At 36.6% G+C, this 72089-nt stretch overlaps 3 protein-coding genes across 4 annotated transcripts; 2 read left to right on the plus strand and 1 right to left on the minus strand.

Annotated features, from left to right (window-relative positions):
• Positions 1-2051: 2051 nt before the first annotated feature.
• On the minus strand, positions 2052-35980 carry LOC120342181 (arf-GAP with GTPase, ANK repeat and PH domain-containing protein 1-like). Of its 2 annotated transcripts, none has more exons than XM_078110800.1 (14): positions 35863-35980; positions 35149-35255; positions 34327-34385; positions 12817-13132; positions 12349-12483; positions 11467-11717; positions 10865-10969; positions 10097-10207; positions 9021-9138; positions 8381-8523; positions 7443-7632; positions 6288-6408; positions 5271-5520; positions 2052-4730 (listed from the first exon to the last, which is right to left on the minus strand). In XM_078110800.1, the coding sequence occupies exons 1-14, from the start codon at positions 35928-35930 to the stop codon at positions 4425-4427; spliced, it is 2280 nt and encodes a 759-aa protein (XP_077966926.1). In that variant the 5' UTR covers positions 35931-35980; the 3' UTR covers positions 2052-4424. The 2 variants fall into 2 exon arrangements, with proteins under 2 accessions (XP_077966926.1, XP_077966925.1); XM_078110799.1 differs by having other exon boundaries at positions 8381-8526.
• A 9841-nt stretch (positions 35981-45821) lies between these two features.
• LOC144420936 (uncharacterized) lies at positions 45822-49120 on the plus strand. Its single transcript, XM_078110790.1, has 2 exons — positions 45822-46425; positions 46503-49120. Exons 1-2 carry the CDS (start codon positions 45822-45824, stop codon positions 49118-49120), a joined length of 3222 nt encoding a protein of 1073 aa, XP_077966916.1.
• Positions 49121-55387: 6267 nt separating this feature from the next.
• LOC120342908 (uncharacterized) lies at positions 55388-69547 on the plus strand. The gene is made up of 12 exons (XM_039411957.2): positions 55388-55605; positions 60966-61024; positions 61186-61225; positions 61523-61663; positions 63063-63248; positions 63891-63992; positions 64720-64858; positions 65590-65674; positions 66129-66210; positions 66452-66625; positions 67765-67973; positions 68572-69547. The coding sequence occupies exons 1-12, from the start codon at positions 55536-55538 to the stop codon at positions 68770-68772; spliced, it is 1488 nt and encodes a 495-aa protein (XP_039267891.2). The 5' UTR covers positions 55388-55535; the 3' UTR covers positions 68773-69547.
• Positions 69548-72089: the final 2542 nt, after the last annotated feature.

Genomic DNA, 72089 nt, shown 5'->3' on the forward strand with positions numbered 1-72089 from the left:
TCAAGAAGCTATTTTAGTTGAGTGTGTACTTTGTTCGTATCCTGCTAATGGAATTTTACAAAGTTTGTAAATTATTCAAGACTCTGCTCATCATCAAAATTTTCAGGCTCAATAAAACAAACATTTGCCATGCAATTTAACATTTTTTTAACGGGAAGACTAGTCCTCCCTGATAAAGAGGAATGTTGGTCGAGAAGAGTGACTGATATGTGTAGTACAAAGCCACTTCCGAATAGCGAGCGCTTGGCAATTCCTGATATTTCTGGAAAACATAATTTCATGATATGCTGCCTTGCCTTGCGCAAGACTCTCGTATTATTGAAGTTACTTTAACCCAAGTATCTCTGCATTTTGTTTGTCTGTTTACTTTTTGTGTTGTTCATGTCAGAGAACCGAAATAAAATGATTGATTGAGCCGTGCTTTTGTATTCAGTCATAAGGTAATACAATTAAAGGGAAATTCATTAATTTTTCTTGTCTCTGCCAGATTGTGCCTTGTGCAATCTGATTCGCCTGGAGATAATTGGAAATATCCGACAAATGGCGCTGTGTTTTCCAGTCAAAAAGGAACGAGCGGTAGCGATTACGTTTCAGGATATCAATGACAATCTACCCATGGTTTGGAGTTGATGCAAAATTGTATTTGAAACGAATAGATATGATGGGAAAAAGTAGATCGTGTGTCACCTGTGCCATATAGCGGATCACGGAAACCGCGAGGTAGAATTTGGTGAATAAATTTGATGTCTATTGAATGAGTAAAATGGTGAACCATGTCTTCACAACACTACTTATCCGTGCATTTCGTATGGCGCAGTACATGAATATTCATATTGGTATGCGATGCCATGTGTTTTTTTGTATATCCCAGAAAATGGAAGATCTTCAAAATATGATCTGGTTCGGAGTAATTTGTCTAGATGCTGTTCCGCTTAAGTGTTAAAGTATTGCTGCGTTCTTACGACATCGCATCACGACAATCAAAGTCCAAAAGCACGTTACTCATAGTTAAATATGGCTAAATAACTTCAATATTGTTCCAATTCTGCATTCAGTGATTTGTTTACCTTTCAGGCGGAATACTTCGTTCACTTCTATCATGGGCAAACTACAACCGGCGGGCAAATCCGGTCACTAGGGTAATTCAATCTGGCCCACCTGATGTGCCACTACCAAACTTAAACCAATTTTTGATGTTTCAGCTAAATAAAAAGAATTTGCTGAGATTGTGATTTAGTTTGAGCACGAGGTTTATCGTTTTCCACTTTTGCAACACTGTAAAATATTGCTCCTAAAATGAAACTTTTTACGTCACATTCGCATGGCCCGCCAGTTTATGTGGGCAAAATTTTTGGCCCCTGGCCCGAAAACCTCGCCCACCACCGGCCCAGATGTTAAAAACATGACAAGCCTGGCGCGAACTAAACTGTTGTTACTGTTTTACAAAACCCCCTTAATAAAATGCGCAATTGTTGTTCTAGCCCAGTTACAGATTTTCCTGGTGGAGTTCTTTATTCTACTCTTGTCACTTTCTTCCATGAAGTTTGAATTATTGTGATAAGCTGATACGACTTGAACAGTGCTTAGAGATGAACTGGCATCGCTCCTCTAGGTAAGCATGGAAGCAGATAAAACTAAGAACAGTTCAGTCATATTCTTGAAGCTATAAATTCCAAACATGCTGTAACGATAGAGAGCCCCCTTGTATCTCATATAACTAGGCGGGCTTGGCGCACCGTGCACGTCTGATTACCCTGCGTGGGTCAGCAGGTTCGAATCCCGTGCGAGGGATTACTGGACTGCTCGCCGCCGTTGGGTGGTTCACGTAACCGCTGGTCGGTTACGGCTTCCTCCACCACAAAGTTCATCCATCTGAAAACAAATAACTGGCTAACTAATCTCATACCCGACATGGACTGGTAGCCGGACGCGACGCCGTGGTTCGCCATAATCGGCTTTTTTCTCCCCCGGGTTAAATATGTAAATCCTGTCTTATCCTCAACTAGCCGTCGTCGTATCGATTTTCCATTTAGCAAACTCACCACCAGATGTCAGCAACACACGTAGATTGTCACAAACTCACCGATTGAAAATAAAATCACAAAAATAATCAGGAACAAGAATAATAAAGGTGTGGAAAGTATCATAGTGCCAAGCTTGGCTCGAATATGAAAACAATATACTGTGTGACACCACACTACCAAAGTGTGACATCATAATATCATTTATCGCCAGAATACAATACTCGTTCTTGAATAAAATTTTAGCCACAAAGTTGTCTCAAACTTGTCGCTCTATAGCTTTCCATGTGGCTGGCAATATAAATGAATGATGTAACGTTCATGACACCGGGTGCTTGGTCAGACCCTTGTTCAAGAAGAAATACTCTGATAATACAAAATACCAATTCAAGTTGGGGGTAGTTTTAGTATGGTGCTGGAATATGATTGAAATAAGAGTACTCCTGTAGTATGTGTACCAGGTTAGGGTTAGGCCATAATTTCTTTCCAATTTTAGTTCTATTACGAGTTCACTGACTGTGTTAGCCAAGTGAATATAGGTTTCAATCCATTTACACAACTTGATGTGACAAAGGCGAACAAAATTAGTTACTTCCATATTGCAACACGCACTTCTGAGAGCGCCTAAATAGGAACTGGTATATTATTCCCGAAATTATGGCATACACATGATCGAGCAGATAGATATGTAAATTCCATCCCAAATACAAGATATCAAAACCTATGGAAAGAAAAGATCTTGCGCTAGCCTCGATTATGAAAGATGGAATTCGTGATATAACGTTCGGGCCAAATCTGACACAGTGATACTTCCCACATAATAATGAGGTAACAACGGAGATACAGAGAAGAATAATGCAGGTTGTCACAGGGACTGACATGGAATAGTTCTAAAGTGGTGACGTCATAACACTGATGACGTCATTGACAATAATAAAATACAACTCCAGAACACATAGGTTGGTAAATCATTTGATAATTTGCAGCATACTCAGGAGGTATTGAGTGACTAAATACTTTTTTTTTCAAATTTTCAAAACTTTGTTAAACCAAAAAAAGTGTTACCTCTCATGGTGATGGGAATTTAGTGATGTCATAGCTGATGATGTCACTGACATTGAAAAAAAAATTCTCCAAAAAACGCATGGAATTTACTGGGATGCAGCTTGGAGATACATGGCAAGTAATGGATTGTTCAGATATTTTGAATTTCAAGTCGGGAAAAAGTTTACAAATGATAGTAAATGATATTCAACATTTGGCCCACTAGTGGAATATGTTGAGACAGTCAATAGAATTGGTGGGCAATTATAGTAACGAGAAACACACTAGAATATGCAACATTCAAAATTAGAAAAAATTACAAATTGTTTTATACAATCAGTGTTAGATCGGATCAGATGATTTTAAAACAATAAGGAATTCTCAAGCAATTTTCATTAGGAGACACATACTCAGAGTTTGGTATTCTAAATTATGAACTTATTCATTGAAATTTCAGATCAGATAAGATTTCAGAGTTGATTGAACAAGTATTTGACGAATTATTCAATTTGATAAAGCTTATGAAATACATGTTCATATATTTCCCAAGTTCCTTTCGCCATGCATACCAATTAGGAATTTCATGAAAACAATCACTTTGCTTTATAATTATTTGACATTTGAATTTCCATACTGACTAAAATATGTCTAATGACATCATACCGTTCCGAAGTTTGATTATCAAATATTTGTCAATTAATATTAAATTATAACATATACCAGGATACAAGTTGAATCACTATTTTACAGTAATCAGTTAAAAGTCAAATAACAGGCTGCCAACTGCTCACATTATCAAGTCTCACATTACGCTGCATTCACTGCACCATTATTGTACAGTGGCTGTTTGCCGGTAACTTTGTTCACAGATGGGTCTCCATTACTTCAGAGTCAGCGAGCCACTAAATTCTCTATAATTTTAGTAGCTTTTGGCATTTCAGTGGGTCCTGTAACCAACATTCCCTCTAAGCTGCCGGCTGGCCGAGATTCCCCGCGCAGTGCTTTCGTTCTGCTGCGCACTGGAGTTTATAAATAAATTCTGTGTTCGTTTAAATTTATTTTCTATTTTTTCTAATTTTCCGTGAAGACCTTTTTTTTTAGAGCTCACATGGCCTTCTATTCCACGCAACTAAGCAAGCTCTTAGAGGGAATGTTGCCTGTGAGTTATCTAAGACACGAGTCTTTTAACTTCTGAGTGAGTGCAATTATCTTTTCCTTAAACTTTATTCGTCCACCCCTACATGCTGGACGGGGTCACTTACGACAGGTAACTTTACATAGGTATAGTGCTTCTGAGGACGGTCATTGAATATATTACTGCATTACATTGCACACTAGGGGTTGCCAGAGAGTCCACCGCTAGATGGCACTGGTGTACATATAATTGATATTCGGTCTGGTGTTCATTTCGTTACTATAGTAACCATGGTCATGGTTGACTGCAGGAATCAAAGCGTTCTCTGATGGCAACGTTGCTATTGACAACGATGATGCAGAGCTTGTTAATGACGCAGGAGAATTATTCGCTTGGTCATGCAAGACTGATAATCTGTCATGTGGAACAGATGATGATAGAACTCTATGGCACTCCTGGTGGCCTCGATGTTCGGTTATCATAGCAGCTGTCTCTCCCGTTGCTGTTCGTTGACGTACGTCAGCCTTATTCTGTTGAAAAAATACAATTAGAGTCAGTTTACTGTTAGAATAGGTTTAGAATAGGAAAGATGATCAGTTTAGTCATAAGACACTACGGCTCTTCATCAAATTACTATTTAGGTCTAGTATGGACTGGTCCATCCTAAGGAATCAAGATTAGAGGGCGGGAGAATCAATCAGCAAGTGAACCACCTAGTGAGTGAATCTGGTCATCAAATAACTATTTCTAGACACAAGTTTTTGTGTGTAGATAACCCAGAGGTGCGGTTTTTGGACCAGGGACCAAAAGGTGTGATGTAAAAAGTTACATTTCATAAACAATGCTAACAGTGGCACAAAAGCAAAAGTGGCACAACTTGACCAGCATCTAAACCGGGTTGGAACCCCCTATTTTAAATGTAAAAAGAAGCATTTTTATGTATCATACAGAGTAATGTTTTGTAGCTTTTAGACACTCAAGATTCTTGAAACTCCACAGGGCTTTATTCAAAGCAAACTGCGTAAATAAAAAAGATGTGAATGAGTAGGTAATAATAAATCAACAATTACCCAGAGTAAGAGTTGCAGCATAGCAAGATCTCCATGGTAAGCAGCAATATGTAACGCGGCACGATGGTCTCTCGTCGCTGGTGCATTTATGTCACTAGGTGTCGCATGTGAGAGCATTTGAACCAACAGCCGCATGTTGGCGCTAGAGATTGCTTCACAAATAGTGGCTCCAACGTCGCATTCTGCGGGGAGTGAGGAGACGAACTTTTTATGAATATATTTGTCACGGATGAATACTTCTCGTTCCTCCCTAGAAAATATGAGTGAAATCTATTAGTAGCAGCTCCACTATCATTATTTGTCTTACAAGGGCTCACTTACATAAAAAATGTAACATCGAATCGTGTAAACTTATTCCTATCCAGAATAAAATGTTCTGGATAGACGAGCTGACTTTTGTATTTACACCACAGAAAAGGAAGTAATAGTAGTTGAATAGTAATAGTGGGTGTTGACATCGATGACCGCATCGCTCCCTCCCGTCCACACTAAAACAATTTTATTGCTGTTACTCTTTTACTGCATTAATGACATGACAAAATAATAAATTTCTTCTCTCTCTGGAAAGAGAGGTATTCACTCAGGACAGGGAGAGAGAAGTGCAGCGAACCGTTTGCGCATAGAGTCACCCATCATCAGCATGCGACTAGTTCTCAGCACAACATTTCGATGAGTATGACTCACAGTTTTTTACAAGCTTAGCAATTATGGGACAGGCGGGAAGACAACCAAAGACAAAACTAATTCTGACGACTCAAATGTGAATGGATGGAGATTAAATGTAATGCGGTGAGTCAATAAACGGCAAAAAAATATAATTAGTACTATACAGACCAACGACCAGGGGTGGGCAATTACTTTTCCTAGTGGGCCAGCTACATGGTTAATAAAACTGAAAACTTTATTTCAAAAATTTCTGTGGGTTCTATGGAATTCGTTTTTCACTTCAACGCTTTGTGTGGGTCGCCTGTTCCACACCCATGATATAGACAATTTGATTCATAAAAAACCCTTTACCTTGTTGAATGTGGAGTAGGTTTAATAAATCTGCCCACATTTGCTTCATAGACTGAATTACAAACTCGGTTTCCAACTTGCTTCATTACTGCACTGCATTCTATCGGCCAATCATCAAGTTCTGAGAAAATGTTTGGATTAGTTAGCGAGTTAAATTAAGCATCGGAAAATTTCAGTAAATCATGTGTAGGATGGAATTTTCATAATTAACCTGGGGGAGAAGAAAGTCGATAATGCGGCAAAATCATATGGCGAACCATGGTCTCTCGTCCAAATAACGATCAATGTCAGGTATGGGATTAGTTAGTTGTTTTCAGATGAGTGGATTTGTAATTTGCCCCATCACAGGTAAATTTTAATTGGAGCGTTTGAATTGGGTTCTGAACTTTTCATATTAAAGCTGTTGATTTAACAATAGTAATATTTCTGGTTGAGGAGTGCATAACCATTTTTATACAACTATACTTTTTTTCTTGATTGGGTTTCTACAAGTCTAACTATTTATCCGTCTTCTGAGGAAGTCTGACTATATCCCGACGAAACGTTACAGAAATAATATTTGTGTTAGTGTGCAGCAGGGCTCTTGAATCCCTAGGACAGGGTTTCCCAAACTTTTTGGGCCGCGGACCCCTGTTGGTGAATCTTGGACCCCTGTTGGTGAATCTTATTTATGACAGACGCCCATCCTCTGTCATATAAATTTTCTTGCCTAATCAGCGAGGAAGGATAATGTTTAATTTGACAAAATAAAACTCATGAAATGTTAGCCCAACGAAAATTCGACAAGATTATAATCTATTTGCCCACTGATCAGAGGATCCCAGTTTGGGAGACCCTGATTTAGAATATTCTACTTTTTTTATTTGCAACCTAGTTTAATCCATGTAGTCTAGTTGCTAAGCCGTCTTACCAGTCCATACTAAGCTTGGCACTACAGAAGTGTGTGTACAAATATGGAGGTAACTAATTTGTTTCGCCTACTTTACATCAAGTTGTGTAAAGGTAATGAATCCTATGGGCAGGGGAATGTTCACTTGGCTAACACAGACAGTCCCTGGACTCATCATAGAACTAAAACAAGGAAAATCAGAATAAAATTATGGCCCAACCCTAACCTGGTTCATACACTACAGGAGAACCCACAATCTCACTCACCTATAGATCTAACTCTTGAAACATGTGACCCCAGATTTCTGTGAATCCCCGAGCACTGAATGCACATCATACATCCAAGATTGAGAGAAGCCCACGTAGGATTCGGACAGTCACAATCCACGCATGTATCGTTACCAGGAATGCTACGAAACACTTCCATATCAACGGGTGTCATCATCGTGCAGTCAGTCTGAGAAAATGTTTTTCTGGTATTGTTTAGGTTATCAAACTGTTGGTGTTGAGTAGCCAGTGAAGAGGTCAACTATTATTTACGCTACAATAAATTTATAAACATAAAAGCAAAAAAATTTACTGTTACTTACAGATTAATTTTCCTGGAAAAATTAAAATTACTTTATTTAATACCTCGAATGTATTTGCTGCTTTTTTTTAAAAAATATTCAAATTGTGGTTGCTTCATAGATTCTTTGGACAGTTACAAAATGAGCGAAGTTAGTATTTTTATAAGTAATCGAATAGCTCACAGAACCTCTTGGTTTCTCTTACAGATTCCTGGGGCTCGGTATGGAGCACTTTGAGAACCCATGGTTTAATGGATGACTGAGCAGTAACAAGTGACTGACCGTGATCAGCCAGCCATGACGGAAATTATGGTCAATGAGTTAGGTTGGTGTAAAGGCAGAATAAAGCTCTAGACTAGAAACATTTAGGTGGTGTCAGAAGGTCGAATATTTTCTCATTTCAGAACCGTTTAACTCAATTTTCACACTCACATTATTTTTATTAAAAGATGGGTAAGCGAAGCTAGAACCCCTAACTTTGCTTTGACTAAAGTTTAATATCAACCCTAACCCACTGCATATTTTAATTTGATCAGACACAAAATTTTTCATTTCATTCAAGAAGAAGTCCCGAGACATCATCGAGTGACATTAGAATGGCCAATGCATCGTCTATTCTGATTTTTCGATGCTCACCTTATTTTTGCTTGATGCTCCATTCTGTAGAACGTTCATTATCTGTTGCTCAATTACAAGCACCCACTGGTCTCTCTCGTACGACGTCGGGCATGAGAAATACCAGATATTCCCGTCCATGGACACAAGATGGAACTCAAAGTCTTCTGAAAAATATTTGGTTTATTGAGATGAGTTCAGATAAATCGTTTTTATTGATAGTAGAGAGAATTTGTGACAAAAACTAGATAAACATCAAATTCACCAAGATGTCGCACAACCTGAACCCTAACCTGGTACACAACCTGAGTTCAGGTTGTGCGCCATCTTGGTGCGCATACTTCAGGAGGTCCCAAAATTTAATCCTTTTGAATTGTGGAGCAAGCCCCGATAGTTAAATGGCTCGAAATTTGAAGCTGGATGTAAATCTTCAATGAAACACTAACTAAGAACTAAGTAAGAGCAGATTCTTGCGTTCAATAGAGATAGTAGAGAGAAATTCTGTCAAAAACTGGAAAAACATCAAGTTGACCATCAATTGACCAGTTAAAATAGCGCGCATAACACCATATGGCCACATATGGCTCAAAATTTGCAGTCGGATGTCAATTTTCAATGAATCTTGGAGTAAGAGCGGACTATATGAAAGATAAATACCAACCACTGTTCTTATCTTTGCTTGGAGTTGACTTTGAAGGAACGTAAGAGAGTCTGCCGGGAACCTTGACTGTTGTTTTCACAACTGAGATTGATTTTCCGTGGACGTTCTCCATGTAGTCCTGGAGGAGAAAAGGATGGAATAATCTTGGACTGGAGTAACGCACAAACATATCTGGTATTTGATAGATGGGAGCCCTATACTGGAAGTGAAAAAGGTACCACTTTCCTTCCATAGATTTGAGCATCTCTCCCATGTTAATTTGGTATTGCCGGTTTGTTACACCCTGGGTGAGGTGATTAGCATATCACCAAATTAGTAAGATAAAACGCAAGGTTTCCCAAACTTTCAATATATTGAAGTTTTTCATTACCCCTGTTAAATCGGCATTGTTATGCAAGCGCTTCTCTGATCCTATTTATTCTCTTGAAATCGTGAGAAATATGTTTTGCAATAGTTTTGATAATTGTGTTACAAATTAGAAGTCTAAAAAAGTACAAAATATATAGTACTCTGTGTGAAAGTAGTGTATTCTTTGCGACCCCAAAATTCGTTGTGACCCCTCTGTGGGGTGGCGACCTCCGGTTCGGGAAGCCATGGTCCAACGCACATTCTGACAACTAGCCTATCAACAGGTTAACATGGTTTAAAAGTTCAGTTTGGTTAGTGACCACCATTAACAAATTTGGGATTGCTTGTCCTGAACATAGATCCTTGCATATCAGTGACTAAGAGAGCAATGATCAGTAACATGAGAGCACTGCTCAAATATATGGACACAAAGAAGGTATGTTGCCACAGTAGTCTACCGTTACCGTACTAAAGCTGACCACCAAAAATCAACTTGTGAAAGAGGAATCACCATGAGAAACGGAATTTTTAAACATAAACGACTTCCTCGCACTTAAAAACCAACTCCATAGAACCCATAGAAATTTTTGAAATAAATAAGAGTGACCCTCCTTGAAAATGCAGTGTATAACCATTGAAAATTGGTTCAGTAGTTATCGAGAAAAGCAATTTTTTAGAAGAGAAGATAATACCAACAACATAATATGCATCAAAGAGTAGTAACTCACATGCATACTGTTGAAGTATGTCAGGATTCCTTCATTGGAGAGCGTCACGTAACGTTTCTTCCATTCCCGGTTGCTGAGCTTCGGTTTCTTACTCCGCTTATGAAGCCAACCCTGAAGATGAAAACATGGGTAATGAAGAAACACATTTACTGGCAGTTATTGTATATCCTCACATATAAGTCAAATTTAAAACTCTAAAAAAAGTTGCCAAACTAAGGGGTCTGTTTAAACGTGCATAACTCTGATCGCACTCTAACGAAATGACATTATGTTACCTTAATTCCAACAGCTATAACGTGCAAGACATATTACGATTTCTTCGGTCTGCTTATATGCGAATTTTAATATTCACAGTTTTAGAGTCGTTTTCAGGGGGGCGCCTTTTATGCAGGTTGATATACCCAAAGTATGTGCACCAAGATGGCGCACAATCTGAACCCTAACCTGATATACATACTATGTTTAGGGTGTGCGCCATCTTGGTGCACATACTTCGGAAACCACTGAAATGCCAACTCATATTATAGTATTATGGCAGTGTATTGTGTGCTCATAAATGCCAATCGACTAGCATATAAGGCGCCACCCTAAAAACGACTTGGAATGGTGAATTTATAAAAATTCGCTTATAAGCAGACCGTAGAAATCGAAATACGCCATGCACTTTATAGCTTAAGGTCCGGCATTTCAGTGGTTTGCGGTAAATTTGTTCCGAGATGAGTCTCCTTAGTCACCAAATCTGTTTAGCACTTCTACATTTACACCAACCTGTTTTATTGGAATGTTTCTGCCAAATCCGACATCTTTTATCATCTCCTGCATCTGCTGTTCCTTGTTCTTGCGTTTCTCCTCCGAATCACTGGATTTCCGACCCTGGAAGATAAATACGATGACAATCTCTTCTTGAACAAGGCCCTGCACAACATCAACTTATAGATAGGAAAACCCCTACAAGCAGATCCTGATATACAAGGATGCAACCAGTGGTTCCCAACCGGGGTCCCGTGGCCCCACAAGAGGGCCACAGAGCAGGGGAGTGGCATGAAACTGATTAACCCTTATCGTTCTTACTAGTTTCATTGCTTGAAAAAATTATTTCTCCGAGTGTTATCACTTTGTTGAGCATGAATTGTTTGAACATAATGGGATTTGGAATCTACCAATCAGCATGGAGATGGGGGAGATGGCAGGCATGGAATTTCTGTATCCCTCATTGAAATCATAGCAAAGACCAATACTAAGCCATCGCACTCATTCATTTAATATACAGCACAACGTGGGTGCAATGGCTCATTGGCGAGTGTGTTGACTAACATCAAAATCCATAGTACCATTACATATTCCATTTGAATGCTAATTCCAAAACTTACCGAAAACAGGTTTGACTTCCGCCTTCCGCTCTTACGGAACGGTGTTGGGGTGATCAGCCCCAGCATGCTATCGGGGGATAAATAGTCTCTCAGAAAGTTGGAGTTCAGCAAACCCCCGTTCTCGTGGTATGCCGATGAAGTACTCATGCTACGATGCAGTGGGGTTCCTGGGGTTGATAGGCTTCCACTACTAACATGGCTCAGCATATGAGGTTCAGGACGTTTGCGATGTGAGATCACTTTCTGGGCGGCTGAGAATAGAAATGAGGAATTTATTGATTTTGTTAAAAGACTAACCTCACAAGAAAAATATTAATTCCGCAGTGTTCAAAGGTATGTATGTGTTCCAAAGTGTTAGTGTTGCTTGCAGGAGAAACCCTTGAGGGGAAATAGTAATTTTGCCAGATATCTGACTTTCAGAGCCTACTTTAGACATAATATATGCAAACTATATGGTTAGATATAGATTGACAACCAGAATGCTTGGAATAAGCCACTTTCACAAGAAATTTTTACTCGAAAGCGTTTTGGTGTGTTTTTTGCCTCAAATGTGTACAAGCGCTATATAGGCTGTCACTAATAAAGTAGCAAATGACATGGAACACCAATGTTACCCAATATTTGTAATGGTTTATAATGTTTGCATAAATAGGTGTTATAGAAATAATGAGTTCGAATATTCAAAATGGATTTCCAAACTATTCAGACATACTTAGAAACAACAGTAACTTTACTGCATATTTTTACATTTCTTAATTCTCCTAATTACATGACAATTCATCTATACCACAGTAATACCACAGAAAAAGAAACAAAATTTCTCCCTGGTTAGGAAACTATTTTGTAAGGAGAACAAAACTTGTACAAAAACAAACATCTCACCATCTTGGAATACACGATCTACATTCAATCCGTATGTTGCGCAGGTCTCATAGTACGAACATCTCTTGAAGTCTGAGGCCAGTTGCATCGCACGATCATTGAATATCACACGAGGGCAGGAGGGAGACATGGAATCTAGAAAATGAAGTATACGTCATAATGAAAGTTGGGATTTATAAAGACATGTAAAGATAAAGCATTGGAGTTAACTAAATAAAGTGTAATAAATTAAGTGTAGATAAATTAATTAATATAATAAAGAGGAATTCAATATAAAATATCCTGAGTGATTCAAGGGTCTTGCTGCACACTAACACAAAAATATTTCTGTATAGTTACGTCTGCATATTCAAACAATTAGTGTAAAACTATGTAAGTAACGCACGTTAAATATTCAATAAAATCCGCCTTGGAGAGCTGAGGGCCCAGTTGGGGACGGCTGAATTACAAATTAATACTTCATGTTACCTTGAGTGCCAACCAAAACAATTGGAACATTTGTGAAATCTCGATGTTGTGAAAGTCTTTGTCGTAGGTTATAGATGGATTGAAACGAGGCTTCATCGGATAGGTTGAACACAAACACTATGGCATCAACCCAAGCTGCAAATTGTGCGTCTGGAACACCTCCTTCATTGCGGACTAGCAGTAGAGAGCTCTGTCCTCCCACAGTGACTTCTTTTTTGAATCTACCACCCTCTGGAGCCTCATCTTGGACGTATGTTCCCGTCAAATATCTGTGAACTAAAGCAGATTTGCCACTGTTCAAACTTCCAACAACGCCCTGTGAAACAAAAAATTTGCTTCATTAGAAACAGGCAAATTTCGATCTAAACATTTTTATTCAAATTTCAGTTCAATATTGTGACATCAGGAAGCAGGCAATTCTTTGAAGCTTTATTTAGGATAAGAAACAAATCTAGGTAGAACTCCAAACAAGCAATGAAACAGAGACACCAAACTGGATAATTTTTTCATTCCGCAAAATTCCGGATTCCAACATAGTTTGGATATAAGTAATGGCATTCTAGGAGATACAACTGTCTATAAAAATTTTCAAAGGATTTAGAATAAAGGCTATTAATCATAAGAATATGATACATAGGTTCATAAGCTTTAGTCTTATCTTTATCAATTTAAGCATGTATCACTCTAGGTCCACAAATAAATTAAGCAATATTTGCTGCATGTTTTACTTTCATCGTATCGCTGGCATTTTCTGTTACTGATCTATTAAAACAACTGCTCGTACTCGGGGGAAATCCAAGGCTCCTTCAACTCTAATTATTTATTCCCAAGACAAGATGTCTGCAACCCACAGGCTTTCAGATATGAATTCTGAACCTCAAAAAATTGACAGACAGACATTGTTCAAGCCGAACCCAAAATAGGAACACAATTTGGTTTAACTTTCCTTAAAATTATTAAACTGTCCGGGCTATACCAATCATGGTAGCTCAACTTCATTTTTGTCTCAAGCTTCAATCGGAGCGGAATTATCTCATAAAATTATTTTGAATTTATAAACTTATTAAGCTATACTTTATGACACCAAATTACTGAAAGACACTTACCCAATGACAACGATAACACACTTTTACATTAACAGTTTGATTATTTGAAATAGATTTCCAAACTAACATCCAAACTATTCAGAAATACTTAGAAACAAAAGTAACTTTACTGCATATTTTTACATTCTTTAATTCTCCTAATAACATGATAATTCATCTATTAATAACTTGGTGTTGTGAAAGTTTTCTGGGATTATATTGTTGACTGTAAAACAGATTAATAGAGTGGTATTCAAATTAACATGAATTAACACTTTGGTAATATGGGAAAGATAGTGGCATGAAATTCATTTCTCACAAATTTAAATTAATATTCAAATTATCATGCTTCCGGCTGCAGAGAGACATTATAGAACAGTGTTTACTGCACAATAAAATGGACATTCTACACAGTGAAGGGAAAGGTTGAGAACGCCTTCTCTATGCATTTTGATCCATAAAATTGCAAGGATGTTGCAGTAAAATAAGGGTGACTATTCTTAGTGAACCAAGTGTCTTGCTGCACTGAAAAAATTTTCTGGGTATTTCAGAATGTAAAGATATGGCTTTCGTTATTCCACATTGAAATCAAATTTTAATATTGGGTTTTGGTTAAAAATAAATTCATTTTAACTACCTAAAATGTTTTTTTTTTTGGAATATTACAATTTTCAAATGACATTTGACCTATTTCAATTCCTCTCATCAACCGTGTTACATTCTTCATAAGACAATCACGACCACATAATACAGATCATTAGAAATCCGGGAATATATTTTGACAACAAACATAGAACATGAAAGCAGGAGAAATATCGATCTATTGCACTGGTTTTATTGAATTTTTTGTTTTTACTTGGGATTAATAAAGAAGGAAAATAGGTTTTTGTTCTCTGAACTCGCCTCTGCAGTTTATTATAGATAATTAAATTCAGACGATATTCATTAGCCAAAAGTGAAAAAATTGCTATCCTGGGCATATTATTGATATGTTTCAATTTGAAATCCAAATACATTCTACTTTCTAATAATGATATATTTAACAAATTTGTGCAATTTTACGGTTATTGTAACACCTTTGATACACTTTGTTTAAGTTTTATCTGAAGGTATAGGAATCGCCACTGCAGTGTTTTAATGAATTCGATTCGGATGGACCAAACTGAGTGATGAATTCATTTCGATATTACATTCTCAAATACGACATATCGGATCAAGAAATCAGTGTTTTTTAATTGAATAGATTGTGCAATGCATAACATAGGTGAGGTCAGGCTCAACTTCACTTAATATTTTTCCGTTTTTAATGCATTGAATATTAAATGTGGATTTTGAGTTTCCTTGTAAAATTCACAAGATAGCTAAAAGACCACAGTTTCTCCTCAAAACGCAGATGGCCTTGTCTAACCCGCGATGCCATCAATCATCACAGATAGCCCCGCCTCCAGCCTTCCCACAACGCAGGTGTCTCTGTTGATGTGTTGACAGGATTACGGTATTTATGAAATTGTTAATTAATCACACAAGCTCAGTTACGGCTCTATCTTGTGTAGGGCCGGTGTTCTGAGAATAATTTGTTGGCAATGTAGTCAAGTGAAATGAATTATATAGAATAATTCTCAATGGTATCTCATTAAAAATTTTTTTTATGTTATTCATTACAAAAATAAATTCCAATCGAAATTCTGGTCATGAGTCTGTCCTATATTTTTTATTAGGGTCATCAGGACTATGGTTCTTAATTTCCCATGATAATATAGCTACCCAATAATAATTAAAGCTTTCTATACTTAACAGGAATGCCCATGCCAGACCACAGATCACCAATTTTGAAAACCAATCCACGCATGACAATAGGCGTGGACCCAGCCAACTCGCTTGTGACAGGAAAACCCATGAATTTGCTCTGGTGCTGGAAGCAATAAAAGCAAACCTCAATATGCTTTATGACATCAGAACCATCTTTACACTTAATTACATTTGCCTATTTGTGCATCACAAGCTTCAACCAGCCTGAATAATGCATTGAGATCAATATATAGATTCTGATATTGATTGTTGACTGGAATAAACACAAAGTGAAGATTAATCAAGAAACACTCGAACACAGTGAATATTGCTGTCAAATTCAGCTTAAATCAAATTGGAAGACAAAGGCTTTTTTAATAATAATGCAAAATGGCATAATTTAGAAATACTTGAAGGTTGTTCAATGAAAGAAATAGGGTTAACCTCATTTCGAAATAAATTTAGCATTGAACCTTTGAGAATCTACACAATCTAGCCATCACCTAACAGAGCCATGAGTTCAAACTGAAATATAGGGTGCCCATAAAGTTTTAACATTTTTTAAAAATTGCAAAGGTAATTTATCGATACCATATATTGTTTTTGCCCTCACATATTAAATGAAGTAAAAATACATAAACAATTACTGATTAAAAACAAAAAACCTGGTCAAGATATATTGAGAACTGACTTGAAAATTGAAATTGTAAAGGGACTTTATGGACACCCTTTAGTACATCTTTGGCCATCAAGTTGACAATAGTAATATTTGGGACTGCTATATTTAGTCACGATATCCCTGTTCATCATTCTGGCATTATTCACACTACGTGGGTTGCTGTACTTTAATAAAATATTGATTGTTCCCGTACAATTCCTCTACTATTGTGATCAGACACTTGAGTTTAACAAGTACCATTCAAGAGGGTTTTAAATATCTATGATGTAATAATGATATGTGTGATGAAACAATGCACTTGAGAGATACTTGGACACGGACAGGAAGTTCATTAACTGTGGTTTTACTTCATGGAAGATAAAACATTCTGGAATTGTATTGACATAAACTGCTTTAAACACTCGCGTCTATCGGTATTTAATAATAACATAAAAAGATTTATTGTTCACGTAGCTATACGCACTCTAGTAGTTGCCCATTACTTCACTCAGAGATGATTCTCCTATATTTCAGAGATAGTACGTGCCTTTCCTTACAAAACTACTTGAATGCGGATACATTGTAAGCATCTGTATAGTCGCTAGGAAGACAACAATAATACCTTGCCATACAAAGCTTATGTAGAAAACTATTCCAAAAGGGGTATCCCATGATAGTTGTTTTTACTAGGCTTATAGGCCTACATAGCAAATACATGCACATGAGGTAAGGCCACCGATAAGTTGCCAGAAATGGAACAGTTAACAGGCATCAAAGCCAGGTTATTATCTCACACAGCCAAAACAGCACAATGCTATGCTGGCAATTCCAAAAATAGCGCGTTAATTACTGAACATGGATCTGGCTTATTATCAAGATTTTGCACCAATAATTTGTTCCGATAATCACTTGTTCAAAAGACCTAAGTTGCGAATCATGTATATTTGCTTTGGCTAGAAGCCATCTATTTACACTCATGGCCTCACTTTCATTCATTTTTCTTGTAAAACGGTTTATAGGTTTTGTATCTCAGAGTTCAAATTAGTTTCCTAAACACCAGAAGATATCTCATTTATCAAGCTTATGTTGTCGGTATTAGTTTCAGATGTCCAGTGTCGTGAAAACATAACTTTGTTGTCAAAATCAAAGCCGACACTGAAAAAACTTTTGCATTTTACCGACTATTATTGAATGTGGAGAGTAAATATAAGGCAATTATGAAACAGTCCTTTCACAAACGTCTAAAATTGTCTTATAAATCTTATCGATTGTATTATTGGTTCCAGATATTTCGAGTATTTATGGCAAAACACACGACACTTTGTTGCCTAAATTGATATTTTAGATTCTGCTGAATATTGTTAAATGTGGAGAGTAATTAAAAAGCAATTAAGCCTCACAATCACAATCCTTTTTAGAATCTCTAAAACTTATTAAAAATCTTCTTAGTGCCAGTTTTAGTTCGAGTATTTATGCCAAAACACTCAAAAACAATAATTTTAAAACCTGCTGAAAAATAGAATGGTTTACAATGTTTTTTATTTTCTGAAATTTGAGAAAGAGAGTGACTTGTGGTACAACTGTCCGATGACAATACCATCAAAGAGCAAACAGCAATTTGAGTTAGGGAAATCTCAATTAGTAGAGTAGTGAAAAATGAGTAGAAAATTAGTGAAATCTGTTCATAATCCCATTGTCTGAGTGATCACATGTTCAAGCTACCATGCTAAGTAACTATTCATGAACATTTGTTTGGCATTAAACCAGCTTTTCCATTCCCCACCACAGTGAATATTAAAATCTGACTCAAATATCCTCAAAATTTCAATAATATAGCGGGTCAGTTGGGTAAAAAAATATACAGGGTGGTCATATAGTCCCTTTACAATTTCAATTTTGTTATGATGTCAGTTATCAATATATCTTAACCAGGTTTGTTGTTTTTCAATCAGTAATTGTTTAAGTATTTTTACTTCATTCAATAAATCTGCGAGGGCCATAACAATATGTGGTATCGATAAGCTAACTTTGCAGTTTTAAAAAAATTTGTGACTTCAACGAGACCCTATACTTTATAAACCTTTACAACAGATACCATAGCAGCAGTTTTTGTTTACAAAATGCATAAAACAGCAGATGATAAAACCTAAATGATTGATAGCGAATATGGATGACAAAATATACAAATCTTTAATCAGATTAGAAAGCTCGTCAATAGAACAGGTGCAATCAAGCAACGACACCTGGACAGGACAACCAAATCTGTGATTAAGAAGATTTTTTAAACTGTTAGGTCTTTCATTTTCAAGGTCTTTGAAATATTTAAAAAATATTTTATTTCCAGACCTGTATTTGAACAGTTTCTACATGATAAATCTCTTCAGTAGGGTCATACCCGAGGTATTTACTGATCGGAAGGCCCCATCCGAAATTCCCAAAAGCATTTTTGTGTATCATACATAATAATTTTAGATAGTTTGAAACGCTTTTTATCCTGTCAAGATGAGTCTTTGAAAAAAATGTTTGATTTATTGATAGTTTTTCATCTGGATTGAATCTATTCTATACTGGTGTTTCATGTTTAAACCTCAATTTGAAGTTTCGAAAATTTACCTGAATTCCCATCCCGTATGCCCATCGTTTGGACTGTAATTTTTGTTGTATCATTTAAGATAATCTTGCCTTATTTTTTTGGCTGATCTATCCTGTTATACAAGCTGAGTCACAAAGTTGAGGTATTTTGTGTTTCTGTGCTTGTGACAGATTAAACGCCCGCAAGTTGCGACCGAATACAGATTGACACCGACAACCCCCAGCAGAGAGGTATTTATGAAATGAAAACTAGGGCTGTCCAAGCGTACCGGATATTCATAATCGAATCGCAAATTATTTGGATTGTTTTTGGCTGCGAATTCGGATTTGTGAATCGCTACATAGAGCAGAAAAAGTCTCACGACCACCTTTGCACTGCATTTTCATCGGGTAAACGGCGACGCATTTTGGTTAGACAATATGGCATACTGGGTGACTGGAATGAATTTTGAGGCCAGAAGGCATTTCAGATACATACAGAGATGTGTCAAACTTTTCTGCTGCCTGGGACGAGTTTCTGATAATAATGCCCCTTATACCTAACTTCAAAAATCATTCGGGGGATAAACAAATTATAGATATCGTTATACATGAGAATATCTAAATCAAAGGTCAAGTAAGAGTGAAATAATTGTATTATTATTTCAATAATTGTATTATTATTTCAAGGATACATAGCTACTTGGCTTTATTGTTAGTGAGAGATTATGATCGTACTTGGAATCCAATTTCACAGCCGATGTCTGAAGATGCGAAACTTGACTCAATAAATGAGTAATTAATAACTATGAAGCGAAAAATAACTTTATCTTTGATGAGATCTGACAATAGAGAAACGACATATCGCTGATTTTTTGTAAACAATGTATTCTGAGAACTCAAATTTACATAGAAGCTTTGTTTACCTGTTTTGGTTTCCTGAACTCTTCCTAGAACTATATTTTGAATATTCAATCAAACTACATTTCTCAAACAACAATGCTTATATTCAACAGGCATACGAAACTGTTTATCAGTGAAATAAATTTATTGTCTGGAGGTGAGAATTATTTGTGAATCCAGGAAAAAACAAAATTTGCAAATGATTCTCAAACCAATTCCTGAAGCCTCGTTAAGAAAGTTCATGTGAAGTAGAGGTAAGATCGGGCCCAAAAATTCCAGCCGACCTGACCCAGGCCCGAGCCTGACTAATTAACGGGATTAGCGGGCCCGAGCCCAAAATTTCATATTCTATCCAGGAGTTCTTTGAATTGCTATTGCAAGAGTTTAGTACAGTGTGTGTATTGTTGATGAGGCATCTTCTGTTAATTTCGCCTCATCAAAAAAAAAGTCGATAGAGAAGCCCGACCCGACCCGAACGTGATGATTGATATTTCAGGCTCTAATGTCAAGCACCTAAATCAATGCACCATATATGCCCTTCATATCATCGCAATGCTGTTATTTGCAACCCAAAGAAATATTCTGGAAGTATTTTCAAAATAATCCCTGCAGCTATAATATACTGCTTGAACAGAGCCTTGCTCAGAGAGTACATGCAAATAAAAGGCCAAATCATCATCATATTATCACAATGACGCTATATGCAATAAATGATCGAGCAGCGCTATGCTCATAGAATACATGTAAAACACCTTGTAACAGCACTGACATATTATTGCATCATCACTGCACCAATTTATGTGACACACACACTTTATAAATCATTGCCAACTACTTATTTTGCAAGAATTGCTTACTCATAAAGGCAATTGATATCCTACAAAATTCTCCTTGATGCAGTTAGTAACCTAAATCTATCTTTTGCGAAGAAAATATAAATCAATCCTTATAACCCAACACTCATATTCTACAAACTTATCTAGCACAGGACGAGGACTGGTAAAATATAGCCTAACTGAATTATTCAATGCACTTAGAAATAGAATAGAAACTCAATTTTAGTTATGACCAATGCAGAATCCAAGTGAGTCTGTAATGCAATGTATGTCTCACATTTTCACCGTCGTCATTTTAATGATATGCTCAGAGTATCTTGTCACTCAGGACTTTCTGGTGACCCCAAAAATATTTAAGTGGTTTCAGTATTCAGTGGTTGCTAAAAATCCACGCAGATATGAGTCTCCTTTACCGTTGAGTGAGCCCATGTGACTTTGCGTTGAGCAATTACCTTACAAAATGAGCTGAATATGAAACAACTGATTATGAAATCATTGTTTGATAAACCGTTACCAGCCATGAAAGACAAACCAAGGTCAAACCACAGTGTTTGAAGACGTGTGTCAATATCTATGACATCATACAGGATCTTGTATGAGCACACAACTAAATTGAAAAGCATTGTTAATAAACAATCCCACACCTTTAATTCATAATAAGATTTGTTCTCTTAAGTGACAGGGATTGGTTAGACATGAAAATATAATCTGGGATAACGGGGAAAAGGATTTGCGAGTTCAAACTCAACGGCACGCCTACTGCTATAGTTAATATTTGTATAAAGGTTCAAACTAACAAGTAACTGGGATTGGTTAGTCACGCAAATATACACTGGAACATATACAAACAAGGGTCTTATAACTCAATATTTTATTTTCTCAGGTACTCAGTTTGTAGCCTATAGCACCATGGGTCCACCTATACAGTTAATAAAGTTTGCAAGCACTGACACCTTGGTTCAAAATCACTGTCATGTTTACTGCTGCAGTTTATATACAATCACACATTATATATGTAAACTCATGTAGCTGATGATATCAAAAATTATTACAATGTCTGTAATTTGTCACCAGCTGTCAACACTAACACTATGTCACATGATCTAGATCAGGGCTACTCCACTGGCGTGCTGCGGTTCGAATACGGACCTTTCAAGTATTCAATTCGGACCACGTCTGATTTTTTTTTCATGTCTCCATTTAACTTTGGATATGCAAAAGGATGTGGAAAATTTTGCGGTTACTCAGTTCTTCACAACTCGCGTTTCCTTAACTTTTCAAGCGAAAAGATAGAGTTACTAAAATATAGTTAGCCGCAATTTGAAATACATTTTCTGGTCAGACCGGACCCAAGGAATTTTCAAGTTCTGTGTACGCCTTTAGCGAAAATTGTTAAGTAGCCCTGATCTAGTTCTTTTTCTGTCTTATTTCAAAAGTTTAGTCTGATAAATATTTATTCCCAATTTCATGGTTGATATGTAAAATTCACCAAATTATGAAACCCAATTTCACGGTTGTCATGGGCAGGTGCCAAGCGAATGATTTTGTGAAATATTATCAAACAACTCAATATCATCTGCTTGGCATAGGAATCAAGATGATAACCTCAGCACGATAATAAACTGACAATATATCCTTGGACATCCCACAACTATGGCTCTAATTTCACTAGTACTTTAATCTCAAAAATGCAATACATATAAGGCCTGACACACCAGGCATGATAGCTACTTGGTATATCATGTAAAGGGAACATAGAGCACAACCAGGGTTAACAAAGCATTGTGAATTACATCGTTTTGCTGACATTGGTTGTGCTATATATATCCTCAACATACAAGAATGGTGTTGGTATTGTGGCATAGTATAACTATTCAGTAACCGATTAAATGCCACAGAATGATAGCAATAGATAGCTTCATGCAATGTCAATAATGCCAAGGACACAATATCTTTTGACACTTTTTTCTTATGTGAATAATGGGACTAGAAAGCTAAGCCAGGACTCAAACAAAAGTTTACATTTATTTAAAAAGTAAATCTTAAACCTGAGATGACAAAATAGTTTAGTTTGGTACTGGCAAGTCTCAGAGCATTTTTAAGTCAAGATTATTACTCAGAAGTCTAAGCCTTTGAAGTCAGCTTATTGACAATTGCTGATTAAAATCACAAATGGATTATAAAGGATTAAACAGTTACTATTTGCATGTAATAATGAAATCAAAGACATTATTTTTTCAAAACTGGGAAAAATTATATTTCTGAAAAAGATCTGCACCAGCAGACTATGCTTTAGAAAGCAACAACTTTATTACTTATCAATCTTGATCGATAAGTATGTTGATAGATATTTATTTGTTTGTCTGTTAGATACACGCGATATCTCACGAAAGCGAGGTTGAATCTGCTTCAAATTTTGCATGTTCATTCGTCATATCTCGGACCAGAAGCCTATTGATTTTGAATGAATTATGTTGTATAATTAGCGAGTTATTAATTAATTAGTGATGGGCCACGTGGTGTCACTATAGCGTCATAAAACGAAACCGCAGTTTCAATCGATAATTCTTCGGTCTCCGACCGATATTCTCGTTGATCTCTTGGCGAGGTGGTTGGGCCCGTAACCTGCTATGTTAGTGCAGTCACATCCAATTCCAGACAGACTACTGGGCTTTATTGTTTATAATAGAAGATGATAATCTTGTCTCATACTTTGAATTTAGTTGTGGGTACTTCCTGATTAGGATCATAGTTCAACAATCGAACAGATTAGAAGGCCGAGAGACCAAAAGTCTCAAACATGGCAATGGTATTTATAAGTATGTTCAATATTTTTGGAAAACTTCCCTCAAGCAGTTAAGAATATCTATTAAAATGATTTTTTTTAAAATTAATTCCAAAATTACCTGTTTGGTAACCGGTATTCTAGGCCGCTGTGTGGCAGAATGGTGAATTGGAGAACTAAAGTTGGCAATAGTTACAGTGCTCAACCTATATATATATATTATAGTAGATAGAATTACAAAGCAAAATTGGTTTTAAGTCTCTCTAAATTGCTCTATTATCAATCTTTTCTGCACTAAAGAGAAAAAGCTGAAACTTTGATTGACTCTACTGAGAGTCCGAGGTAAATAGATACTCAATAGAAAAAATTTATCGACAATTTGACAAGTTGGAAATAAATCCTGATTAAAATCAAAGTTCAAGGACGCAGATACCTCAACGATGATGACGGGAGATCAAAGTTGGTCTGACGTCATTGTGATAAACAAGAGAGAGCCACTGTCTGACAGTATCTGGTCAAACTGTCTGATTTGAGTGAAAATCAGAATTAATTTGAAATTTCGTTTTGTTCATAAGTGTGATTTGGTCATTTATAATCGAAATACCTGTATTTTTTAACAATGATAAATAAATAAACAAGACAGATTAAATCTATGGAAGTATCTGGCCAGAGTGTCTAGTTCAAACATATTTCATTTGAATTAAAATTTATTTTTGTCAAATTAATTTGTTTTTACCATTAAAATAACTAATATTTTTAGCTTATTATAAACACTGAAATCGTAGTATGAAGGTTCCAATTTGTGATATTACACAGTACATTTGAAACCACAAATTTTTCTGTATAAGACTACTATGATTGGTTCAAATAAAATTGAAGTGCAATTTGAACTTTAGGTTTTTCAATTTGTTACTACTCTTACTGTTTTTACCGAAATTGAGGCATCAAAACTATATTATCTGAGAAATACATATCTCATATTGCACAATCAAAGTTAGAACTGTTTTCCAGCGAGATAAAGAATTTATTTTTAATTTTTAACGAATTTAACACTATTATTATGAGTTGTTTTCAGAATAAAGTTGACATTTTTCAAATCTAATTTTGAACTGAAGCCAGTCATTGCAACACCTAATAAATAAATCACCGCTTTTTGATAAATTTAATCTTATTTTGATTCAATAACTAAGATAAATAAAATTGATCTACATTTTTAAAATCCATCAATTTTATTCAAATAAAAGATACAACTCTTAGAAAACCAGACTATTAGGTTATCCTGATACCAGCGATGTTTGTTTTATTACTTATCATCTGTGAACTAATATTTACCTGTAGCAGCTGCCAGTTACCTCATTCACCAAATGTTATACGTTATACGATAGAGATAATTAGGTCTATAACAGGGAAAAATGGGCCATCGTTTATTTTATTCTGAAGATGTGGTTATACATTAGTAATATACAGGGTGTCCAAAAAATTTCGCACAATTTATAGATATGACCTATTAATACCAATTAAAAATTTAATTTTATACCCCGCTTAATTAATTATCAATCGTTTAATTTACTCTAAAGATGTGGTGATACATATTGGTAACGACATTTCTAAAAATCTGAACTAGATTGGCAATTCTGAAAGTCACCCCACCAAACTCACTTCAAATAGGTCATAGATTTTGTGAGACTTGATATTGATTTCTGTAATTTTTCAATCATAAAAGGGTTACAGAACATGAGGGCAAATGTTGAAGTTTTATAAAATAATTTTTCCAAAATATAAAAAACAAATAAGCACACAGCTAATCAAAGCTGAACGGTTCAAGTCTCCTATAGACTCTCGACTCTTTGTGTTAGTACTATAATGGGCGCTACCGAAGTATGTGTACCAAGATGGCGCACAACCTGATAACCCTAACCTTGTGCACATACTATGTTCAGGTTGTGCGCCTTCTTGGTTCACATACTACGGGAGTGCCGGTAGTGAGCGGCCAGATACATGACATTCGCTACTTAATCACATTCATAAGTCTCATGGCTTCAAAGTGCTTATTACTAAGCTTGAAGGCATTAGCTATGCATCAGGTATTATTACTTATCGATCTCGAGCGGTAAGTATGTTGATAGGTATTTGTTGGGTCTGTCTGTCTGATGAACGCGATATCTCACGAAAGCGAGGTTAAATCTGCTCCAAATTTTGCATGTGCATTCATCATATCTTGGATCAGAAACCTATTGGTTTTGGATGAATTATGTCGTATAATTAGCGAGTTATTATTTACTGAGTGGTGCTATTGAGTCAGAGCGAAGGATACAAGCCGCTAGATCGATAAGTCGACGGTCTCTGATCGCTATCTCGTGTATTAAGCGAGTGGAGAGGTATTTGAAGAGTCATATGTTTGAGTGCCAACATTATGTCTGTGGTCGTATTGATAACAACAATCATATGGACAACTACATTTTGGGATTTACACTGTAATTCTAGCATGACTAATAGTAAAGGAATGGAATTCGGGATCACTCAGTGTTGACAAGTGAGATTGCCGGTTGCGATACAAACTGTGTAATTTCTGTCGCCACTAATTGTTGGTTTCGAATATTTTCAGATTGGAATTGAAGACAGAAATTGTCACAAAATTGAAATTGACGAATAATGAAGTAAAAGTGTCAAAATATTTATGTCTATAGTTATTTCCCATTCATTCCCATTCAACATGTTTAACAATGAAAAAGCCAACAACTGAAACTAAAACAATGAAAGCTTGATGGTCGAAGAATTGGACAAACCACAGTCAATTTATTTTAAATTATTGCAGTCATGGCGATTAGTATCTAGTAAAAAAAAACCATGATAGCAGCAGCTAGAGACCTTTCCCTTTTTTATAAAAAAAACATTGAAAAGATTTATAAACAAAATGAAATGTAAAACAGGATTCTGTTACAACAAACTATTGAATTATGAACATTCCAATGACCAAGTTGCACAGAATTTTCAAATCAGCACGAAAATATTTGCCGGAATTGTTTGAATCGGGCATGTTTTGCCAACTATCGAACCCAGCAAAATAGTGGAAGAACTTAAATTCCCAGCAAAGTCCCTTATAGTGATATGCAAGGTTAATATGTTGCAAGGTTTATTAATAAACATCTGGTCATTAGACAAATTAACTTTGTTGCCAGATAATAACATATTGACCACAGGATATAATTAAATAATTCCCATAATAGTAGAGGTTGCCATTATAAACCTGGCATCACTATGCATGTAGTAGGAACAGATTGTTACAGTCCCTGGGGGGTAAAGTTAATAAAACTTAAATTAATGTCACCCATGAGACTAACTTGGCCCTAAATATGTTAGTGAAGTATGTTTTAGAAGTATCAGATTTAACCTACGACCCTAGAAACAAGAAAATAATCTGGGAAGCCAATTTTTCTGCAAAATGATAATATTTATCAAACCACATAAATTATGATTTCAATCTTAAAATGGCTCAATTTTGCCCAAAAAATAATATCAATCATCAGAAAATAGGCAGAAACAGAATCAAGTATTCACAACAACAAAACTTGGCAAAACCTTGAATCTAACGGGCCGATCATATTTTCAATCAAAAAATAAAATTTAATTTGAAACAAAATATGACACAAATGACTCACGGCACTTGAGGTAAATGAGGATGTCGCACGAGTGTGATATCATGTTACGTCACAATATGACCCTCAAGGGATATTATTACAACACAATTGCAGACCACAAACAATCGGAACCCACTTATTATGGGTAAACAATAATATTATGTGTGATGTCACAGAAACCTATTAGTTGAAGTATTTATGAGTCATAATAGGCAAGGATCACGGTTCAGTAACCCTAGAATGAAAACATTCGTATCCTCGCGTGCCACTCAGGGAAAGTTGATATGCTTTACCGGCCCGAATTGAAATCTAGTAATGTATCACATGGGTATAATTTGATATTATAAAGTTCTGGCAATAAATTCCAAATCTGAAAATAAGCCGAATATGTCTCAGAAAATGATAAATTTCAAAGGAAAAAAAAAACATTTCCAAAATATTTTCTACTGCAACAACATATTGGAAGTATTGTTGTATAGATCCGTAACGCAGAGAAATTTTCGAAACAACATAAATTTAATTCAATATAACCAATGTCATCCAAAAGCACTAATTACACAAGTTATCACTTCTAAACAAAAATCCTTTCATCATGTCTATAGCCCTAACCACAATCCACTGATAATTTGTTTAAACACGAAGCGGATTATTTTGAAGTGAAACTTCCGGCTCGAGAATGCTCATAGAATTATGTTTAACCACACGCCTGTTATGCCTTCGAGAAACAACAACAAATATATTCCCGTGACAACTGACATGGCCCACATTAGTTGCACAAAAATTCTGTATTCCATTTTTAACTTTCTCATGCAGGGGAAAAACTTGTTAAAAACTATTTTCGCAATGATAAACACTTTCACTTTACTACAATTAAAATTGATTGATCAGTCAATAACTTTATCAATTTTTGATAGGTTAGTTGCCCACCTGAAAATGTTTCTGTGGCCCAATAGTAGACCATGACCCACTGCTTGAGAACCGGGGTGAGCTGGCAGGATCTTGGACACATAATGAACCCCAAATACACAGAGATTCCTAACTACAATTTGGCGTCATCTTCATGTGTATATCTGCATATCGTGGGAATCGGAATAAATTGCATAAAATTATCAGAAATTTGTGGCCAGCTTTATATGTGTGTATTACGTTATATTGAAATTGTGCTTATAATGAACTCAAACACACAAATATATTTGACGTTTGGTAAAAAACCATAATATTTGAGATATATTGCATAAGCCCGTTATTGAAAATTTGTGTCCTCGTACTTACATGTAACATGAGTTCACTTTACCGGAAACACCAAACCTAATAATACTCACAATCATAACGAATAGCATTTCTATCTTGATGGCCGCTTAGAACATTGTTTTGATATAAATTTCATTGTTGAAGTGACAACAAATATGACAAGGTGCTATGTGTGTGGTTCAGGCAACTGTTTTTAATCAACTATTTATAATAATCCTGCGTGCATACATTTATTATAAACCACAAACAAAACTTTGGTAATAGTGAGAAAACCATTGAGGATATAAATATATATGTGTTTAAAATTATGAAACTGTTAAATCATAATACAAAAAAAAGGGGCAATTTATACTGATTCGACAGTGAAATCTTTATACGAATTCCGTTTGGCATTGGAATTTATTTGGCAAAAAAAAAAGATAAACAGAGCATAGTCGGTGATAGCAAAAGTGATGCAATTTGTCCAGCTTTTGAATTTCTATTCAGATAAACCTCATTACAGAAAGCTAATTAAGGTAAAGATATTAGTGTAAATAGATATATAGAGGAAATCCCAAAATGTAGTATTTGATTTGAAAACAATTTTTGGGAATGTTCTGTCACATAACAATGCCCACAACCGGTTTTGTAATAAAACTTAAATAACGGTACTTGAAAAATACCTGATAATTATAAAATGCCGCAAAAACTAGCGAAACACATCATACTGACAACAGATAATGCAGCACTTGAACAAACATATAATTATAGACCAGACAAGTGAAAACGCCACTAGCCATCCTGGACAACAGAGTTCATAAACCTCCGCAAATCCTTGTATACTTTTGTCAGATTGAATAAAAAGGCGTATTAGAATTATTAGCATGAAATATGAATTTATATTTTTTGACATTTTTTATGTCAACGCATATAAGGCACCCCCTTATTCCAGAGGTAAATGTTAATATTGGAAGTGCTTGAGTTGATTTGAACCACAAATTTTAATAAACTGCGATGCAAACATGTGAAATGCCTATTTCTTGTTTTTTACCTAGTTTTTGTTTGCATTAAGTGTATTTTAATTTTGGTGAAAAAATAAAGTACTGATTACTGAGTGAGTCTAATTTTTTACCCACATATCTCGAAAAGAATTTGAAATATAGGTACCGGTAACCAATAATTATAAAATGCCAAACATATAATTTTTGTCACCAATATTGCAGTACTTGAACGAGATGTGCAATTAATAATAACAAGGCATTTTCCCACAATTTTGTGACGTTTTGTTCAAGTTGGTATTCTCTGCTCACGAAAAACTATTTTCAATTAAAATTCTCTAGGATGAGATCATTCATTTCTGAATAGTAGTAATATCATATTGAGTTTAAAGTCAATTTTCGCCAAACTTTGAATTGCAATTATATAAAGTTTTGCACAACTGGTTATTTTATACCACGATCAGTGAACTTTATTTAATTTTCATTTCAATTCTCTAAGATGAGTCACAACAAAATCAATACATATTTTTTATTTCACTTTATCAAATATAAAATGCATTTCATTCAAACTAAGCCATTTAGCAAAACAAAACATTTCAATTTGACTAAAATTCAAGGGAATTTCCAGTCAGCATATGGATTGCCGACATTTTCTCCTCAGAATCAGACAAATTGGTTTTCCAGACAGATTCGCTTGATTGGTTGTCGCACTTTCCAAATGACAGATGAGGGACAGAGGAATGCAATAGCTCAGTTTGTTAAATTTCAAAAACAAATAATAAAGTAATCGTACTGGAATGAGGCAAGTGTATTTTCGAAGTCCTTCGGAATTGCAGATAGCGATAAAACTTTATTAATAAAACTCAAAAGGCAATAATTCCACCAACTTGCCACACAAACTTTGGGTTACAACACAACACTTTATTATCAGCCAATTCACAATTAATATTAATTGTCGGAAAAAATAAGATCTATCAAGATGTTTATTATCTTCCCACATTCGATAATACAAATACATTGAATAAAATAGACTTCAACATGTTTTCACTAAACATCGGATACTAATTAGGAATATTCGATATTCTACACCCAAAATTTTAAATTTTTTCGGAACAGTGAAGTTTTCAGTTTGACTCTTGATGATCAAGAGGTAAATTATTAAATTGAATATTTCAACAAGTTTGATAAATGGAAAGGTCATTATTGGTGTCAACACAATCATGACCTCATTTATTATTGGCAAAACAAGTAAAAATAGAATCCCAGTTCATAACGGAAGGCCATGAATATTTGACCTGATAAGTAGGACAAAAAATGTCACTGATGTGGAAAAAGGTACATGAAATACTTATGGAAAAGATGTTTGGCGGTTTCGATTGTATTTTGAAAATTAATGTGCCATAATTATATTAGTGAATATGGTACAAAAAACAACTCTCTGCGAGAAAAAAAAAGTTTCACTGTTAGAAATGCTATGCCATCTATAAGTCGAATTTATATCAGTAACATTCTATGAATTTAAAAATGTATCAAGTTGGAAAAGGCTTGGTTTGGGAAATTGTGAATAAATCCAACTATTCACAATCAGATGATGGACGAATTCAACTTTATGATCAACATATCAAAAAGTGCCATAGAAAATAATATCCCATTCACCAAAATGTAACATTTGTTTTGCACTAAATAATATGGACAGCATATTATAATTTTGTTTGTCTCAATACTGTGAAATGCCTCGCCATTTCATTGTCGTCAGTAAATCTAAGCTAAATACATTTTTGCAAACACCACGATAAACTATAAACTTTAGAAGCGTTATTGGACAAACCGTAGTTTGTTTTGATAAGCGTTAGCTGTCCATTGTGTGACTGTTGGTTCAGTAGACGGTGATGACTGGTAGAGCTGGTATGTTGTCATTATAGATGTCATACTGAGTGGGCGTGATGCTGGACAGGGATTCAATTTATTTGTATTCAATATTCCCATCTAGGGTGTGGAGAACCAGTACTGTTTTTTTGGTCTCTGTCTGCACCCTGAAATGCTATTCTTAAATGTTATTCTAACCCTACACTGTAAATATATGTTCAGCATTGGTGGGAAAATAAAATAATGATATTCTGAATTGTTGATTTCAGAAATTAATAAAAATAGTTCATTTTATAAAATTTTAATTTTGTGCAATCAAGAATTAGTTGTGTGACCAAAACACATTAAATATGAAATTGTTAATTATAAAATCTATTATTTATCAATCAATTTTCAATACAGGTTAGCTTCACCAACAACCTATTAAAATAGAAAAGCCTTTATGGGGTTTGATTTAGATACAAGATTTAGATTGTTTGGAAAAAAATCAAATAAGGAAATTTTTCCATTATTATTTACAGGCCTAATGCCACAATGCACTTATTATAGTCCACAATTATTTAAAGAATTTAATTTATTCTTCTAAAACCCTTGAACTAATTTAAACGAAGTGTTTTCAAAATTTCATCTAAACAATGTTTGTATCAAAACAGCAAATACAAATATATTTCAACATTTATTTCAAATTTCACTAGCATTTCAATCAGCCAAGCTCGACCTACACAGTGTGATAAATGCAATCTGATCTCATTTGACACTAAATTGGTCAATTAGGAAGTGCTCAATATAATTTATTACTTTATGATTGCTATCGCAAGTATGATGCATTAGGTGCGAATATATGTGTTGATGGTTTTACAATGCAGGATTGTGTCAATGGTGTGATATGACAGCACAAGTGTCATGTTCTCACACAATTGAGATGATTCGTATGTGTGTGTGTGTGTGGCACAAAAAATAATGTCATTTCATCGATCTAAGCCAGGGGTTCTCAAACTTTCGATGTTACATAGCCCCTAAAGAGGTTGACTATTATTAAAGGAATAAAAAAATTTATAAAAATAAATTTATAATAATAAAACTCAGATGTTTTAACGGTAGTCAAATGTTATTAATGCCTTTATTACTTATCGATTTCATCCGGTAAGTATGTTGATAGGTATTTGTCTGTCTGTCTGTTAGATGCACGCGATATCTCACAAAAACGAGATTGAATCTGCTCCAGATTTTGCATGTGCATTCATCATATCTTGGACCAGAAGCCTATTGATTTTGTGCGAATTATGTCGTATAATTAGCGAGTTATTAATTAATTAGTGATGGGACACAAGGTGTCACTATTGAGTAAGAGTGCTGTTTTGGGTGATTTCCTAACTTTTGATCGATAAGTCTTCGGTCTCTGACCGATATTCTCGTTTCTTCTTTGGACAGTTACAAAATTAGCCAAGTCTGTATTTTAATAAGTAAACGAATAGCTCGCAGAGCCCCAAGGTTTCTCTCACAGAACCCAGGGGCTCTGTACGAGCACTTTATGAACCAACCTAAGCAACCACACTAACTAAAGAAAGCCACAACAAGTAATTCTAAGAAAACCAGTGTTTGAAAGAACACAGAATTTTTTGGGCCTTCCTCAAATAAACCACGTATTCCAGTACGCGGTGTGATATTAAATGAAATGATTTCAATTCCACCATAGTGGAATCAAAACTTACTGGGCGGAAAATCAAAACTTCAAGTGTGGTTTAAAACAAGAGAAATAGAGTACAACATGGCCAATATCACCTTCCCATGCCACACTACATTAATTGACTACTTAATAATTAATCTTAACGAGCAATCTTTCTCTCCTTCTAACAGTTGGCCTAACAAGTGACGCAAGCTCATAAAACACTTATGACATACAACAAACTTTCTAATGTGAAGTGCATATGTATCATAGTCTGTTATTTTGTCTGCTGCCCAGAACTTGAGTCCCACTTAGGTAAAGTAGAGGATAAGTTTCAAAAAACTGAATCGGGAACTTGACGATGTTCGGTGAATTTTGAAGAATATTTCCAAATGACTTCATGAGTAAAGTGGGAATATTCAAATTATGAACTCGTTTTGTAGCTCAATCAACATGACAGTGAAGATGTAAAATGCCAAATATAATCATAAATGAAATTGCAAAGCATGAATTTAGCATGAATGAGGCTAGCTGGATGTTTTCATGGTGAATCATGTCAAATTACACCCTGCTCCTGAAACAATTTAATTCCAAGTTTTCAAATGTTCCAATATTTTATCAAATCAATAATTCAAAGTCAGGTTGCACTTATATTTTATGGTGAGATCAATATCAGCATAGGAAAATGAATTGAAAGAAAAGTTTTCAGAAGAGCCATCAGCTATACAAACTCTACAACAGGACTTTGTGACTTTGCAAATTCAGTTAAATTTACCAAAATTATCTCACAGTACTGTTTAAACACATAAAACAAACAACTAGGTGCTGAAACAATGTGTCACACCAATCTGTCAATGTTGACCCATATTGAAACAAATAATCATTGGGAACACTGCTATAGATAGCAATTGGGAACACTGCTATAGACATTCCAGGTGAACAAGAATATAGAGGCTGATCTAAGAGATTTACTTTCCTGAATATTTTTTAATATGGAGTATGATTACAGGGGCATGACCAAGGGGGAGGGGGAATTTGAAGGTCAGAACCCATCCCTCTTGAAATGTAAAAAAAACATTTCTCAGTATCATAGATAGCAATTTTCTGTAACTTGTAAGGCTGTACTGCTTTTTAGACCCTCAAGACTAATGAAAACACACGTTTTCCGGCCTAAACCTGGACATAATACAGCCTTACTTGGCAAATGACCCAGGAAAAAAAATATTCTTGAATAAACTAACTCTGAATGTATTGGATATTCCTTTCGACACCAACTGAACTCAACCTACCCTCAACTGCACTATAGATGCCACAATGTGGAAAAAAGCTTAATAATAAGGCCAACAATTAAAAAAAATCAGTTTCCTAAAATGCATCGTGGCCCACAAGGGCCCAGTCTAGGAAACCATAACAAAGATTATAAAAAATGTCAAGATTTTATCATATGACCTTTAATAACGGTACGAAAAATATTTAAAGAACTTACCAGTCTTATTTCAGGAACATTTTTGCCGAGCGTCCACTCCTGACTATTCACAAACGCATCTGAATAAAATGTTTCATGTTTAATGAAGCATTTTCACACAATCACATGAAGCGGCCCAATCATGGGTCGCCGGGCACTTTTTAGTGGGCCACCGATAAATTCCAAGTACAGGTACATAAAAATGTTCTATAAATCCAACATTACATATAAATATTTTGCCAAATGGTTTCGTCATATATCAACGTTATGTTCATTTCAACTAAACAAAGTAAATACTATTATGTGGTTAAATTTAAAATTCCCAACAAAATTGTTGAGCCTTAAAAAACCTTTTCCATTTTACTATTTGCTCTTACTTAAAAACTTTTGCTCAAAATAATAGAGCTGAGGTTACCAAAAATTTTAGAGATGTTTTTACACATTTACATTTTCTAATGCTCCATAATAATATTAACATCTATCCTTTTCAGCTTGCAATTAGGCTTGCTTATGCTAAAGTTCTTGATATAAATTTCCCTGGGAGCTGGGAGTCTAAATTTTTTCTCTTTCAAAATCAGGAGTTGATGATAATGAATTCGCTACGACATCCCTGCCCAGGTGTATGACTCATGTTACGGCCACGACTATGTGGGAACGTTAATCGGTAAGTAACTATGTGTTTTTTTGTTTTATGAATTTATAATGAGGCTCCGTAAATAGCCTAATAGTCAAGCCCTTCACAAGCTCTGTAGCACCATAAGTTTGAGAACCCCTCGGATAGCTGATTTATAATTGGCAATTTACGACAATAAAATTTGTGAATTTGCTTTCAACATCCCTCACCTTCAACATTGAGCACATGATCTCTGATCTGCGACTGCAATTCCTGGTTATTTATTCGCTGCACCAACTCATAGATGGCGTAGATGCTCGGGTGAACACTCTCAAATCTAGAAACAAGGATTCAATAAGTAAGTTTAATATAGGGGATGAATAATCTAAGATGAATTTGAATTTGCTGATGCGAGAATTCAATTGTTCAAATTGACAGGTTTCTAAATCCATTCTCTGCCCTTTCTGGAATCAATAATGCTAAATATTGAATTTATTTGATATTCTTTCATATTTCGACCTCAGATGATCTTGCAGCTTCAACTGCCCAGCGATGAAAAGGCAATAGAAAATATTGTATTTGAATGCCTGCGACTCAGATGTGAAGGCAAGAACTATTGGACTAAGAAGTGGTTCTGAAGTTCTGAAAAAGACTGATAGGATCATTCTGACTGTACAATTGTACATGTATGCTTATTGATAATACCAAAAATGTGATTTTCCTAGAATCCTAATAAAATGTAACATAAGCTTGTCACACGATTATTCAATGCATCTTTTAAAAATTAATTCGGATATCAGTGCGTTTTGAGCAATTTTGGAGCAAATACAAGCCATAAGTTCACAAATTGGGCTAATATGACTATTAGGGGTAGTCATGCCTCAATTATTTCGAAGCCAAAATGATGTGAAATCATGATAGAATGAACACAGACAGAACATTACCTGACAATTTCCTGCCTGATTGCAGTTGAGTTCTTGAACTCTTGTTTGTACGATTCCATGATTCGCATTTTACATTAAAAACATTTCTAGAATAAATTACTTCATTTTATATAACACTGGAAATGAAATAATAAAGGTTGGCTAGATATGTAGGAGGCTTGAGCGAAAATTATAAATATAATGTAATCTCGCCAAGCCAACTAAGGGGGCAGCTCATACGCGCATAACTAAATGATCGCACTAAAAGGACAATATTAGTGAATTTGAAGTATTTCGGGACACTTCCCACAATTAATAATAAAAAAAGTTTGTAAAGCAAAACAATAATTGTTATTATTTTCATTAATTCTCTTCTGCAATCATTTGATGCGATAAGTGCATACGGCGTGATACGATTTGAGTCGGCTTACATCCTCTTTTTATATAGCATATTCATCGTTTTATTGCCGTTTTTAGGGAGTCGGTTTATATGCGAGATATACGAGATTTTCTCCAATTGTCAATATATAATACTAAATTCTGTAATGGTTTTGCTATTCGGACAATGGATAACATAATTTTTTAGCATTTCCAGAATACTCTAACGCAGTGTTCTTCAACCAGGTATACTGTATAACCAAGTGTATACCGGACCATAAGTTGGGTATACAACTGATAAAGGGTATACAAAGGGTGTACAGCCTAAGTCAGGGATTTTAAACTGTAATATATTAAATTATGACATATTCAAGCGGAGACAACAATGCAAATGCGTCTCACATGAAATATAAAATGTCCTCTGAACGAATAACCGACTTGAGCACATTGTTACATCAAAAATTATATAGATAAAGCTATGCACTTCGTTTGGTTAACGTTGAAAATTTATTATTATAACTTGCGGACACTAGTCTATTAGATTACATGGTGATATTGCAGTATCGTCAGTTTTAGTTTTTTTACAATCTGTGCTTAAAATTTAATGTTTATTCAAGCCCTAAATAAACATTGGCATTTGTGAGGTATACAAAGTTCTTGAAAATTTGTAAAAGATATACCACGGTATAAAAGGTTGAAGAACACTGCTCTAATGGTTTGAGGCAAGTGCCTGTCGCATTGAAGAAGCATTGCCGTTCAAATGATTACATCATTCATTGAAGAATACCGGCATGAATTATTAATAGGCCTAACAAGCAGGAAATTGCAGAGCAATAGAGACTAAGTGCTGTTACAGGGATAAGCGCATATCCATGCATGCTCAATTCAATCACTAATGCCCAGACTGAAGGATATCAAAGTATGTAAATCGATATCATGGTTGCAATGGCTTAGTGATTAGGGGAATAATTACCAATCTTTGGGACGCGACCAAACGGTGTCACCTGAACATTTTTTTGAGCCGCTTTTTTCAAAGAAAACCTAAAAGTTACTTTTTTTATTAGAAAATCTTATTGTTTAGCCTATATTTTTCATTTGGTATTGAAGTGTTGCTGAATAGTAATTGTATATGTGGGAAGTATCAAAGCATAAAAACTTGGACAACTCACAGCAAACTTACATTATTACAAACAAAATATTTTGCAGACTAACTCAAAGCTTATAGTACCTCAACAATCCATGCTGCAACTTGCTATCTGAAAGCATCTAATTATAAACCTACGCCCATCTGGAATTAAGTCGACTTAAACATGAAAACACATAACAAATATTAACTACAGAAATTAATCGACACCGGATTAAGAAATTCATTGACAACAAATATCACAAGCACAAAACGCAGGATGGGTTCCAATCGTACAGTAACTACTGCAAGACTCTTGAATCATTTAGACATTTAACACAATATGTCTGATTGTTCTGCCTCAACAAAAATTTGTGATCTGTGACCTGGCAGCATTGATACATTTAAAAAAAAAATTTGAATTGAATATTGAAATCGGCAATTACAATCATTATGATTCTCATACAAATTTGCTCAAAATAAGACGATGCTCTCATTCAAATACAATCATAATAGAACACTACGACTATTTGTCACCTACCGAGGCGCAGTCTATCCTGTTCAAGATCTCTAATTGTAACTCTAATAAAATCTGTTATACCCCATTAGGGATGGATTATGCAGCGGCAAACCTCAAACTGTAGTGAAAGGAATTCTATACCTCTGCAATATAGCCACACATCCAAAATATGAGGGTATAACAAAGTAAAAGCAGTAACTGAACAAATAACGCCAAACATGTGAAAATACTGCGCAATTTTCAATTTTTTTAAATATAAAACACTGTCTTGCACGAAATGCTATATCCTATTTGGCATGGGACATACCTGCATAATAGAATAGGTATACCAAGAATTTCATTCCACACAAGAAAAATATTTTTCAAAAAAAAGTTGTGTTTGCATGTCGCATTTTGTTCGGCGTTATTTAAGCACTTATTAAGGTGTTTATCTTGCCATACTCCAATGTGGATCATTCGAAAGTATTCTGGATTTAATCTGAGTATTGTGGAAATTATTCCGATTCCCTACTTCTGCCTAATTTCCCTGCTACATAATAATTTCAAAAGGCTAAATTTAGAATGAAGTACCTATCAAACGACACATAATTATCTTCATGCACGTTTTGATTTTATCAGTGTTATGTGTAAACAAATAGCGGTTCAGATGAAACAACCACACAATGGAAAATTACAGGAAATCATACTTCGATTTACAAAACAAAAGGAAAGATTTGTCTTAGGGAGGAGAGGAAAGTATATAAGATGGGTTATAGTTAACCGCGGGTTTTAGTGTCACTATTGTTTAAATTAAAAATGAGACGCAATCTTCCATCGTGCCAGACGCCATCGTTTCAGAGACAAATGGAGTGGAATCTGAGAACTGCGACCTACCGTAATATATAAATTTACAAATATTTACAGATTTATCAACGATTTTTATTCACCACAGCAGCGAAATATAATGACAGAATGATAATCTGCGGCTCTGGTACAGTGGTACAACCCTAACCATGAAACCCCCAAACCCTAACTATGCCAAAATGCCATATGAATCTATATTAATCGTATATTATTATTGTTAAACAACTTCTAATGCACATATAAAACAGAATCGACAATCAAATCGTCTTGCAGTCAACAGAAAAGTCTGTAGGCCGAAAAAGTCTGTATACTTATGTACTGTATGTACCCTATTGCCGTAACTGTAAATAAGACTGACACAAAAGACTGTTTAACAATTACAAAATTACAGACCTAATTCCTAAAACCAGAACACATAAATGCCTGACTGCTCATTCGATGAATCATAGTTTCAGAGTTTAGCAGTTAGCAGTAACTTTCTGACTATATTTTAATTAATATTTAAAAAAATTATGCCTCTAAATTATCTTCAGATAAATGTCAGATATTTGTCAACAACAATAATTCAATCTAACGATTGCAGCATTCCAATAGACTACCGTACGACAACCTGAATCTCTCGGGACTTTTCTTCTTTTGCTCTCGCTAAATTATTAAACATACACCAATTCATTGATCTGTCCTGTAGTCTTTTGATATTACCGCTATCTGCTATTACTGATGGCCAGGAAACGAATTTGGCAATTTGGCGTGCAACTGCATCCAAACTTAAAGGCAATACCGCGTAATTACGGAAGCAATTAATACTTTCTGGTACCGTCATATGATATCGCAGTAAAGTCGCTTTCACAAAACCAACGGAGACGGCGAAGCGACAAACTAACGTGCGACAACGTAAACAGCGAACTTGACTATCCGCGCTGGCACTCTTCTTAGGATAAATAAATGGACCTTGAGCGCCAAATAGCGGATGGTTATTTTTGTCATTCCATTCGAAGCAAGAAATATATACTGATATACTGTATATACAAATACACGGTTTGCAAATCACAAAAATGGACATCGACTTGAAGCATTTGATGATATATCGGGAAAGACTTGGTGTATCTTTGTTTGTTGTCAGAGAATTAGCTTTCATCAGTACTGTTCGAAGTGATTTTATTGTGTATATTCTGTTTTCTTGCATTGTGCTGCCTGGTACTTGTCGCTTCATTGTATGCTTGTCGTTTTGTTGGGAGTATTTGGTTGTATTAAGATTGATGAATAATAAATAGAATAAAATAGCATAACTTGAAGTGAATATTGAGAAGAAACTTGACGTCAGACCATATTGGAAGATATTTTGAACTTGGATAACTATTTCATAGACTGCCGGTACGCTACACATAGTTACATTTCGTATTCTAAAATCCAATAGTTACATTCCACCAGTGGCGGCGCGTGGTCATTTTGACAACCGGGGCAAGCTACTGCGGGACTAAGTCACCCCCATCTACGGGGACAGGATGAGCGCTGTAAGTTCTCCCATCATTTTATGAGTATAAAAACCATTCCATCGGTAACAACCAATCGGCAAAAGCGACAATTTTTAACGATAAGAAGTGTCTTTAAAACCGGTCCAAGTCAAGGGATTAATAAATATAGACATAGTTTATTTTGAAACCTCTTTCAAAAGGAAAGGCAATATTTACCCAGATAAATACAATGACATATTAACAGAAACTTCGGGAAAGCAGACAAAACCTAAAATAAGGTTTAAAACGTTACTATGAAGAAAGGAAAGTTATGCAAAGATAAGGACATGCGTCGCTCACTCATAGATATATATGCTGCTAGACTTCTACTGCTTGAACATATATGCAACACGCCGGGGTTTCTTGGAAGCAAAATGCTCAATAACGCGCTGATTAAAGTCATGCATCCCAGAAATAACGTCTCTGTGAATGGATAAAACAGCCAAGGAATTTAATCTATCTTGCTTCATTGTGTTTCTGAGATACATTTTAATACGCTTCAGCGTGCTGAATGTTTGCTCTGCGTCGGCGGAAGAAATAGGCGTCGTCAAAATGATGTCCAGAAATTTTGCAGACGCCGCAAAGGTAGTTACTAGAGTGTTATCTATGAGGAACCTATAGAGCGCGCAAGTTGATGTGATGTTCAAAAAAGTTTGATTGGTGTATAAACATCGCAATTCATTTTCCAATTTACCCACGTTTATCATGGGGTAAAATTTGGAGACAGTAGCCAACAAATGGATGGGAAATTGACATGCAAATTTTGAAAAATTTTTGGGGTTCATCAAAGAGAACGCGGCAAGGTGTTCAGTGCGCAGACGATCGCCTATTTGATTCACCAGAATGTCACAGCATTCCTTTGCAGACAAAATCAAACGCTGCGTTGTTTGCCCGCGGCGTAAAGAAGCACTCCATGTGTCGTCGTATTTTATTGTTTCCCGAATACGAGATACAGCATCGCAGAAGTCTGAAATACACGACTGCACAGACGCTCCATCCATTAGCCTTGACTGCAATGCGCCGTATAATACATCCACGTGATAGAATATTGTGGAGAAAAAAGCGAGAAAAATGAAAACTCACCATCTTCTAGCAGACGCTTTAGACCTGCCGCCTCCCTCACAGAGCGTTCGTCCCAAACCGGAGAGTTCTGAATGCCATTGAAACACTCAATGAGCTCAGACCTAATTTCGGACACGCCCTGCACCACGCGTGATTGGAAGTTCCAACGTGTTGGTGCACAAGTTGGGAGACGGCGGCTACATATCTGGCGAAGGAGGTCAGAGCGCTTCGGCGAAACGGAAAAAAATGAAGAAAACCCCGAAACATTTGCAAAAAATATGCGGACGAGAGGGGTATCAAGACACATATTTTTAATAACGATGTTAAATTGGTGTGCATAACAATATAAAAATTGCGCATGAGGAAAATCTTCTTTTATATAAACTTGAACACCATGTTTCGACCCACTCATGACTGCCGCGCCGTCATAAGTTTGAGCTATCAATTTTGACTTCGCGTTGTAAGGCTGTTACACTTCTTTCAGTACAGCCGATATCTCGCAAGCCGTGCGATCAACGATTGGTACAAAGCTGTGAAATCTCTCGGTAGGTTTACCATCTTTCACAAACCGAAAAATCACAGCCAGTTGGGAAACGCACGTGATGTCAGTTGTCTCGTCAGACTGAATCGAAAGGAACAGGCAATTCTCAATTTCCAGAGCCAAATGTTGTAAATAAATTTTATACATTGAGTCAAGCAAATCATTTTGGATATCCTTAGATGTCCCTTTCGAAACAGTTGCGGCATCAAGATGATCTCTCAATACTTGTTAGATTTGACCTCGCACGCCTCACACTTTTGTCCATTTATATTTCTCTATTATATTAACAATCCCAGACGAATTATTTTCTATCTTTCTTTATCTTGATTTCCTGTTGACGGTAACTCATTATTGCGCCATAGTGAAGAAATAGGGAGTGAAACTTTTCCCCGGGTTTTGAGATAACGCTTTCTGATTCTTTGTTCTATACGGCACTGTGGGATTGCAAAAGTGTCGGTTAGTATTGAAATTTGTTCTGGATATAGTTTACATTAGGGATGCGGGTTTCGTGAAATCTGTTATATTAATTTAGCTCAGTTAGGTCCTATTTAGTATTGGTTATTATTGCTTGTCATTGTGAATGTTATTTTGTCATTCTTTCATTGGTTGTTTATAGTGCATCCGTGTCGTTATAAATTAGTTTTATCGTTGGTCTTCAAGTTTCTGTGCTGTAGCAACATTTTACTCATATGTGGAGATTGATGAATACAGTTCGTTTTCTAAGGATCTCGTTGCCTCTTTACTTTGGTTGTGCAGTTACTAGAAGCTGGGAGATTGCGCATAATTCTTCAAGGCGGGTGCGGGTGCAAATAGGACTCCACTACAACAACGTTGAGTGGATTGGAATTCACGTTCCAACTTTACATTGAAATAAAACTAATATTCGATTGACCTACTTTGAAGAACATCTGACTACTATTCTCAACAATGGCTTCAAATGTTTCTAAAGATATTATTGATGAATCGTCTGGTGACATCACCATTCCTGCAGTTCAAGTTCGACAATTTTCATTGGGTCAAACAATAAAGGATGATCATCTACGCCAAGCAAATGACCATTATGGACAGACTTTTACGGATTTGAATAACATTTTTGCACAACTTATTCTGGATAAGCAAAATCAACAGAGTGTTACTTTACATTATCAGAAAGTATGCGATCATCTGAACAGTTGGAAAATGTATTTGGAGAATTATATTTTAAATAATGGACTTGATCAACATGTGGCAAAATTACACCTGACTCAGGTTGTGGATAAATTGAAATCATGTGACATGATTTATCGCCAATATTTGGACTCCTGTGTTAAAGAAGCCGACATTAGTTACATTTCCAAACGGTCAATATCTCATTCGTCGAAATCTAAATCTTCTTCATCATCTTATAGAAGACTGGAGAAATCAAGAATGTTAAAACTTGAAGCATTACAAGAAAGAGAACTAGCGGCGCAAAAGCAAAGATTAGCAGAGATGAAAGCAAAGTTTAAAGAACAACAAGCTCAACTGCTTGATGAACTGTCAAGTGACAGAGACTCTTCTACCTCCAAGTAAATTTTGGATGTTGACACCGTCATTTCAGCACAGGATGTCAAATTTAGCCACTCAACTGAAGTGAGTCAGAGACCTAGTTCAGTTCCACTTTTGTCTAACAATAATTTGGAAAATGCAGGTATACGTTCTTATTTGAATTCGTTTTTTAATGTTTCACAACCATCGTATTATCCTTTATCTACTGTTAATGCAGTTCAGTCTTCAACCCCATGCAGTGTTGTAGAGTCTAACCAATTTTCTAATGCAAATATTTCACAGTTGCCATACAGTGCACCTAATTTTGTTGACAATAATTTTTCTGCCATTATACCTACCCCTGTGATTAGCACAGCTGTTATTACTGTCCCTGATAGGTTTACGGGGCCGGTGTATTCACAACCTATAATTTCTGTCCCACAACGGCTTATTGCGCCAGCTGATACTATGTCTTTTGATTACAATAGGCCAGACATATTTTCTCATGTTAATGTAACTATGCCTGTTGTATCGCAGGCCCATACTAGTGCTTATTTTTCAACATTTTGTAGTAGTTTTCCACAGGCTGGGCCAAATACTATTACCACTGTTAGTAGTTTGCCTCCAGGCCCTGTTTATACAAACTCATCTCAGCAGATAACATCAGTGTTACCTCCCTTAACAAGACCTGTAGGACCATACTTTTCTCATCCTACCATTTCAAATGCCTTGTGCACAAATACTGCCACAATTCCATCTTTCATACCTCCTTATATGTCAAGCTCACAATTACCTCACCCTACCGTTATGAGACAACCTTCCTTACCTTCCCCTAACGTTATCCATCATCAAGCTGCCAGCAAAGATGATTTGTACCTTCTGGGAAGAAATATTCAACAAGAATTCCGCTTGCCAGCATTGGATAAAGTAGAATTTGCTGGTGATCCATTAGAGTATCATGCATTTATAAGATCTTTCTATAACACAATTGGACGTCTCACATCTGATCCTTCTACATTGTTGGCACAATTGTTTGCTCACTGCAAAGGTGAGGCATATGAAGTAATCAAGCACTTGCGAATGGCTGATGACTCAGCACAAGCATTTCATGCAGCTAACGACACTTTAGAATTTCATTTTGGCAATCGATCACTGATCATCAGCACATTTATAAAGCAACTTACTGAAGGACCGAAAATTCGTGTAAATGCCGTCAAAGGACTTTGCAAACTATCATCACAGATGCGTAACTGTTCTATTGTGTTTGACAATTGGAATGCAGGGAATTTACTCGATGCCCCAGCATATCTTGTTGCTATCTTTGAACGGTTACCTCCTAATATGCGTACTGACTATGTCATGAATGGCACATGGACTTCATTCACAATCCCGTCATTCAATCATTTGCTGAAATTTATTGAGTCTAGAGCTCGTTTGTACAACACATTTTATGGTCGCACTCTGGCAGAATTGGCGACAAAATCATCTGGTCATAAGGGATACATTAACAAGCGTCCATCGAAGTTTTCTACATTTACCACTTTAAGTACGCCAAAATCGGAACCTAACTTCAAACAAAACTACAACAAAACGAATAACTCTGGCAAGAATGGCAAATCTGCTTTGTTTTGCTATCTTTGTAAAGGCGATCACATTCTGATGCGCTGTAACAAATTCAAAGAGAAGAGCATTTCTAACAGACGACAATTTGTAAAGGACCAGTCTATTTGCTTCAATTGCATGTCATCCAAGAAACATTTTTCTAGCAGTTGTCCTTCAGAGAAGAGGTGTCTAAAAGAAGGGTGTGGTGGACTTCACCACACTCTGTTACATTTGGAGCAGGTAGCCAAGCAGCCTGCGTTGCATCAGTCGCGTTCTAAGGAACCATTACATGCACCTCAAACTGAAACAGCCTCTGTGAATTCTATGTCTGTACTCAACACTTTGTGCCCTGTTCGACTCATGGCTGTTGCTGTTGAAATACATTTACCTGACGCAAGTGATAAGAAGAAAACAATTGCTTTCTTGGATCTAGGATCTCAAAGATCATTTTGCTCTACTCGTCTAGCGAAATCTATTGGCCTTTCTGGTAAACCAGAGCGTTGCATGATCCGCACTACAAATGGTGTTGCTGTTCATACTGGAGAAAGAGTATCATTTCGCCTAAATGGAGTGAATAATACTAACATTGTTGAAGTACACAATGCTTTAACTTTTGACAAAATTCCTGACGTCAGAGATTCATTGCCAAAGCCGGATATAATTGACAAATATCCTCATTTGGATGGTTTGAAGTTCCCAGATATTGATGGCGATGTTGAACTATAAATTGGGGCAGATACCTTGGGTAATTGTCCATTTACTGATTCCCGAGTCGGACCTCCTGGTACTCCAGGAGCCTTGCTTACATGTCTTGGATGGTGTCTCTTTGGCAAAGATCCATCAATGAAATCTGATAATAATTCCCTGAATTATATTAACACTTCTGTGCCTATGATATCTGATGTACAGAATTTACAAAGTGATGTAGCTGTGAATTTTATTTCTACTACTCTTCCATTGCTATCATTTAATGACACTTCATGCGATACTTGCATGTCACCTCAAAGTCTTCCAGAAGAAGATCACAATTTGCAGGAGAAAGAATTTGCATGTGATAATTCACAGACACCTACAATTGACAACCATGAACTATATTGCAAAATCATTACCAAGCCGGAAGTGACAGATTGTCAGGGGACGGAAAGCAGCAAATTGAATGGTTGTGATTTTTTCTTTATTTGTTCCACATTGCATGATGATATCCTGGATGAGAGTGATGTTAACCGTGAAATTGCTGTCTGTCAAACTTGTGGAAATGATTTTGCTGATATGAATGCAGATCCATTAACAACACAACCTTCTTTGGATGATGAACGAGCTACACAAATTATGAATGATACTTTGAAGCGTGTTGACGGACGATTGCAAATTGGTTTATTATGGAAATATGATGATATTAAATTACCGTACAACTATAACATGGCTCTCAAACGTCTCATGTCTGTCAAGCGAAGAATGGAGAAGGATGCTGAATTTGCTACATTGAGACATTATAGTACATTGAGAAACTGGATGAATATATAAAGAATGGATATGCTGAACAGATACCAGAAGATGAATTGGCACCTACAGAGAGAACCTGGTTCATTCCACACCATGCAACAAGACAATCGAAGTTTCGTGTTGTCTTTGACAGTTCAGCAGAGTTTGATGGAAAATCACTGAACAAGAATTTACTATCAGGACCTGATTTCAATAACTCATTAGTTGGAGTTCTTCTACGCTTCCGTTTGAACCCCATTGCTGTGTCGTGTGACATTCGACAGATGTTTCACAGAATATTGGTAAAGCGTGAAGATACACAATCTCTTCGTTTTTTATGGTTTCCTACACATGATCTTACAAAACCTGTTTCTCAATTTAGAATGCTATCTCATGCCTTTGGTACTACCTGCTCACCTTCTATTGCAACCTTTGCTCTACGAAAGGTTGCAGAAGATAATTTATCTAATGCTGATCCGACCGCTGTTCGATGCATTTGCTTTAATTTTTATGTAGATGACGGATTATTTTCAAAAGATACAGTAGAGGAGACATCTACATTAGTTCGACAGACTACTGATTTACTGGCAACAGGAGGTTTTCACTTGACTAAATTTTTAAGCAATGAACCAGAAGTTCTACAATGTGTTCCTGAAGAAGACAAGGCTCCCGTCGCTCATGCTCTGGAACTAGCCGATGATGCGGTGAGTCGTACTTTAGGATTGAATTGGAATGCAGCCACTGATCAATTTGTTGTTATCGTCAGAATTCAGGAACGTCCTCCTACTCGTCGTGGCATATTATCAATGGTGTCGCAGATATTTGACCCTCTTGGGTATGTTCAACCATTTGTACTTGCAGCTCGTATCGTTCTGCAAGATCTTTGTTATGAAGAATTTCAATGGGATGATACAATTACTGGCCCTCTTAGAGACAAATGGGAAGAATGGTCATCTAAATTACCTTCATTGAATGGGTTATCATTTTGTAGATGCTACAGACCAAAAGGATTTACTCCATCTACTTTTCAGTTACATGTATTTTGTGATGCAAGTTCTTTTGCATATGGAACTTGTGCTTATTTGAAAATAATTGACGATGCAGGAAACATTCACACTGCATTTGTTAAAGGCTCGTCAAGGGTGGCTCCGAAGAAAGTTGTAACGATACCACGTCTTGAACTGACTGCAGCGGTTGCTGCTACAGAATTGGCGAGATGCATAAAATTGGAATTGAATGAAGTGATAACAGATGTATTTTTCTATACGGATTCAATGACAGTTCTTCGAATGATAAACAGTCGATCTGAACGTTTCAAAACTTTTGTTGCTAATCGATTGAATACAATTCACTTGCTTTCTCAACGTAGACAATGGCATCATGTTGACACTAAGTCTAATCCAGCAGATATTGCCAGTCGTGGACTAATGCCTGACAAATGCCACAAAGCTGATTGCTGGTTTAAAGGATCTTCTTTTCTGAGAAGCAAGGAACCATTGAGAAATTCACATATTTCTGAAACAATTGAGGACTCTGAAATATGTTCTGAAGTGAAAGTTAATTATAATGAGATTTCCTACAAGGACAAGAATTCTACTATACAACAACCTGGACTTATGCTGTTGTTGAAACGTTACTCTAAATTTGAAAGACTTATTTCCTCTGTGATATGGCTTCAAAGATTCAAGACTTACATGATTGGGAAATTGCTACATCGTTCTGATTCTCCAGTTACTGGTTGTTTTACTGTTGCAGAACGGGAAAATGCAACTATAGGTATTGTGAAACTTATACAAACAGATTCGTTGTCTGCTGAGCTTTGTTATTTTAAAGATATGATGAGTTCGGGCCCTCCACCTTCTGACAGAAAGAGACTTAAATCGCCATTTGCTAAAGAACTTTTGCAGTGTAATCCATATGTGGCTGATTACATACTTCGAGTTGGAGGCAGGCTTCGTCAATCTGAATTACAACCTGATCAAAGGAATCCTGTAATTTTACCCCCATATCACCATGCCACTAGACTTCTGATCGATTATTACCACTGTGAACATGGACATTGTGGAAGCAATCAAGTACAGGCTTATTTGTTACAAAAATATTGGATATTGCATCTTCAGTCAGCGGTGGCAAAAGTTCTTAGAGAATGCATGCCATGCAAGATTCGATCTGCCAGACCTGGTAAACAATGGATGTCAGATATGCCTGCTGTTAGGCTTTGTACAGGAAATAGACCATTCTTTCACAGCTTCGTTGATTATTTTGGTCCTATAAAGGTCAAGTTGGGCAGAAGCGAACATAAGCGTTACGGAGTTATATTCACTTGTCTTTCTACTCGAGCAATTCATCTGGAGGTTGCAGAGAGTTTGGATACCTCTGCATTTTTACAAGCCTTTTTTCGTTTTGTCTCGCGACGTGCAAGACCAGCTCACATGTACTCTGACAATGGTACGAATTTTATTGCTGGAAGTAAAGCTCTCAAGGATGGAATTACAAATTGGAATAAGAAACAAATTGACAATGCTCTTGCACAAAAGGGAATTCAATGGCATTTTTCACCACCTCTTGCAAGTCACCAGAATGGAGTTGTTGAAAGATTGATCAGAGAAGTTAAGAAGATTCTGAGGAATATGCTTGATGATAAACCATTAACCGATTATTCACTTTGGTCTTTTCTGGCTGGAGTGGAATCCATCTTAAATGAATGACCCCTTACCCGAGTAAGTAATGATCCCAGAGACCTCCATGCCCTGTCACCTAATTCTATTTTACTAAGTAAATTAGATCCTGATCTACCCCCTGATGTTTTTCTGCGAGCTGATGAGTATAGACAGGGCTATAGACATGTCCAGCGGTTGTTGGATATATTTTGGCAGAGATTTACTAGGGAATATTTACCTCTGCTTCAGAAACGCTCAAAGTGGTTTCATCCCTCCCCTAACCTGAAGCCTGGTAACTTAGTACTTATGTGTGATGACATACTTCCCCGTGGTAGTTGGCCAATGGCTGTTGTGGATGAGGTTTATCCTGATAGACTAGGCATTGTGCGTAGGGTGAAGGTACGAACCTCTAAATCTACGTTCATGCGTGATGTTAGGAAGATATGTTCACTTGAACTTGATTAAATGTCTGATTGATGATTATTTATTTTGTTTCTGTATATTACATTTCACATTTTTCCATACACAATTTCGTATTCATCATTTTCCTATTTTGTTTACTTATATGCTTTGTGTTCGGCTACTTCGATCACCTCTTTTATTGAGATAATTATAAGTCTAAATTATCTGGGGCCGGAATGTTAGATTTGACCTCGCACGCCTCACACTTTTGTCCATTTATATTTCTCTATTATATTAACAATCCCAGACGAATTATTTTCTATCTTTCTTTATCTTGATTTCCTGTTGACGGTAACTCATTATTGCGCCATAGTGATGAAATAGGGAGTGAAACTTTTCCCCGGGTTTTGAGATAACGCTTTCTGATTCTTTGTTCTATACGGCACTGTGGGATTGCAAAAGTGTCGTTTACTATTGAAATTTGTTCTGGATATAGTTTACATTAGGGGTGCGGGTTTCGTGAAATCTGTTATATTAATTTAGCTCAGTTAGGTCCTATTTAGTATTGGTTATTATTGCTTGTCATTGTGAATGTTATTTTGTCATTCTTTCATTGGTTGTTTATAGTGCATCCGTGTCGTTATAAATTAGTTTTATCGTTGGTCTTCAAGTTTCTGTGCTGTAGCAACATTTTACTCATATGTGGAGATTGATGAATACAGTTCGTTTTCTAAGGATCTCGTTGCCTCTTTACTTTGGTTGTGCAGTTACTAGAAGCTGGGAGATTGCGCATAATTCTTCAAGGCGGGTGCCTGTGCAAATAGGACTCCACTACAACAACGTTGAGTGGATTGGAATTCACGTTCCAACTTTACAATACTGTATCTAGGGATGCGGTGTATTCCACCATATCCAAAAATACCCCTCTATTAGAAGAGCCAGCCCGTTCATCGTGCCCACGGAGGGACAGCTCGTGACAACCAATGAACTTCAAAACATCTATCAATCGACCGAGAACATGGCGGTTTTTCTCGACGTTTTGGTTGTGCCGACGAATAGAAACCGCGCGTCATTCATCCAACTGTGCTGCAATATTAACATTTCCGAATGTTCGGTAATTTACTGCATTGTCCAGATGCTCCATAGAAGATTGATGATGCCTGGCACGCTCGGAAAGATGTTTAAGATCTCTAAAACCAAATTTACACCAACGTAAGTCACGGGCGGTAGCAAAAAGTAGGCAATAAAAACAAAAAAGTGCAATTTTGTCCTCGCTGTAACACAACCATTCGTGTTTTTTATACCAAGTTTCTGCGCAGAATGTACGCCGACGCTTTCCTCCGTCATGGGATTGTTCCAGTGAACAATTTTTTGGTTGATAAGGCCCAAGACGTTGTACCTCTAATTTTTGTTCCAGCGGCAGCTGCGAAAACGGAGTGCGAAGTAGTGCATCAAGCTTATTCATTATGAGGTCTAAGGCTAAGAAATGCGAAGCCGGAGAGAAGTGAGGAGCTCAAAAGGAATGTGGAAAATCGAAAGCAAATGGACTAAAGGTCACTGACTGATTCAAATAGCGAAACAAGCGACAAAAACGAAGGCGAGGAAACTATCAACTCTTCAAGCAACCAACGAACGAGAAGGAATGCGTGAATATGTCAACACGTTGTTGTAAGAAACGTCGGTATTGTGTCGTCATAATTTCGGGGCTAGCCCCGATCGGCCCCGATGATTTAGTAAAAGAAACAGAAAACAAACGAGACAAACGCGGCGAGTGGAAGATAAAAGAGAGAATACGATATACAATGAGCAACCGGGGCAAAATTGGCTTCGCCCCGTCGACGTTCGGCGAAGGCTTTGCGAGCGAAAAATGAGCCATGTCGGGAGAATATGGCTAGTGTAGACAGTCTGTGCAACCGATATTGAAGTATTTTTCGAATATTTTTTATTATACCGAAAAAACAACCGGGGCATTGCCCCGGTTGGCGCTATTGACGCGCCACCACTGCATTCCACATTCGCTACACGTAAATATAATTTTACACAATTATAAAAATAACAACAGATTCAAAATAAACTACGCGAATGGAGAGAGCCACAACGATTTATGCAATATTAGATGATGCACTCCCCATTTCTTTGCTTAGGATACTGTCTACGAGCCATCGTTTTAGTTTCGCTCACGTCTTACTGCATTGCTGTCGAACTCAAAGATAACGCAATAGACAGTGTCAATTGTTGCAGATTACACTACGTCTGTTAATTCATGCGAATTGCGAAGCAAGCAAAACTCCGAATAATCTCACAAATTAGTTTTAAAGTTAGATATAAGGGCCATCATTACCAGAAACTCGCCCCCCGGGCAGCAGAAAGTTTGACACGCCCCTGGCCCACCTCACCCATGGTGTAATAAATTGGTTCGACAATGCCGAACTAGGAAGATTGATCAAATAATTGTAACTCAATAAATATCGTTAGCTGTACAGTGCCTTGTTAGGAGCGAAAGACCCGGACAAGCTTAGTATAATATATATTAGGTCGAACGCTTTAACAGTGACAAAGACAATTCTAACAATGAGCTGTGTAGTAAATTGACTTTTTTGTTAACTGCTAACATGAGTTAAGAGCATGGATTCTAAAAGTTGGAATAAAGTTTTTTCTATATTTTTGAATATTCGTGGTATGTCAGAGATATCGCCACGTCATTCGGTACCCCGTTTTCAAATTTGATTGGCTGACGTCCAGGTGTGAGCAATTATTTTTCCGGATGGGCCAGTTACAAATAATGGACCTAGTTACTGGGCCAAAAGCTGAAAACTAGATAAGAAAAACTATGAATAAAAACATTTTATATACAACAGCTAGGCTAACGTTTATAATTTTATATAATGAGCACAATGCAACAATCGGGGATTATTATGACGTAATTTTCATCGATATAGGATAGGATAGGATAGGATTTACATATTTATCCCGGGGGAGAGGAAAGCCGATAAGACGGCTTATCCATATGGCGAACCACGGCCTCTCGTCCGGTTACCATTCCAAGTCGGGTATGGGATTAGTTATATTGTTTGTTTTCGGAAGCATGGACTTGGTGGTGGTGGAAGCCGTAACCGACCAGCGGTTACGTGAACCACCCAACGACGGCGAGGAGTTCAGCAATCCTCTCGCACATAACCATCCCTGCATGGGATTCGAACCTGCGAACCCATGCAGAGTAATTAGAGGTGCGGTGGCGAGCGTATTCCTAACGCTTAGCCCGTTGAGCCACACCGCCGCGCCCATTCTCAATGTAAATTTATATTCAAAAAATTATAGATGTAATTTTAACAGAAACACAATGGGGCCGGATAAAACACTTCGGCGGCCCGCGGGCCGTAATTTGCCCACCCATGTATCAAACACACGCGAACAATATTTTTGTGGGAAATCTACCTTGTGATGATTTTAGGGCGAATTTAACCCGAACCCGATATCACTTTATAGCAGCGGTTCTCCACTTTACTTAGATTACCAGGTTTACCTCCAATGCATCCAGTATTTCTCATTTATTGAAAAGGACAAATGACTTCATAGTATTTATTTAATATGACGGCTCCCTCTATTAAATGGCAACTAGCTGTTGATGAAGCGCAGTGATCAGGGAAAGACCGCGTTTCATAACACGACTATAATCACGGATATTTCCCGAGTGTGTGATCATTGACTGATTCAACAGTGAGTAAACGACATAAAAACTCTTTTAACTTTATTTCGATCAAAAAATTCAAACGATATCTGCACGATTTACGTCAACAAACCATTACTTTCCAGGAAACGAAAGTTGAAATTTTTTGTCGTTTTGAACTAGAATAACCCTGGCATCAGGTTTTTCCCATTCTAACCATTGCCAACGAAATACCAATGCGAAAAATAATCAGTAACCTATCTCGCCTTTGTCCGCTGTTATCGGAATTTAAAGCAAGAGTTTCCAGCTGTTATACCCTAATTTACCTCTTTGCGAATTTAAAATAAAATTCAACCCCCCATGGCCAAATCCGACGTGTCTTATGTCCATAAATCGCGGCATGTCAATGCATTTCTTCGTGTTATATGTCAGTTTTTGGAAAATATAGTAAGGGCTTCGAGTAAAATTATAATCAGAATATCTCATTGATACATTCAGCGTTAAATTTGCGTTGCGCAGTTTGAACAGAAAGTAAATGATTGACGTGAACTGCCGCGACTTTTTAAACGATAATGAGCTCGTATAACCACGAATATGCATTGAAAATGCGTTACTTTAAAATCATAGTGTTACTCATGAACGATACAGCGGAAATTAGTTGAGCGATAGCGGGAATTGCACAGGAAGTTTGATAATTATGTCAAGTTCTCAGCACCATATGCTATACTATACCTACACAGGCATATTTGATAAATGTTATCTAGTGCCAGGCCTGGACCAAAGCTCCATACATTCATTTTGAATCCAGTCTAATTGATTTATCTTAGATCAACTGTGGCACAAGTATAAATTCAGCTCACTAACACACGGCCATGGAACGTTATGATCAACTGAAGCGACTCGTATCGCTTGCCCAACTATGAAATGAACACACACAACGCCGAACAAGAACAAGGGCGGAATGGGTCTTTTTCTATACATAAGTCGCACTGGGTGAGAGACTTAGCCCGCTCTGATACTGATTTTGAGAGTAGCGTTACCTAATTCATACATTTGTGGCCTCTCCCGTAGTATGTGCACCAAGATGGCGCACAACCTGACATACTAACTTGGTACACATACTATGTTCAGGTTGTGCGCTATCTTGGTGCACATACTACGGGAGCACCCATTTGTGTAACTGGCTTATAACCGCACGATTAATTTTTAAGATGTAAAAGGATTTAAAGTGCGCTTTAAGGCATACTGATTTTCTCGAAGAATCAGTCAATAATGATGTCATTTTTCCTTTTTATTATCTTTTAACTTTGAATTTTAACAAAATCATGCTTCAAGTTACTTTACGAGTCTTGCGCGAAGCGAATCCCAGGTTGTTCAAATCTCTATTTCATAATAACTGGAATTTGGCGACGCGTCGCTGATATTTGTCTATTCTAGCCTTCTGACGCGGGTTAACCGAGTATGCGACTTCCGAAATCCCATATTCGACGTCCGAAATCCTATATTCAATGTCCAAAATCCTATATTCGACCTCCAAAATCCTACATTCGACGACCAAAATTCTATATTCGACGTCCAAAATCATATATTCGACGTCCAAAATCCTATATTCGACGTCAAAAATGCTATATTCGACGTCCACAATACTATATTCAACGTCTAAATTCCTAAATTCGACGTCCAGAATCTTATATTCGACGTCTGCAATCCAATATTCGACGTCCGAAATCTCATATCGACTTCCGAAATCTCATATCGACTTCCGAAATACTATATTCGACGTACGAAATCCTGTATATCGATCGGTGGGCCTCCGAAGTGTTATTGCTAGTTGAAAATAGTGCCGTGAAATCAGAGTATTTTGTACCAAGCCCTCGCCCCCAAGAAAAACAAAATTAAGTCAAAAAAAATGCTCAAAAAAAAGTAGGAATTATCCAGTTTCGGAGGGGGCTAGGAATGCAGAGTCTTTGGTTATATATATATTTATATCTACATTTCTAGGTGAATCTGTTTCGCCAAGAACCCCGCAATATTGAAAGCCGGCAAGACATGTTGGCCTGTATTTTCATAGAGTAGAATTCATGGCGGCGGTCAATATGCCATATTGCGCAAAATATACCGGAATTTCACCAAATATGACTCCCACAGGCATGGAAGTGACGTCGTCCTCATCGTTTTATAAAGATAGAGAGAGAAGCCCAAACACTCTATTTGTGACGCAACACGTCTCTTGAAACTTAAAAGAGAGACAACAATTTCCTTTCCGCTGTAAAGTAGTGAGTGAGCTTGCATAGGATATATTCCGACGCGAATAGACTGAAGCTTCATTCTAAGCTTTGCTGTTCGGAAATCTACTTTCATCGAAGCAAAGTTGACAAAAATCTTGGATTCAAAATGAAGATTCCGATTCGACACAGTTTCATCGGACTCATACTGTTGATGGAGGCTTGTTTATTGATAAAAGGTCAGTATAACCATGCATGCTTTGTTGGGTTTGCTTGCTTGTCTGGGATTTTTTTTTGAGGTAGCGCACTATATCTGACATGGGCGAACTGCGGGCCGCGGGCCAATCCGACCGTTGGGTTATTCAATCTGGTCCGCCTAATTCTGCCACGACCCAACTAAAACCAAATTTCAATGCTTTAGCTAAAAATTGCTCGAGAAATTTATTGAGATTTCAATTAAATTTAGTTTTGACGCAAGGCCTATTGTTTTTCACTTTTGATTTTGTAACACTGTAAATATTTTTCATAAAATATAACTTTTTCGTCCCACTTACATGGCCCACCAGACCCTGGTCCCAAAACCTTGCCCACCTCTACGCGATAGAATAATTAATTTTCTTTGGATATTTGATACCCAGTTGCTAATTTTTACATTACGTAAAACTTTTGCCTCAGTAAATTAGGCAAGATAATTAAGCTGTTCTAAATAAAGCTGCACATCGAATAATTGTGAATGAATAATATTCTGGAATAGTTTGTGTTAAAATTCACATAGTGTTAGTGTAGGCGGATTTTTCGGCGCTCCAGAAGTATGTGTACCAATAGGAACTTATTTTGTTCGCATATACTACATCGAGTTGTGTAAAGCATTGGTTCCCAACCTTTCTACCCTGGCGCACCGGTAAAATTAAATTTAATTCACTCGCGGACCGGCAAAAAAGTAAAATGATCGGAACAGAAAAGAATAACATATATTTGCGTAATATATTGCAATGTCAGGCACTCAATATGCTTCTAGACATAAAGGGTCAATTAAAAACATTTCACACGCAGAAAACCTATTAAATAATGTGCTGGCCAAAAATTGAAATATCTTAGAGTAATGAAATGCAGTGCTGGGCACCCACTATGCGTAAGAAAGGGACGCACAAAACATCTCGCATAAAAAACACGTACATCCCAAATCATGCACAAACACAATTAACTCATAGTGAGGATTTCACTGCTGGACATACAGACAACAGTTTGATTGCTCAAATACTTAGCGATGGGTATTCGTTATCAAAAGGTATCCAAAATTGTGACAGTGACCCTTTTTGAAATCTGGACTATAAAGTAGAATCACAATTTTAATCAAGCTTTTTCTTTTCCATCGGTTCAATCATATTAATACCCCTGCAGTTGATCGACACCTCAAACAAAATAAATTTACATTAGAATGACAAAGTCGTCAGTAACTTGGCACTGAGCGCAATATCCCACTGCGTCTGCTCAAAATATTAGGAAAGATCACTACGGTCCAAGCTTTTTAGCGCAGCAGGGTCGCAACAAGTCCATATCTTGATGTAATATTATACTGTTCTTGAATGTTTTCTGGTTTAAACAAAGAAATATGCATAACGTTTTATATGGATAATAATTTTAAACAGGAAAAGCACGCAGCACAGAAAAATATTCACTCGGCTAACACACCCTAACCCTAACCTGGTACACATACTTCGCGAGTATTGTTTTTTAATCGGCTTATAATAATTGCTGATTTCACAAAAGCAATAAATAAAATAAATACTAAAAATCTCCCCCATCGATTTTCAAATATGAAAATTAGTGATTTGTACAGAGGAATTATTTATTTAAAAATTATATAAAGACCACAAGGATCAGACCATTGATATTTAAAGGGCATGAACGCTTCATACTCTTCTGAGTATAGAATCCAGAAAGTCTAACAATACTTAGACGTTCCTAGTGTAACAGTGTATTGGTGACATTATTTTATAAATTCCAATATTTTTTGCCAAACCACACCGAAAAAAGTGTGCAAAAATACGGTGAAAAAAACAAAACACTTTATTTGTTGAGTTCAACAAATTTTAACATCTTATAAATGTATTCGTAAATCGACAAATTAGCTGATATAGGCGGCACACCGTAACTGTGAATAAACACAAATCATTTGGCAAAATTTAAATCCGTTTTCTCGCTTCAGGACTGGCATATTTGTACAGGGGGGAATATTTACTTATTCCGGCGTAAAGGAAGCCTGTATGGCGGTGTAATAATAAGGCGAACCTCGGTCTCTCGATGAAAGTTAAACTGAAATTGGAATATGAAAAATATTGTTCATTTTAACTGAGAGCTTTTTTCTCCGAATACCTCGTTTATTTTGTCACGTATTGAATGCGTTGCTGTACCGTAACCAGGGCTATGTTACCAGGTAAAGTAGGCCGAAGTCTTGCGGCCTCAAATCTTAGGGCACTAGGCATTAAATTTTGAACTATTATTCTGTTTTAAGTCGTTTTTGAATTGTAAAAGATTGTTCTAGAATAAAACTGGTTTAGAATTTTATCAGACTGATAATAATCAAATAAATTCTCGTCCCAAATTTATTTACCGTTCTGAAAATTAAAAACAGTAGAATGATGAATTTGTTTAAATTTAAAAAAACTCTGGTGTGATGACGTTTTATTACGGCCGGAGATTTTTACTCTACTATCCAATCTACTTGGGCGGTTAGAAATCGTATTTTTCAGTAGCTAAAATGCCACGCAATTTATTCATGACGTCACAGTGTCTATATGACGTCATTGTTTAAGAGGAGCCTCACGAAGAGCGCAGCCTAGGGCCCCTCATCGCCTGAATCCCGCCCTGACCGTGGATCAAGGCTGCCCAACCCGCGGGCCGCATGCGGCCAGCCGAAGTGTTTTTTGCGGCCTGCCCTATAAATTTTGTAAGCAGACTTTTTAAATTTTTACATACATTTTACTATACATAAGTATCTTTCAGGATTTTGGTGTGATTATTCCTGTCATCTATCTACGTTCAAATGCCGGTTTTTATTATTACGTAGTTGTCAAGTCTTGCACCCTGGTGGGCATAAACGTCATTTTTTTATTTCTCGCAAAACTGTGCACTTTGTTCGACGAACTATAAAGATATTGTGCGATTATTGGGAACAAACTCTGAGCACAAACATAGAAATGAACTTGGAGCCTAAGTTTGCAAATTAATTTCATTCTGATTGCTTTCTTCCGTGTCGGCTTCGATCGTCTTTATCGCCAACGTGAAATAAAAAGTCAACAATATCTTGGGTACTGGTCCCCGGGCTCCTTGTCATTTTATGTTTGTACTTTTGTTCATGTTATGTTCGCGTTAAATAAGATTTTGAAAATGTCGTCACTACGTATTCCTCAATAATTCTGATGAAATTGACGTAATGGCATTGCTACTGATTAGTCACAAATCAGTATATATCGACTATTCGTTCAGAAATCTTCGTTATGTTACTTCATTAAATACATGTATTGGTGTTTCAAATTTTACGAAAGGGCCCACTAAAACTTGATATTGCCGCGACATTGGCGCACATTATGCTCATTTAAACATTAAAGCAGTATCATAGCTACTGAAAATGAATGAATAGAAACACTATAACGCAAATAACACTCAACTTTGACGTGATGTGTGTGTTTCTTGCGTGGTTACCAAAAAACCGCAAGTGTGTTGTGTAATGATTGATTCTTTGATTCGGTCGCCCGAGAGTGTTATGTCCACGCCCCGTTTACCAGATATTCGAATAGTGAACCGCTATTCTAATATTCGAATAATTTGCCAGCCTACCAATAAGAAAGCAATTATTAATTCGATTGGTTTCATGTTAATAAACTCGCCTTTCATGTATTATGTAATTACCTACACCAAAATCAGGACTTATCTGGTAATAATGTTTGGTACAAACGTTTGCGGCCCGCGACTGATTTCGTCACGTGAAGGTGGCCCGCGAGTATTTTTTTTATTTGGAACGTTTTGGTTTTTAAACCTAAATTTTAAATATGGTCATATACACTCGCGGGGTAAAATCTCGAGTTCCATTTTATACCCACCAGCTCATCCAGGGTGTGGTAAACTGAATAAGCAATGCTGAATCAACAATTTTGATGCCCAACCAAAATATTGCAGCTAATTACGTGTCAGTGTCTGCTCGCTTTTTTCATTTCTGAACATTTTAGTGTATATATCAGGGGTGGCAAACCTGCTTGCGATCGACCAAAATCTTCAATATAGCTTGCGATTCATCGGTGATAACGTCCTACTCAAAATCAACCGATTACTGAATATGCAGACGACTGCACACACGCATACAAAAAACTCCACCGCTACCAATAAGATCGACTCTGTGATTTTTAATGAAATCGCCGCACAAATTTGCATTTTCATTTCGCATTTAATTTGTAAACTTGATCATGTAACTGTACCTGGAATACATTTTCATCATATTTAAGATTTATTCGAATCATACAACTCAGATCTAAGACTGACTAATGTTTGGTCGTAAGTGTTGAAAATTCCTCATAAATTCATCATTTCGAAACCTTGGCAGCGGCGAAACTTTCATTTGTCACGTAATAATAGGCTCTATCGGGTTGACCAGACTCAAATACTGTATCGTATTTGGTGCTGGTACAGTACTGTTATCTTCATGTTTCAAAACACACAACAGGCGCTGCCTGAAACTGGCTCAGAGCAATTTTTGAGGTATTTCATTGAATTCACTTGAAATCATACGCGATCGACGACTCGAGACGTGGCGATCGACCGGTCGATCGCGATCAACGTGTTGGCCACACCTGGTATATATGACGATATTTTAAGTTTAAAACCAAAACGTTTGAAAAGGGGTGATCCTCTCATCGGCTGCTCGCACAGAGCCTTGTTCGGGTAGAAAGGCGTATAAATAAAAGCAGCAAACTATAGGGTATTCAACTCGCCCGAGTTTATTGTTGTCTAGAAAAATTAAAATTATTCTCAGAAAGCAGAAATGAAATCGCCGGTATGGATCAGAACTTTGCCCATTCCCGTACAACGAGGCGCAGTTCTTACCACTTCATGGCAGCTCCTGCCACGAACGAACCGCGGCAGCTCTTGCCATGGTTTTATAGCGCTTTTCAGTATTTAGTAATCAGTATTAACGGTATATTCACAAATTAATGTACCAGATTTTAATTGATCATGCGGAATTATATCTACTTAAACCCTAACCCTAACCCCAAATCCATCAAAACTGTATCCATAAGAAAAACGTTCCAACTTTGTCAATATTTCCGTACAACCGCTAAACATTATCAGGTTCCCCAATGGTGGGCGTAATAATTCAAATTTGATTCGACCAATCATCATCGAGGAAAATAGTGCGTTCGCATGACGTGGGTAGCAGTATGAAATTGAATATGGAATGAGTGAATGCACGACTTAAGGAAATAGGTACTGAAATAGTCTCGTTATGAAAAAAGTTCAGTGACATAACTTTCGTTTATCTGTTATAAACTTATTTCAAAATGAACAATTCGCTCGATCTCTAATTTTAATTCATTTCTAACAGGAGAGCAATGCTGGACGCCTATGGTTTGCGACGATCAACTTACTTGGAGAGAAATTACGGTGAGAGCTTTAGTAGTAGTTTCATATTGGTGGTATTTATTTCACTTTAATCCATGAGAACACTTTTTCACGGAGAACACTTTCTAAGCTAAGGCCTTACTTTAGCGATGTGCAACCTTCAAATCAATATATGCAAACATTTTTCTCTTGTTCTATTTCAGAATGGACAGTGCACGAAAGAAGAAGAGAAGGCTTTGGAAGGTTCGTGCCCACAATATAATTTCCTTCCAAATACGTTTGCTGTGTTTTCATCTTTGTCAAACAGTCTGATAACAAACACGCCCCCAAGCAATCGTTTCATTAGTAAAATTCAAATTATTTTATATTTTTAATTCGTCATTTCAACGATCACATCATGACGTGTAGTTTAGCAATAATCATCTCATATTCTTATTTTTAATCGAGAAAGGGGGGCATATCTTCTAACAAAAATCCACTGATTACGGATTGTAAAACTGAGGGCTCAATTTAAATTATGTTTTTTTTTATTTTTCGCAGCTTTAACGGAACAATTAGACGGGATGAAAACTAAGTTCTATCAATTAAAAAAGACTATGGAAAAATTAAAGACGAACTCCGTGCCACCCTCTGTTGTAGGTGTAAGAAGAAACGACCGCAAAGAAACGACCACGCCCCAGGGTAAGAAAATCTATGTTTTTTGGTATTGCATGCTTTAGAATATATATCTGAAAAGTCCTTTTCAGTCATAGTAATTGGTGAAAAGGCAATTATCTTAATAAGGAATTCCCCAGCATGCGAATAATTGCGATACTTCACAGAAAAGTAGATCCTTATGTATTGGTAATTGTTTTGTCTGGCACCTTATTTGGAGTGCAATGTGAAAACGAATCATAAAAACACTGAATGTATCTGTTTGATTACAAAATATCAACCTGTTCAAAAAATATTATTCTTGTAAAAATGACTTTCTTTATCCCCACAAGGCGCCTTGATATAGAACAGAATAACATTGCCTCAACATGACGTCCATAGTCTGAGCGTTGCCGCTCTTTATGCCCTTTGGTGCTGTTGTTTCGACGTGCAACTCGAGAAATCGGTGTCTGGTATAGTTTAGCACTACACGTACTGCTAGCGGCGTGGCATAACCATTATGTCATGCTTTATTGCTGACTCTCATCTGACTACGTACTCCAAAAAAAATCTTGCAAAAACTTCCGTATATCTTGGAGGATCTTTTTAGGATGGCGTATTTAAGTGGTGGTGAGGAATACCACATGCCCAAATGGTTATGATACGGTTATGAAGTGTGTGTGGTACTAAACTATACCAGCACCCGATTTCTCGAGTCGCACGCCGAAACGATAGAATTCAACAGCCTAAATGCAAGGCAACGCTCATTGGCGTCATCTTGAGGAAATTTTACTCTGCACTATATCACGGCGCAAAAATGTTTAGGCCACGCTTACTAGACACAGATATCGCCGTTACTCACCCGGGAGAAATGCTGAAAAAAAAAATTTCTGCAAGTTTAATGGTGGCTGACACTATTAAAATTTTTTTAAATTAAGTTTAAAAATATATATAATTTCTTCATGTAAGTGAGTTGTAACACATTTTTTCAATTTTATCCATTAGCCGATTGACCGCAAGAAAAACTGTGACGTGTTGTAGTTTTTCTCATCCAGGCTCTCCATATGACATGGGCATACTACGGCCCGCAGGGAAAATCCGGCCTGTTGGGTAATTTAATCTGGCCCGCCTGATGCTGCCACAATCAATATAAAACCAAGTTTTGATGTTTTAGTTATATTAACTCAAGGAATTTGTTGAGATTACGGTTAAATTTAGTTTTGACACGGGGCTTATTGTTTTCCAATTTTTGCTTTTGTAACATTGTAAATATTGTTCGCATGCATGTTACACATGCATGGCCTGCCACACTAATTGGGCAAAATTTTTGGCCCCTGGCCCAAAGACCTTGCCCACCCCGTTCAGAATTCTGGTTTGTAGTTAAGAAAGTGAAAATAAAATTTGTTGAAAAGTCTGATCTGCACCTAATAACTGTTTCAATGTTTAGTTACAGTACTTACCTGCCCAGCACCTAAAGCTCCAGACAACGGGACTGTAGACACTACGACCGCACCTGACTTCGAGTTTGGTCAGACTATCAGATATTCATGCAATGCTGGATACGTTCTTCAAGGATCAAACATAGGAAAATGCAATGAAAAAGGAACCTGGGGGGAAGTGGCGACTTGCGTAGGTAAGTGTTGACATAGCGCTGTGTATTCTGGGATAATTTTCCTAACTTCGAAGTGTTCGGTGTCCAATAAAGAATAATTATGTACGAGAGGATTGCTCGACTCCTCGCAATCATACAGTGGTTAACGTCACCGCTGGTTGTTTACGGCTTCCTCATCATCTGGTTCATGTATCTGAAACAAATTTTTAGTTAACTATTTCTAAATCCAACATTTCCTGGTTTCGAAACCACTGGTGGGGTTCGCTTTATGTTTTAAAGGTCCCATTGGCTACCCTGTCTCATGTGATAATACTAAAAATCTCATCTTGAAATATGAGCTAACTCCTAATTGAACCCCGACATTAATTTAGAAAGAAATTTACATTTAAAGTCCAATTCATGCAAGCCTTTCTAAATAGACTGTTCAGCAAATATGCTTCTTCAGTTTCAATTGATAATTTTGATTTGTCACCATTGAAAGTATGACATTCCGACATTCGATTATCATTGGACTTCAAAGCTGAGTTGATGTAAAAATTGTTTCAACTCGATGTCGATTGTGAACTTCATCCGACTTTACAGTCCTATTCAGAGTAAAATATTATTCAGTTTAGGCCAGAATACGAGACTCTGACTCTACAAAAGTTTTTTTGTGTAATTCAGATGTTTTCACATGTGATTTTGAGTCTTCAATCAACCCAACATGCGGCTACACCAGAGTTAATGGAACATTTCAGAGAGAATACAGAGTTAAAGACTTTACAGGTATTGTTTCTATATTTTTTAACGCATACAAATGAGTCAGTCACCTTTATTTCTAAGTGAGTGACTGTGATTTTGCTTACAAATGAGTCACCCTTACTTCTGAGTGAGTGCCTGTAACTTTGCTTACAAATGAGTCACTTTTACTTGTGTGTGAGTTCTCGTAACGTTGCTCAAAGATAAATATACTTTACGTTCGAGTGAGTGCTCGTAACTTTGCTCATAAATGAGTCACCTTTATTTTAAAGTGAGTTCTTGTAACCTCGCCTACAAATGAGTCACTTTTCTTTTTCAATGAGTGCATGTAACTTTGTACAGAGAAAAGTCTCCTTCAATTTTGAGTGAGTGCCTGTAACTTTGCTTACAAATTAGTCACTTTCACTTCAGAGTGAGTGCATGTATCTTGGCTTACAAATGAGTCCCCCCTTTCTTTTTCATGAGATGAGTCTCCTTTTTAGGTGAGTTTCCATAACTTGGTTCAAGACGAGTCTCCTTTAATTTTGAGTGAGTGCCCATAAATTTGCTCAAAGTTGAATCTCCTCTAATTCTGAGGGAGTGCCTGTCACTTTACTTTTAGGTGAGAGCTGGTAATTTTTTTAACATGACTCTCTCATACCACACAGAGTGAGTGCTTGTAACTTCTCAATATATATACAAAATTAGGAATAAATTACTATTCTAGAATACTTAAATCAGATACCCTCACATTTTTTATTCTAATTCATCCAAGGTCATGTTCTTGCTGGTACTGGTACAATCAGGTCCTTACCCAAGGCTTTGGCTGACAACGAGGAAGTATGCATGAGTGTCGCCATAAAAGGGACATCTGATGGAGAACTGGTGGCCAAAGCTAACAATGGAACTGTAACGTGAGTAGCTAACACTGCATTTAATATTTTGCCCGACTATTTGCCGCTTTCACTCCAAAGCAAGCTTTGTTTTGGCAGCCACCATACAGTAAAGAACTATTATTATTATTAACCAATAACGGAAATTGAAATTCAATGTTTTTAGGGTGTGCAACCGGCCGTCAGCGGCAAAATGAGACCAACAAAAAAAAAAAAATTGTGCTTCCGCGGAGAAGTGCCAGTTTTGTGCGGCATTCCGAACAAATTTTTATTTTAGTTCAATCTGATACGTGCGAGTAATTCCAATCCCTTTGTGTTTCAAAACCTATACCTTGGTTCAATTTTTTTTCTATGAACAACGCATGTCGTGTTGTCACGCAAAGCCTATGTTAAATAAAGTTGCGACCCGCGGCTTCATCCAGTTATTTGTATATAGCCCTTTGCACACCCCTGTTTTAGATTATTAAAAAGAGAAAAATTGCTCGGAGTATCATCTGTGAACAAAGTTACTAGCAACCACTCTAATGTGCAGAGTTGCCGAAACTTTAAATAACTATAGCGGTGCATCTCACACTAGTAAATACTGATTGGCGGGAGACTTGAGGCAGTTAATGTTGATTCGCTTGGGAGAAGAACTAAATAATATATTTCATACAAATGAGGGTCTTTAAAACGCAGAATATACCTAATTTTGATTTATTTTTGAATTCTCACTATGTAAAGACAGCAATGATATGTTTTGTAATTTTTAGGGAAGCAATCTGGCCGTTTTCTGCTTCGACTACCTGGAAGACCGAGAAATTCATTTTAAAGAAAATAAACTCTGCAGATACCGAGGTTTGCAACACATTTGTTAGCGAAAATCTTTAGAAATCGTAAAGGTTTTGAAAGTGGATCCCATCTCACATTATGCAAAAGTTTTATAGGAGATTGTAGGGCGAGCTCTTGCTTCATCAGCGTACAGAGGGTTGTGATCATTTTTTTGCATTATTGGAGTTTCTCTAGAATCCATTTACAAACTGGGAACACAGATTAGCCGGGTTATCATCTTTCCAATCCGCATGTATGAATTTAGAGATATCACTCGCAATTCTGTTCCATTCCGGAAATGACTCCGAATTGACAAATGTTTTGAATATAATTACCCAACTCTGGTTCAAACAAAAAAAATGTTGCTGACATCGTAGTTGGAAAGTCTAATTCCGACTTATCAATGAAAACATTCTCAGCTTCCACTCTAGACTCTACCTCGCAGCCCTGCTCAAACTTCAATCTTTTTTATTTCATTCAGGTCCAACTTGAGCTTGTGGCATCCGGGAATGTAGAGTTAGACAACATAACAACTTTGAACTCTTCCGAATGTTATGGTCTAGGTAAGTACATCAAGATTTATTCAGTCAATGGCAAAGTTGTGGAAGATTTGAAAGATCTCTCCGTTCTTCTCACACCCCATTTCAATCAGGTTTATAAATTGGGCTAGACAATGTTGTTGTATCAGAGTCTGCTTTCACAAAGCCTTGTTCACAGTGGAGAAAAATTTCACAAATTTATAATCATCACAAGCAAATAATCGGCAAGTTAAGTTAAACTTTTTGATCATCTGTTTTCTTGCAGCTACACCATGTACGAAGCGAAATCTAGAGAATGCAACAATTTCTCCTGAGCAAGAATTGTACAGTAAGGATCAGGAGGTCAGTTACTCTTGCAGCAATGATTCCATTTTGGAAGGGGAACACATGGGAACATGCAAGGCTGACGGTTCATGGTCCACAACACCAGCGTGCACAAGTAAGATATTTTTTAGGAATTAAGATCATTCAATTTTCGTTTCTAACCTGAAGTCCGTATGGCAGCCTAAAAGCCCACTATGAAGGATGCCATTCAAATAGCGAAATGGGCCATATATCCATCCCTATCGTAACCGTATTTATTCTTGCTGCTAGCGCGTAGATTCGACGCCAGACTTTTTCCAGTTCACTCTCCATTACTCAGGCCCTGTTGCCTTCGTTTCTTTCGCCTAAAAATTAAATTCAGCGTGTACTCTCTTTTGAACTCGGGTCGTATGTGTCTCGCGAGTGGGGGCATTATTAAATTAACCCGGGAAAGTTTACAATCAGATGCACACGCCTTCCATAAACAATACACTCTGATTTAGGGTACTTGCCACGTTCATCAACGTTTGTTACGTGTCGTGCTTTGTAGACACAATGTAAAAACACGACGTCTAAATTTACTTGAGACAATGTGCTTCTGTTCCGAGGTTAAAATTGCTTCACGGACCCCTCAGTGACCGCGGAATCCAGTTTGAGAACCAATGTGTTAGCAGATGCTGGTATTATCGGCAGTTTTGACACATTCTCTCTGAACAAGGCTCTACAGAAGCAACCAAAGATAGATGAAGGACTATTGTTTCAACCCTTCCTTTACTTAGAACAAGGCTAAGCATAAACAATCACAGATTGGCAACAAGCTATTATTTCTAAAATTTCCGGGAGGATTTTACACATTGAATGCGAATAAACATTGCAGGAAACCACTGAAACTGTTGATTAATCGTGGCATCCACTGGCGATCATGTCGGTTGTCTATGAACTCGTGTCGTTGAAACAAAAAGTTTTTATTATTAAACCTAGTTATCCAAAATTCAATATGTTATAGCTTTATTCTGATCGTAATTAACCTCAAGTCCCACCGGTTTGTATTAACCAGCGCAAATCTCACTTTTATATTTCAATAGCTTTAACAGTTCAGTGGTTGATCGTAATTTGCTCAGAGAACTTTATTTGTGAGTGCTCACATTTATATTATGGTAATAAACTAAAAAATGAATGAAGGTTATTAGTTGAAACGTAAAATTATTTAATCTCCTTTATAATTGTTTTATAAATATCTGACTTCACATTTTTTGACTGTTATTTTTTTTTCAGAATGCGGTGTTGTCTATAATTCGAAGTGTTTTCGAGCGATCGTTTATGACGTGAAAAACGTCACATTCAGCGTCGCTAAATCTCTTTGCAAAAACAAACTTGCTAACATTTATGACGTCACACACTTCAATCTGGTTCGAGATTATTTACGATCAATGATTCCTGATGGAGAGTCATTGATTTATGTTTGTACGGGAATGAGTTACAAGGTAAGTCAAGTCTGAATCATGCTGCTTATGTCGCCATACATGAAATCATTATAAAATATGGGCGATATTGTGTCTGCATTATCATGTGTTATTACATTTTATCTTGAGATTGCACCAATAAAGCTTCATAAAGAAGTTCAAATTGAGCCATTTATATCATTGACTACACCAGACTGATATTAAATTAAAATTTCATATCGGATTTAAAAAATTCGTTTGACGTCGTTTTTCAGTTTTATCAAAAATTCAACCACAAACTTTCGTTTTCATGTAATGTTTCCGGGAAATTCAAAATTTGCTCCAACACCAGTGGAACGCTTCAACTTTACAGCTCTGATATTAAGTCAGAGAAGACTAATCCAAACTAATTTGATTTAAGTGTCCATTTCATTCAATTATCATCCTCCAACGGTAATCACTGAGGTGTGACTGAGCAGAATAATCACGTCACGCTTCATTCAGTTTCTTACTAGAAACCAAATAAGTTTGTTTTGCTATGTCAGATCATATGTCAAGGATTACTGGTTCAACCATACTCAACTATATTCTCAGACTGTCATTTATTATATTTCTCATAATATATTTTATATTTCAACAGAACAGTCAGCTGTATTCAACGACAGGCCAAGCTATGTCTCTGCCAACTGAGGTTTGGCGTTCTGATTATCCGATTTCCCAAGAATCGTGGACAACTGTTGCTGTTCGTGTCCATCAAAAACCGGAATACAAATATCAAGGGATTTATAATTATGCCCCTACCTATGGATATTTCGGAGCCATCTGTGAAAATGAATTATAACTCTGTCCATTGAATAATTCATAATCGAAACCTGTATAAATACTTGAGTTAAGAGTATTTGTTATTCACCCTGGTAACTTAATCAAAAATACTATTTCCACAATTGAACAAGCCAATGCTCTTGTATTCCCAATTATTCATTAGCCCCGCTTGCAGCCTAATGTACACCCGAACTTACTATGTCCACGGCCAACAGTTGAACGAGCATATGAAGTAAATAAAACCGGCATGCGGTATATAACCCTCATATTGGATTCAGTTGAGGTGTAGGGTAACTACTTATAATTCGTATAATTTGTATAATTTATCGATACTTTTATTTGATGAATGCCTTTAAAACGTCACGATGATGAGGCTTTTTGAATTTATAAGGAAGTTTCGAATTATATTGATAGTTAAAAAAGCTGAAAAATAATTTGAAATTTCACTGTCACTTGAACAAAATGTTAAAAATTTAACAAAATCAATAACAGCATTGTATTGTCTTCTAAAATAAATAAGTTTTATATTTTGTAACTCAAACATAGCAAGAAATTTCATTTTTTTTTCGCTCTTCCTTTTTCTTGTATGTGAATTATTGTGATATACAATTTTTTCATCAACTTTGCTATTTTGTTTTTTAGATGTGTTTCTGAATTTTATCATTTCAAAATTTTTTGTCAATATAAGTTCAAATTATTTTTCACGAACTGAACTTAACAAATGAAATTCAGGAAAAATAATTCGAACTTTCAGTGCAGAAAGTATTATTTGCTACTTTGTGTGAATAAAATTGTCTTGCAAAACGTAGAGTGATAATAAATCGGGTTGGTTTGGTCAGACAAAAAATATTCTGGTTCTTTCAATATTATCAGTGTCTCTGATTGTCTAGAAAGATAAAAGGGTGTTAACAGTACCGTTAACCGCTTGTTGAGTGCGACTCTGTCTAAACATCTATTATCGAGAACTTCGCGTAAAAGCGCAAATTACATTCAAACACAGAAAAAAGTTATGAGTTAGCGACCCAGAGAAGAATTAAATCATATTTATTCACCATCACTACCCACTGGAAATATGGAATGGATTGGCGATATATTTTTATCTAATCATGGTGGCAAGTACCTATTAGCATATTGATCCATATCTCCATCTAGAGGCCACAATGTTTTGAAAAGTTTACCCAATTCTAATGGGACGAGATCGTATAAGAGTGAGAAAATATCGCAGATTCACGAGAAGATTCGGATATGATTTACATAATATTTCCGGGAGAGAGAAAATCCTATAAGACGGCTTAATCATATGTCGAACCACGGCCTCTCGTCCTGTTACCAGTCTATGTTTTGAAGGAACCCCATCCTTATCAATTTTTGTGCATAACGAGAAGGAATAACCTTCCATTTTAACACAAAGTACATTAATGAGAAGGATGAGGTTGCGGACAATTTATAACAAGCCAACTCGAAGATTCACGAGGAGATTCGGATATGATTTACATAATATTTCCGGGAGAGAGAAAATCCTATAAGACGGCTTAATCATATGTCGAACCACGGCCTCTCGTCTTGTTACCAGTCTATGTTTTGAAGGAACCCCATCCTTATCAATTTTTGTGCATAACGAGAAGGAATAACCTTCCATTTTAACACAAAGTACATTAATGAGAAGGATGAGGTTGCGGACAATTTATGACAAGCAAACTCGTAGGTCCGACTCTACGGCAAGTCTTAACCTGTATTTTGTCATCATATTAGTAAGAGCTGAAAAACCTGCCTCCCATATCTCAACCAAAAGGTGCAATGGTTTTTGGATTGAAATCAATCATTAAAGATCGATCAGACTTTTTCATATCGTTGCGGACCCTCTGTGCAATCATCACGGACTCCCAGTGGGCCACAAACCCCAGTTTGAGAACTTCTTCATTAGACAGTTACAAACGCTTTGTAAAATAAAGTCTTTTTATTTTATGAAAAAGTTCCGACTTATTTTGAAACCATCGAAAAAAAATCTACAATTCCGACAAGTTAATACTCCCGCTTTTGTGGCAACTTGCTCCTATTCCGCAGACCCGTATTTTGTCATTTTGCGATAAATCGTTTAATGCAAAATAGATTCGTCTGGAAAACTTTAGAATCAAAATTACCATAAATAAAATAGTACAGAATAGTTTTGATATAAACAAAATTGGCCGGAATAAATTTATATTACTTTTACTTTATTATTTTGCGGAATTTCTTTTGTTTTTGTCATTTTAACTTTTTTACCGACGAATACCTTTTTAGAAGGTCGTCTCATGGTTTAAACTAAGCACTTAAAGCAAAGCACTTTTCCGGTTTCTCTGAAATCTGAGACAACACAACATGATAATGCAAAAAATACCGCGATTCGGGGACATATAACACTTTGTCCATGGCTATGACATTTTTAATCAAAGTACTTTCTAGAGTTCTCTTAAAACTGAGATAATATACTTACAGCCTCATAAAATATCGTACTTTGCGGACAAAGAGCACGCTGGATTTCAGCTCTGCTTGAACTTTAAATCAAAGTTATTTCCTTATATTTGGATTTAAAATATTGAATATAACTAATTTCGATTTGATTTGTATATTTGATTTGTTTTGGACATCATAACTAGTTGGCAGATGGGAAAAGTCAAGTGGGAATGATACTCTGAAGAAGCACTTACTGGTCCTGTCGGAAATCCCCGAACCTCAAATCTAAGTTGAGTCGATCCCTGTGCTGAGTATCATTGGTGATCATTTGCGTCCGAGTTATTTCATTCAGATAACTCGAGCTAATTCAAGTTTTTGACAATTTGTAAATTATCATTCGAGCCTATACAGCGAAGCGCAAAGTAACGAACGATGCACGGTTAAATCACCATGTATGAGGGCCTATTATATGTAGGGTATGCCATTCTGAATAGAATAGTAAATAATTTGAATCGGTTCTGACAATAATTTTGAATCTCCGCCATCTTGTTTTTGCACGCGTAATGTCGAGGTGAATCGTGAATATTTTTATTGAAGCATCTTATTGCAATTTTTGAAATGCAGTTTGGAAATATTGACTTTTTTATTGATGAAGCATATCTCTTATAGTCTGTGAACGCTCAGCAATTTGTCTGAATGATTGGTTTTATATTTTCAGTAGTTTATGTGTCTGGAAAACCCGTTGAAAAAAAAAAAGTCTCACGCAATTACATATTTCTCGAGTATTTCGCGAGAAATCATTCTTGTAGTCGGCCAAATTGTTTTGGTACATACAGCCAAAGTGCTTAGCAATTCGCAAAAAGTGTGCTAATAGTCAATACTGGTAGGCACCAATAGGAGAAA

The sequence above is a fragment of the Styela clava genome, chromosome 3 (assembly GCF_964204865.1).
Source record: "Styela clava chromosome 3, kaStyClav1.hap1.2, whole genome shotgun sequence".
In the NCBI taxonomy this organism is placed as follows: domain Eukaryota; kingdom Metazoa; phylum Chordata; class Ascidiacea; order Stolidobranchia; family Styelidae; genus Styela; species Styela clava.

Excerpts from the sequence above, each read along its gene's own strand:
- LOC120342181 (XM_078110799.1), bottom strand. The coding sequence starts at position 35,930 with ATGCGAATCATGGAATCGTACAAACAAGAGTTCAAGAACTCAACTGCA. Across the intron at positions 10,208-10,864 it reads GAAACATTCCAATAAAACAG|GGTTGGCTTCATAAGCGGAG; the intron begins GTTGGTGTAAAT and ends TTTCATCTTCAG. Across the intron at positions 6,409-7,442 it reads TTCAAGAGTTAGATCTATAG|AACTTGATGATTGGCCGATA; the intron begins GTGAGTGAGATT and ends ACATTTTCTCAG.
- LOC144420936 (XM_078110790.1), top strand. The coding sequence starts at position 45,822 with ATGATATCTGATGTACAGAATTTACAAAGTGATGTAGCTGTGAATTTT. Across the intron at positions 46,426-46,502 it reads TGCTACATTGAGACATTATA|AGAGAACCTGGTTCATTCCA; the intron begins GTACATTGAGAA and ends TGGCACCTACAG.
- LOC120342908 (XM_039411957.2), top strand. The coding sequence starts at position 55,536 with ATGAAGATTCCGATTCGACACAGTTTCATCGGACTCATACTGTTGATG. Across the intron at positions 61,664-63,062 it reads AGAAACGACCACGCCCCAGG|TTACAGTACTTACCTGCCCA; the intron begins GTAAGAAAATCT and ends TTCAATGTTTAG. Across the intron at positions 64,859-65,589 it reads GCTAACAATGGAACTGTAAC|GGAAGCAATCTGGCCGTTTT; the intron begins GTGAGTAGCTAA and ends TGTAATTTTTAG.